Genomic DNA, 72,089 nt, shown 5'->3' on the forward strand with positions numbered 1-72,089 from the left:
CATCTCCATTTGATCTTTTTTGCTGTTTAGGAGAAACCATGAACATCATAGAGGATCCTTTTGAATTTTTCGTGTGGGATAGCCCCTAGGATTCTTGGTGTGGAAGTGCTTTTGGATAGGAAAATATTGTAAGTGATCAGACTTGTTTGAAACAGCAGATGATCTGAATCTATATTTAGGCAGTCCACAGCAAAGAGGTTGTCTTAGTCACAGTTTAGTCCGACTGAATCTGCTTTGCTAGGTGTAATTCTATTTGAATGTGAATAGGAGAATCTTAACATTCCAGCTGAGTGAGAAATTCTCCACCCAGAATGAGCACAGCCAAACCCATATGCACCAAAACACAAACATACCTGTAGACTAGCAACACCCAGGACAAACAAAAATCAATTTGCATTGAAATCCTCCAGCATGAACAAATTGCTGTTTTTAATGTTTTCATTAAATTCAATTTAAAATTAAAACCCTTTTTAAGTCTAATTGCCCTTGAGTGTCCTCGAGATTCTAATACAGGAATGTGTCATATTACCTGCTCACCTGGTCTCCCTCTGTCACACTAAAGCCTCCAATTACAATTAAACTTATTTAAAAATGAACTAATGTTAGCTAGCCAGTAAACTTGGCCACTGATTTCATTTGGCTCAATGTTAGCTAGCTTGTTGGTGGCCCTGGGAACTGGATTTAATGTTAGTCTGTTTGCTAATGAACTTGATTTTTACTGTAATGTAGTTTGCTAGTGCTAGTAAATCTGGCTAGCAGTTTTAATGTAAGATATTGTGCTAGTGCACTTTTCTAGTGTTATAGTAAGATACTTTGCTAGTGCTAGTTAACTGTGCTAGTTTTATTGTAAGATACTTTGCTAGTGCTAGTTAACTGTGCTAGTTTTATTGTAAGAGACTTTGCTAGTGCTAGTGAACTTGGCTAGTAGATTTAATGTAAGATAGTTTGCTAGTGAACTTTGCTAGTGTTATAGTAAGATATTATTTTTAAACTGTCAAAACATTAAATAATCGCCTCTCTAGCTGTGTCCTCCTTGTTTGATAGATCAGTTTACAGGTGTAAAGACTTTATGGGGTAAAAGAGTCTCACGGCAGTTCATGACAGTCACGAAATTTAATCTATTGATTTGTGTTCGTGGACACGAATTTGCTTTTTTTCTTTGTGTCACTTATCAAAACTTTCGATCTAATGTAATTCAATAGGAAGCATCTTTCGTGTCTTCACCATGTTTTTCTTTCTGCCACTCGGAAGCATCTCATTTGTTATTCATTTTTAAACTTTAAGCACTACATTACTCAACATTTATCCAGGAGATTTTATTCTTGTTTTTATTGCTTTATATTCTGTAGGGTACTAACCATTGTGCTATGGTTTATTTCCTGAGAAAAGCCGTTTTTCCATCTATTTGGTGTGTCAAATCGGACAGCAACTAAATACTACAGTACCCATGAGCCTTATCTACTTTTACTATGTTAAGGATGTCAGCCAAAATTACCTGATGACCCACTGCCGATTCTCTTTTAATGATATCCTCGTCTTTCTTTCAACACATAAACACGAAAGTGTGCTTGATAATTCAACAATCCGATGTTATGAAAATCCGTTTTATTTCATTCTCCTTCTATTGTGTGAACGTGGGATTAGATTAGATTATTAAATTAAAATAAAATATAAAAATAAATTAAATTAATTAGTGGACGCCCGCGTTACCCGTGAGCCTCAGCATCCGTTGCTATGGAGACGGAGCCAGCCCGCTTTGCGATTGGGTGATTTCTGCAGGCCGCGGATTCTCCTTCATTGCGCCCAAACCACTTCCCAGGTAAGCCACGAGACTTGAATGTAATGATCACATTTGTTTAAATGTCATAATTGATGCTTTTCTTTGCCATTAGACTCACATGGTCTACATGTTAGAGCAATGAATTTAAGATTCGACCAATGGTTTCCATATTAACAGTAAAAAAAATTTATTGATTTATTAAGTATTTTAAAGAAAATTGGTATCTCTCACTATCGGGGTACACATTTTAAACCTTTTTTTCAACATATCTGGCCTTCACTACATAATTAACATTTTCTGTTCTCCCTGCAGATCTTGTCAAACTTCACCTTCACCCTATAGATACACCTGATTTCCAAAAACCAAAGGCACTTTTAAGAGCCAACCTCTATCTATCTCTTCATGATTTTCTATCTCTATCACTCACAATCTCTCTGTCCATCTATAATTCTATCCATCTCTTCCATCTCTATCTGTTATCTATCTCAATTTCTCTATTTCTCAATCTTTCCTCTCTTTCTGTCTTTGTCTACTTGTCTGTCGTATCTGTCTCTGTCAGTCTGTCTGTCTGTTTTTCAATGGCCACCAGATAAATCCTTGACCCACAGAACCCCCATTACCAAGAGGGGAGACGCATGGCTCTTGAAATGAAACTTGACTACTTTATAGCTGAATCCAGGGTTAGAGTTTTTATATACCTCAATCATTTTATACTTGAACATACAGATGGGGGACAAATTGAAGTAAAAACATAATGAATGTGGAAGGATGAGTGTATTACATTTCAGACAGGTATATTGCATGATGCAGTTAAGCAATTAACATCCTATCATGCTCTCTGGCATATGTAAATGAGGGAATATATTTTGGAAGAATGGAGCTCCATCCCCTGAGTTAGAGACTTCTATGCCAAGGCTCATTCAAGCCGTTAACACCTTACTAACACACTATGTTGTGTTTTCTTTTCACTAGTTACATTTCTTTTGGTTCATCAGTCTTACAAGAAATATTCACTCCAACACACAGAGAGTAGCTTTGGAGAGGAAATGTGCAGGCTCTGGAGGAGACCCTCCACAGATCTCTAATGCCCCTTTTCCACCGAGGCAGTTCGAGTGCTGGTTCGGAGCCAGAGCCTAATTTAGAACCAGTTCTTTCTGTTTCGACCACCAAAGCACCGGCTCTGAACCCGGAAAAGTGGTTCTTAAGTAACACCAAAACGTTACTGGTCTAGACTTAACCGCTTGTGTCAGGGGCTGTGGGCGGGGCTACTGTTAGCGCATTTGATAATGTACCTTAAGTATACTAATGTTTAATACTTTTTTACTTTAAGCACACATGATAGTAAGTAGCTACATGCTAAGGCTAACTTTTTTCTGTGTTAATGAAAAATAACGTTATGTACTTTCTCGGTTACAACCTCCGTTTATACAGATTATATGGAGCTGCACGTACACATTGGATTCGCTCCGTTTGGGTGTTAATGTAGGTTCACAAAGCCATGAGCATTAACAGTAAAGCAACATCCGCCATTGTTGATGTGTTTGTGTTTGCCGCTGCTGCGTTAAAGTTGCTGCGACACGTGACATGTCGGCTCTGTGATGGCTCTTTAGCCAGTGGAAAGACAAAACCGGTTCTTAGAAGGTTTACCAGTGGAACCAACTTTGAACCAGCACCAGTGCTAGCTCTGAACCAGCACTCGGTTCTTTTTGGTGGAAAAGGGGCATAAAAGGGTCTTTGTAGGCCATGACAAGCTGAGAGGAAGGCGAGGAGTTCGATGCCAAGCCTCAGTTACAGGTTATATGTGAATTATTTGACGTTTGTTGGAATTTACTATGTAAATAGTGGACCAACTGAAATTAGAACACTGTGATTGATTGTTGAGAATGTAAAATACTCCAATATCCAAAAAGACATTAAAAAGTTCATAAACCTTTTTGTGGCTCTATTATAGAAGACATTACTAAGTACTTAACAGAAATATGTCTGAGTTCAAAAATTGTTCAGTATATACAGTACAGTAGGTTGAAAAAAAAGAAAGAACATAAATACAGTTATAGCCTAACCTGTTGTTATTCTTCTGTGTTTTACAGTCACATACCCTCCGGTTTAGTGTTCCCTGTCATCCAGTGTGGAGGTTCCCTCAGAAATACTATATCCTCAAGAGGAATTTGGTAAATAACAGTGATGAACTTAAGTTTACATCTAAAATTCATGTAAACGTAAAGTAATCAAAGACAAAACCCTTAGACAAAACTGTCAGTGCAAAGTCATGCTGAGTGACATGAAAAAAAAGGGAAATTCGTGTCCACGAACACGAATAACTAGATTCAATTTTGTGACTATGTTACAAACTGCCATGAGACTGGGTTGTATGGTAATACTGCTAGTGCTAGTGAACCTGGCTAGTAGTTTTAATGTAAGATAGTGTGCTAGTGAACTTTCCTAGTTTTGTAGTAAGATACTTTGCTAGTGCTAGTTAACTGTGCTAGTTTTATTGTAAGATAATTTGCTAGTGCTAGAGAACTTGGCTAGTAGATTTAATGTAAGATAGTTTGCTAGTGAACTTTGCTAGTGTTATAGTAAGATACTTTGCTAGTGCTAGTGAACTTTGCTAATGTGGTAAGATAATATTTTTAAACTGTTAAAACATTAAATAATCTCCTCTCTAGCTGTGTCCTCCTCGTTCAATAGATCAGTTTACAGGTGTAAAGACTTTATGGAGTAAAAGAAGTCCTCATGTCCACCAATGTTTTAGAAAGTTCAGAAGTGACCAATTTGTTTCACTCAAGTCTCCAATCTTGTGTTTAAACAAAGCATGTAAAATGTTTTGTGGGTGAGACAGCAGGAAACCAGTGAAACCAGTCCAGCCAGATCAGGTATTCCGTCCTGTTTCCATTCCACACTCAGCAAACCAGCCAATGGATTATCAGTTTCAGGGTGTAGAATGTAAAAGAATGTAAGCGCACCCCTTCATAAGCATCCACCTTCACATGATATCTCACACACACTGATACACACACTGGGAAACACAAGCATTCTGCTGTGAGGACTTCATTTCTTTTAACATGTCTCTAAATAGCTTTGTTGATGTTGCAGTTGATAAAGCAGGTGAGTGGATTTTTTAATACCGTCTCTTGTTGAAACCACGACCACATTTCTGTTCTTTTTCTAATTTCAGCCATATTGTTTTTGTAAAGCTGAGAAGCTTTAAAAGAAAAACTACTTTTCTACATAAAGCCATGAAAAGTAAATTACTGCTTGCAAGATTTTCTAAACCTTCATTAATGAAGCCAGTAAAAACTCATCAGATTCCACCCGACTTTCTTCTTCTTTCTGTTCAGTTTTATTACTCTGACTTGTAATTTAATAATCATGTGATTTGTATTCCCACCCCAGCGAAAGCTGCTAAAGTAAAGGTGAAGTCAATGCTGGGTGGAGGAGGAGCAAACAGCAACCAACCAAGCAAGTCAGGAGGCATGGGAGGCATAGGAGGCCTTTTTCCCTCGGCAGGAGCTTCAGGTAACGATGGCAAAGAGAAGAAAGGAGGGCTGTTTGGAGGCCTTCTCTCAGCACCACAGGGCGAGACAAACCCGGGAGCGGCAGGAGGTGTACCAGGAGGTGTACCAGGAGGTGTACCAGGAGGTGCACCAGGAGGTGTACCAGGAGGTGCAGAAAGTAAGCTATCTTGATTCCTTTCAATTAAAAATATATACATTATTTTGAATCAGCAGCACAGACCTCAGTCTAGACTATGCAAAGTTAAATATTTATGTGTTACATTTTAATATTTTTAATAATTAAAAACAAGGAAGGATCTTAATCAGAAAAGGAAGCAGTGTTTCTGTCCAGAGCCTCTGAGCTGTTTTCTAACCTGTCTTGGTAAAAGAAATACTTCACACTGTAAATATATATAAAGGGAGACAGTCTAGATAAGTGCTTATGATGAGCTACACAATAATAATATATTTATACATAATATTTTGCTTTCTAGCCCAAGATTTCAACTCAGCAGTGGATGAGCTTGCTGGTTTCTAAGATGAAGGTCTTCAGAGCTGCTGCAATTATTAAATATCTGCTTTTCTTCTGATCGGAGCTGGACAGAACAAACGCAATAGGAAATGCTTCTGTGTCTGTAAAGGCATGGCAAATAAAGGAGAATTCATCCTATTACTATTATTATATCTATTAACAACTGTACACTAGCTCTACATGTTCACGTGCGATTCAGTGTTTGGCAGAATTATATAAATAATGTGTTTTTATACATAATATTTTCCAAATTAAAATGGGCAAATATGTATGATTACAAAAATGTATAAGATGCACATTAGATACATGCTAAGCTTTGTTTGGTAAAATTGTAAATTTGTTGTATTTATATATTTTTGTTTTAAGTTTTAGCCTTCTGTTGCAAAGCCCCTCTCAGAGCAATTTTCATAAACCTACTTTTTCTGTTCGAATGTGTAAGTTCTACTTGTTGTACACTACGTTGTACTCATTTGAATAAAGAAAGCTGTTAATGGATGCGTGACAATTCAATGCTGTATGCAATTCAATTCATTTTTATTTGCATTGCGCTTTTAACAATGGACATTTTATGCAAAGCAGCTTTACAGGAATATAAAAATTCCGAAAATCTAAATCTATATTTTTCCTTAATGAGCAAGCCAGATGAAACTATGGTGAGGAGAAACTCCCTGAGATGAAACAAGGAAGAACCTTTGAGAGGAACTGGATTCAAAGGGAACACATCCTCATCTTTTGAGTCTATTATGAGAAACACTCTTGGTTCTAGATGATTAGCTTTTAATAATACAGTGTATTAAACATATTTAGGCTCAACATACTGCATATAAGTAACAAGATGAAGACTTTTCTGGCTATTCTGACCAAGACTGTAGAGTAGTGTGATTGTATAGTGAACATTGTGTAATGAAATGGCTGTGTTTCAGTCTTTTTACTCCAACAAAAGCTACTGGATTAAGTAGCTTTACTACACGTGTGAGTGAAAAAACAAAATAATCCAAAACTACGACACCACCGTCTATACATTTTATTATATTTTATCTAAACAAAGCTTTAAAAACTCTCCTCCCAAAAAGATCCAAAGTCACTTTGTATCATATTCAATGCTCATATTTTTAAGAAAATAAACCATTTGTTCCCAAACACAATCCCTTACCTTTATATATACTAGATGCATACATTCTGCATGTTTACCATTAAGACACGAATCATACCTTTCACCATGGAAGCATTTGGCGATAAAGTAACAGTTGAATATTAGGCAAAAAAAAGAGCACCATATATATATTTTTTAATAATAAAAGCCTAAACCAAGTGCAATAACAGATAAATACACATCTGTGCGGTTTGATAACATATAAAAGCCTGAGATAATTTTCCGTGCATTGCCTTCATTATTGACCTTTGCAAGCCATTGGTAGGTTTAAAGAGAAAATGTCCCTTAAAAAAATTGCTGTACAATGTGCAATATTAAGGCTGGACGGATTTTTGCATATGACTTGTTGAGCTGGACTTATAACTTCCCTGAAAAGAACACAGCAGGGATTAAGAGAAAATGTGCATTATACAGTATAAATAACATCCTCTTTGGCATTTTTCGGGCAAGATATTACTCTCAGAGTAGACAGACATGACTACAGTAGGTGTTGAAAGAATAACAGAGCTTTTGTGCTATGGAGTGAATAAAAGCTGTGAGGGAAGGAAACTTAAAGCCATAGGATACATATGGCATATTGATACAAACATTTTATATACGAATGTTAAATGTAAACTGAAAAATATTGGATGGGGAGGAGGCAGTGAAGATGCGGAGTGTCTGTAGAGATGGACAGACAGACATGCAGACAGATCCGTTTGGGTGTCTAAGTGAAAGTGAGGCCAGCCTCATGGTACACTTTAAAGACTTTCTCGATGGCGTTGACATAGGCCGCGGTCCGCAGGTCCAGCCCCAGGTTGTACTTGTTGGCTGTGCGCATAATTTGCTGAAAAGAAAGAACAACATATAATATTGCAGATTCATATTTTAAAAAAAGTGAAGGTTTTTTTTGTGTGTAGAATTTCTTCTACTGTTAAAAACATCTCAGGCTTTTACAGCAGGCCATGTGCCTGGTTAAGCACTCCAGATGAATTTACAAGCCTTAAATTGTTCTGCAAACTGTAACTGAATTGAATGCTTTGAAAAATATTAAGTCTGTTTTTCCACTGGAGGGCAAACTAAAGCTGTAAAGTCTGAAACATTCAGTTCAGTTCAGTTTTATTTGTATAACACTTTCAACAATGGTCACAAAATACAGGATGTTTCTTCACTGACAGAGAAAATTTTAAATGTATACCTAATGTGCAAGCCACAGGAGATGGTAAGAGAAAAACTCTAAAATATTTAAAACCTCAAATTTGAACTTTTATTCCTCACATATACAACCATATACAGTAGAGTACTGCATGCGGTGAAATGCCTTTTTTTTCCACGTCAAAAATAGAGTAAACACAAATAATAAGCCTATTGTACTGTGCATGATTGTGTATGTTATTGTCCTTCATCTGCTCCCTGTTCAGATTTCACCACAGCAGATCATTATTCTTATATTCATATTCATGTATTAATTATTCTTCCCTTCCTGACTCAACTTAGTTTACCCGGGCTTGGGCCTGCACTGAGAGATTATCCGCCAGCGGCTGGGTTGTGTTCAATTCAATTGATTTGTATAGCGCTTTTAACTATTCACGTTGTCTCAAAGCAACTTTACAGAAGTATAGAAACAGAAAAAAAATTTAAATAAATAAATACATTTAAAGTTTAAAAAGAAGTTACTATAAATCTGTAACATCTATCCCTAATGAGCAAGCCGGAGCTGATGGGGGCGAGGAAAAACTCCCCGAGATGATATGAGGAAGAAACCTTGAGAGGAACCAGACTCTGAAGAGAACCTCATCCACATTTGGGTGACATCGGACCGAAAATAATGTCAATGTAAATTTCTACAACAGTTTATAATAGTGCAAACAAGAGCTCCTGAGGAACTACTGGGTCAGCGCAAACTCTGAGTTCACCACAGACCCAACACTAATTCCAAAATCCCAAAAATTAATTTTAGGGTTTTATAGCAATGGGGATGGATACTTATGCAACCGATTTCCAAGAACTTACTGCATGTAAGGCATTGAGCCCATTTCAGCAGAACTTTTGATGTGTTATTGGTCTACTAAACAGATTCAGCATTCGTTTTACAATTGTTCTCATCAAAAACTGTGCTATTCCAAACATTTACTCCTCTTTCGTTTCAAACCGTTTCGTTCCAAACTGAATTTGGAATGGAATGAACATGTTTTAAAACCAGGTACACAGACAGGAGTGAATATCGTTCAAACGTCAAATGATAGCATGCAGAATTCTTAAATTAATAATGTCCTAACCCTGGCAGAGCGCTCCATGGTGTAGGCCAGTCCAGAGTGCACGATGTCCTTCTCAGACGCTCCCTGCAAACAGACAACAGTGATGGAAAAACCTTTAAAGCCTAAAAATCTGAATAATCAGGTTTGATTGAGAAGATCAGAGGCTTTTACTGTAGAATAATCCTCAATGTGGATGCAGGCTTATTCCTACAAATGCTTTTATGTCACTGGGTATTTAATATTCATATACATATAAACTATACATATAAACATTTTTTTCCTACTGAGTCGCAGGGAACCTGAAGCCTATCGCAGGAGACTGGAGGCACAAGGCAGGGGACACCCTGGAAAGGATTCCAGTCTATTACATGCTCACATTCACACACTAATACACAATCATGTTTTTGGACTGTGGGAGAAAAGTGGACACACACAGTGTAGAGGTGGGAAACAAATCCCCAACACTGGACGTGTGAGGCCAAGGTGCCCTACGTTTTTTTCTACATACCCAATTTCAAACTCAATTTCATACTCATACATATTTATTACATATTCATTAATTCAATTCAATTTTTTTTGTATTGCACTTTTAACAATGGACATTGTCATTACAGAACATAAGAAATATAATACAAAAATTCATTTTAGACATATTTAAATGTGTTTGTATTTACTGTATCCCCAATGACCAAGCCTGAGGTGACTAATGATGCTAATGATTAGCATTCAGTCACCTCAATCATTATTAATCATTCAAGCAATCTAATGGCATAATCTAAAGTCCCTGATGAGGAATAAATGTCCCTATACACAATAATAGCTGTGTTTAGTTTATATACACTGATAAACTCATAGATGTTTTTGTAGTGTTGAGTCCCTGTTGAAAAATGTCGGATTCAAAAATCAAATCAAAACAAATCAAACCCCAGGCAACATGGCAAGAAAATGTCATGCTTAAAAGATGCTCATTGGTCAGTGGAAAGTTTTTTGTTTTGTATTTGTTTTGAATTTAGTTCTGGTTCATTTTCCTTTGTGTAAAGTATTAGCATGTTCCTACCGAATAGTTTTACATTATTAGGTGTAATTCTTACTAATTTTGAAGACTCAATGATCTTGGCTCATGCTGTTTACTTCTGTATGCACTGCATAAGCAGACCACATGTAGGCTCAGTGAAGTCTTTGAAACCTTTTATTAAGGACAGTTTTTTTATTTAAATATACAGTAGGTCTCTTCCAGTACACTTCTAGGAAATGTAAAGTTTTTAAAAATGTAATCTTAAAAAAAAAAAATCATGACATCTGCATGTTTGATAGTGGAAATAATGACTTTGGTGACTTTAGCAGGATAAAATATCTTGAACATAGTGAAAATGATCTAGTATTTCCTATTAAAAGTAACTCAGAACCAAACCCGAGATCGTTTCCACCAATTTTTTAGACATATCTTACTATTTTTTAAGCTTTAAAATAAATAATTAAAACTATTTGCAGATTCCTAAATTTCCTAGAAAGAATCAAAATTGTCCATCGACACTTAAAAACAGTAAAATATGCCTAGAAATAGTCTTAATAATCTCAGATTTGGTTTACTGTAATCTTACAATAAAAAAACAATAGATATGTTTGACCTGATTCAGTGTATTATCACTTGGAAGGAGGTATTTTTTGCAGTAAACACCCAAAACAGTAAAACTCTCAATGTTGAGCTGGTTTGGATTCCAGCCTATAAAGTTGTTAAACTCTGCATGTTGGGTGTTAGAGCAGGTTAGAATTTTCCTGTATCAGATATTGACTGGATACTGAACACTTTAATGTGTATGTACTATGTGAATATTCACAGAAGAGAGTGTGTTTGTGTACTCACAGAAATCCTGGCCTGAAATTCAGAGGTTGGGACCACAGGGATTGCGCCACCATGCTTTCCAAACTTCCTCTCCAGACTCTCCTGCACAGACACTGCGGAAGAGGAACGTGTTCAAACATCACTGCGGTTCATTCGCCGACTCAAACCAGGAAACAAACATAAATAAACTATTAGTTTAATAAACCTTTCAATAGGACATTTTTAAGCTTAATTACAAATACAAATCAGGTTTATGTTACTGTCTTGATAAACTCAATGAGAAGAGAGTAAACAAATGTGTTTATAGCTTTCATAATGTGTTTATAATGTGTTTTCAGATGTGTTTATAGCTTTTCATAAAATTCCAGGAACCTGTTGGCAAATGTGTTGTAAGAGGAATAAAACCTTTAGATTTGTGCTGTTGTTAAAAAAATAATTCAACCTTACTAACATATTTACATCAGGCCACTTTTTCCCCTATCACATTGTTTATTATTATTTATCTATAGCAACATGACCAGATGTGTTTTATTCCTTACACAATATTCTAGTAACAATTACGCTAAGAATGAGATACAAAGAGGTTTTTTTCTACATATTAAGGAGAGTGGCTGAGTGATCAGCAACAGCTGAAGCAAAAATCTCCTCAGCTAAACCTGCTCAGAAACACTTAGCACTTTCCCAGAGCCTGATATTTGAAAGATAAAAAACAAAGACTGAGCTTTTAAAACTCCACAGCTTGCTCCCAGCACCATCAGTAAGAGCACTTCAGGCTGTCTGGAGCAGGTAAACGACTGTACTGGGAACAAACTGAGGAAACTTTCTATTTTATTGCAGCCCAGAAGTGAAGAAAGCTCCTATCCGTCTACTCTTCCTGGAAGAGCTCTGGCATTTGACCACTGCTAAATTGAAGGAAAGTCCGCCGGCTCATCTAAAAATTTAGGACAGAGCTTTAATGCAAGTGTATATTTCTTTGTAGGTAATGCACTGTGGGCTTGTGTGCACATCGTAGATTACAACAAATATTCATCCGTTTTCTGTACAGCTTATTCTACACTGGGAGCCTGGAGCTCATCTCTGGGTACTTGGGTGACAAGGCAGGTGACACCGTGGATGGGGAGCTAACCCATCACAGGGCGGGTGGGCCAGCACTCACTCATGCACGCTCTCACGCACGCACGCTCTCACTCACGCACGCACGCTCTCACTCACGCACGCACGCTCTCACTCACGCACGCACGCTCTCACTCACGCACGCTCTCACTCACGCTCTCACTCACGCACGCTCTCACTCACGCACGCACGCTCTCACTCACGCATGCACGCACGCTCTCACTCACGCATGCACGCACGCTCTCACTCACGCATGCACGCACGCTCTCACTCACGCATGCACGCACGCACGCTCTCACTCACGCATGCACGCACGCTCTCACTCACGCATGCACGCACGCTCTCACTCACGCACGCTCTCACTCACTCACGCACGCTCTCACTCACTCACGCACGCTCTCACTCACGCACGCACGCTCTCACTCACGCACGCACGCTCTCACTCACGCACGCACGCTCTCACTCACGTACGCTCTCACTCACGCACGCACGCTCTCACGCACGCACGCTCTCACGCACGCACGCTCTCACTCACGCATGCACGCTCTCACGCACGCACGCTCTCATGCACGCACGCTCTCACTCACGCACGCACGCTCTCACTCACGCACGCACGCTCTCACTCACGCACGCACGCTCTCACTCACGCACGCACGCTCTCACTCACGCACGCACGCTCTCACTCACGCACGCACGCTCTCACTCACGCACGCACGCTCTCACTCACGCACGCACGCTCTCACTCACGCACGCACGCTCTCACTCACGCACGCACGCTCTCACTCACGCACGCACGCTCTCACTCACGCACGCACGCTCTCACTCACGCACGCACGCACGCTCTCACTCACGCACGCACGCTCTCACTCACGCACGCACGCTCTCACTCACGCACGCACGCTCTCACTCACGCACGCACGCTCTCACTCACGCACGCACCCATTTAATCACTCACTCATGCACTCACGAACGCACGCCCTCACTCACGCACCCACTCAATCACTCACTCATGCACTCACGCACGCACGCCCTCACTCACGCACCCACTCAATCACTCACTCATGCACTCACGCACGCACGCCCTCACTCACGCACCCACTCAATCACTCACTCATGCACTCAGGCACGCATGCCCTCACTCACTCATGCACACCCTCACTCACACATGCATGCCCACACGCACTCATGCACACTCACGCACTCGCTCACGCTTGCACACACAAATGCACTTACAGGGCGGAGTCAGTAGTCAAACCTGCACTTTGAGGCACCTGTGCTAGCCACCAAGCCATCAGGCCCTCTAACAAATATTTCAGTGGTGTATTAGGATTAAGGATTAGGAATTATTCTTATTCCACAAGGAGTAACAAATATCAAACAGTGGTGCACTTACTGAGGAGATGGTAGTTGGAGTCTCGCTCATATTTGAAGGTCAGTCTGCCGTAGCTGACATGGTTCAGGTTCTTCAGCCACTCGAAGTAGGAAACAGTCACACCACCAGCGTTCAGGTACATGTCCTATTCAAAACAACGATAGCTGACCAGAACTGAACTGTACTGAACACACACGCACATCTGTGTGAACTGCACTGAACTGTACCTAACTCAAAAACACACTCAAACACTCATTCTATATACATCCATGTCTACAGCACCACCCATATTAAACTGTTTACATTCTGGTTTCGCACATTCTGTCTGGAACCCTTTTTGTTCAGAGTCCTTTATTTCTGAACATTGTACTGTATAATATACAATATGCACACTGGTCAGCGCTATTTTTGTGTATTTGTTCCTGTAGTGTTTATTATTGTCTGTTTGCACTGTCTTTTGTCTTGTACTTTTTGCACACGATACACTTTATGTGTCTAAGACAACTTACTTAAAGTCCTTAGCTCTGTGTTATTCTGTGTAGCACCAGGATCCTGGAGAAACGTTGTTTTATTTCACTATGTACTGCGTCAGCAAAAAAAAGCTTGACATTCCTGCTAACTGAGGTGAGCACAAACCTAATAGGTTTCTTTCACTCTCCTACAAATTTAGCTTGCTCACGTGCAAATCTGTTCTTCCTAAAATCCTAAAATTCATCCTGCTTATCATTAAACCTTCTCTCAGACGTTCCGTGAAAATAAAAAATACCCAAGTGTTTAACAGATGAAAATTCTGTAAATGGAATCGGAATCGTTTGTGCTGAATAAACTATGGTACTTTCAACCTGGCAGGAAATTAATAAAGTGACTGTAAACTAAATAATCACATAGATGGATGTCCAGCCCTGCTCCTGAGGTATTTGGGTATACAGTATGTACACACTATAAACACTCTATATATACACTCCTAAATACTTAATCCAGTAAATGTAGATGTAGCAGCAGATGCTCCAGGAGCAATGTTGGGCAGAATGCAATCAAAACTGAATGAATACATTTTACTTTCTTATAATATAAACACTGGTTATTAAATGAACAACTTACAGGAATCACCATAATATTCCTTTCAAGGAATATCTTATCGGCTTCAGGGGTGGTGGGGCCGTTGGCTCCCTCAGCAACGATCTAGAACAACGACGACAACGGCAGCCACTTTATTTTTCTACATTACACTATTCATACAGTTCAAAACACTGTCTTGAATTAATTGTAAGGCTACAAACACTTAAATACTGTCTACTGGTAAAAATGGGAATATAAATCTATCTATCCTGGCAAAAAAATAAATAATTATTAAACTGTTGCCATGTTTTACCAAACCATGCTGGCAATTTCGTAAATCCACTGTTGTTTTACTGTGCAGTGATAAGACATCTCTAGCCGCTGTTTTGGACAGAGACAACCGGCCTGGGTTTTATTTTGAGTTGGGAATGAGTTATACAGGTATATATTCTAAAAAGTCTTGCATTGTAGGTAATCTTTTGACGTGAGAGACATCTACAGCATGTAATGAGAGTCAGGGGACTTTACAGATGATGACATAATATGGACTTGTATAAGGGCTGACAGTGATTTCACTGATGATCATCTCATAAAAAAACTCAATCAAACTGACTCTGTCCATAAAAAATAAAAAAAAATAATAAATAAAAAAAAAAATCAACTATACATTACAGAGTAAAAGAATGATGGATTTATGAAATTGCAGGCATGATAAAAGTTGCCAAATTTTACCTAAAATGAGGGAATAAATTCGTAAAATGCGACCAAATATTAATAGGATGTGGGAATTAACTCTTAATCTGTAAAAATAATAATAATTATTATTATTTTTTTTATTTATTCATTCTTTTTTACATTTAAATCATTTGTTAGATGCTTTATATTCAATATAATGAAATAATAATATAATGGACAGATTTTATATTTATTTCATTTATAGAACTGAGCAGTTGAGAGTGTTGTCCTCTGACCTTAGCCTTGACCTTTCGGGCGTTCATCTTAGTAAGTTGCTTCTCACTAGCAGCAGGAATTAAAATGTCACATTCAGCCTCCAAGATGCTGCCTTCGTAGGGAGAAGCCTTAGGAAAGCCGACAATGGTACCGTTTGCCTGAAGACCGACAGGAAATATGTTCACATTAGAAAGAGTGTACAGTAACGCTCATACTGCTGAACTTATACAGGACATCTGTACAGTAGAGGACTGGGTGACATGCTATACCTTCTGTAGCTGTAGGAAGTAACAGCTTCTAGAATCACTCCATATTCATTATTTGTATTTCAATACAGAATACTGTAACTCCTCACTACACAAGTCCATGCCCTCAACAAATTGATGAAAATGATTCAGTTCAGACTCACCAGCTTGTAGTCTTCCAGCTCCTTGGGGTCGATGCCGTTAGGGTTCCAGATGTTTCCGTCCCACTCCCCTACTCCTACACACTTCGCCCCAAAGCGGTGCATGTAGCGCATGGAGTGCAGTCCCACATTACCAAAGCCCTAAAGCAGAAAGACAATCAATATGATCAAGACAGAGAGATGACTTTGACACCGAACAAGTCTGAATTTGAGTGTGTTTGTTCCTGGCAGTGTTCCGGTCCGGTTGCAGACTTAAGTCTAGTGAACCCCAGTTTATTTGTGTTCATCTGATGTTATCACAAAAAATATGGTGATTAATTTTGTTTCCTTCATGTGTGTTTGGTATTTATTTATTTATTATCTTGGTGCTATTATGTGCAATAAGGCACCTCAGCTCTTCCATGTTTCGCTGAGCCTCATGCTACACGTGTGTGGAGATAAAAATGTAAGTCGCTCTGGATAAGCGCATCTGCCAAGTGCTGTAAATGTAAACTAACGATGTCGTCAACAGCTACTTTACAACCTGAACGAGTGCAGACCAGGGTATGAGTTGTGTTCAAAATCTTGAGTACCACGATGCACTTCTAAGTCCATATGACAGCTTACACATTACCAATTTGTCATGCGAACTCTACTCTATTCTAAACTAAACTGCCAGTGTGAAATCCACCTTAACTAAATGGTTCTTTTGCATGCCATGCAGCCTCAAACCTGAATAACAAAGGTCTTGTCTCTAACGCCTGGAGTCAAACCAATCTGACTCATGAAGGCAGCTTCGTTGGCAAAGTTCTCGATGCCGTGGAAAACTCCTCGTCCGGTGGCTGAGATGCGCCCATGGATGCCGCCCTGGCTAATGGGCTTCCCTGTCACACATGCATGGGCGTTGATGTCCTGAATAATCAAAAAAAGATGAAAAGAACAGTAAGTGTGTGCGTAACAGAAAAGGCAGAATACAAAGCTTTGCTGTGATGGTAAGACATTTGCAAAACACATGGAACAGTAAATCAGATAAGAGTCCAAAGAGAGTCAGAGTCACATGAGAGTCACTCTCTCTCTCACTCATTTTCTACCGCTTATCCGAACTACCTCGGGTCACGGGGAGCCTGTGCCTATCTCAGGCGTCATCGGGCATCAAAGCAGGATACACCCTGGACGGAGTGCCAACCCATTGCACGGCACACACACACACACACTCTCATTCACTCATGCAATCACACACAACGGACAATTTTCCAGAGATTTTCCAACCTACCATGCATGTCTACCTCGGGACCAGGGGAGGAAACCGGAGTACCCGGAGGAAACCCCCGAGGCACGGGGCGAACATGCAAACTCCACACACACAAGGCGGAGGCGGGAATCGAACCCCCAACCCTGGGGGTGTGAGGCGAACGTATTTCTTTTAATTACTTTTTATGTAGTTTTGGGTTCATTCTTCCTGTTCAATGTGACATGGCCAACAGCAAATACAGACAGACTTAACCCCCAGAGATGAATTCTTTCATCTCCTCTCTCTCTCACTCTCTCTCTTATAAACCTGCCTGCTGAGTCTTCATTCCCTATCCATCCTTCAGGGTGTTAGACTGCATAAACAACCATTACAGATTCTCACTGCTGTCTCATAAAAAGAGCCCCTGGTGAACAAGGAGAGATTTCTCTTATGTCAGGAACACAGTATTGCTAAGCTGCTGAGCCATGATAAAGATGGTCCGATTTGACTTTGACATATTTACATGATGCTACAGTATGGTTTTCTTTTTGGGAATTGCTGCACTGTAGAAGTTAAAAAAATACATTTACATTTTTCAATACTTTAATAGTAGAGGTTAGAAAGTGGAATAAGTATATACAGAGTTTATCATAATCACCAGGTGCTTGTGAGGAAAAGAGCTAGACACTAGAACATTGGCATGCACATTCATTCATCTTCTACCGCTTATCCGAACTACCTCGGGTCACGGGGAGCCTGTGCCTATCTCAGGCGTCATTGGGCATTAAGGCAGGATACACCCTGGACGGAGTGCCAACCCATCGCAGGGCACACACACACACACTCTCATTCACTCACACAATCACGCACTACGGACAATTTTCCAGAGATGCCAATCAACCTACCATGCATGTCTTTGGACCGGGGGAGAAACCGGAGTACCCGGAGGAAACCCCCGAGGCACGGGGAGAACATGCAAACTCCACACACACAAGGCGGAGGCGGGAATCGAACCCCGACCCTGGAGGTGTGAGGCGAACGTGCTAACCACTAAGCCACCGTGCCCCCTTGGCATGCACATGTTCTTCCAATTCTAGACAAAAGATGATATTTATAGAACAGATAGAGAGGTAATAGCAAATGCATATGGTTGTAACTAGCGAATGCCGATGTGCATGTGAAGGGATGTGATAGGATAGTGGTTAAGATGTTGGACTATGACCGGAAGGTCGTGAGTTCAAATCCCAGGTCCACCAAGCTGCTGGGCCCCTGAACAAAGCCCTTAACCTTTAATTGCTCAGTTGTATAAAAAAAAAAAAAGGAATTGAAAAAAAAAAAAAGGTAAGTCGCTCTAGATAAGGGTGTCTTCCAAATGCACTAAAGTGCTTGGAGATTACAGTAAAACCCTGTATATTTTCCAATTCCTACCCTGACATACTGTACATGACTACAATGTTTTAAGGTGCCTTTCCTGACTGCTACAGGAAAGCAAGCTGTGTTTTAATCACTTTCTAATTACCAATAAAACTATAAATCTCCAGCCTTTTTATCTCCTTCACTCACAAAGGTGCTGTTTTAGCCATTCTTTGGTGACATCCCAAGTAAATATTGCAGCATATGGAAGTATAAAGTTATGTCATACTTACACTAGAGATTTTTATTTAATGCTAATGAAAATCAAAAGATTTGCCAAAAAGCAACGGAGCATCTTTCAAGTTAGAAAAGTGAGTCGAGAGGAGTATGTTTTGGAGGAGGTGGGTCAGATCATATCAGAGCATTATAACTGTCAATCATTCGAAATTCATACACTGATTGGCTCATCTGCCTTTTTATTAGGGGAAAAAGGACACTGCTCTTTTGGGGAACATGCTCCTTCATGCCTAAAGGAAACAACTAGCACATTTTTGTTCATCCACTTTCTACAGCAATCCTATTTCCAAAATACTCTCTAAAACCATCTCTAAAATTTAAAAACAGACATTTATGTTACACTGACGACACCTGGAATTCAAGGTTTCCACACAGTCTAGCCAAAAAGTGTGGGAGAAAAAGAAGTGTAGTTTTTACTGTACTTTTTCCACAACAATAGTACGAGAACATTTTTGTTTGGCTACTGATCAGAAGGTCATGAGTTCGAATCCCAGAGCCACCACGCTGCCACTGCAGTAGAAAAAGGTTCACATTGGACACGGTGGACAAAATAAATAAGTGTAAGTGAAGGAACATTTATCGTTTATATGCTCATGATAACCCATGACTCTTAGCGTATAGGCAGCTGATATGAGACGTGTTATCGGCAAACTGAACAGAATAAACCTCTTACCTTATCTTACAATTTATTTAGCAGGACTGTTTACTCACATGGTGACCCATGGTGTTGGCATACGTGTCAGCAATCCAAGACATTTCCCTCTCGCCGGTGCTCATGTCAGGAGCAGGAACATCAATACCTGGCCCTGAGACATAAACAGAACAGGTCCTATTCAAAACTGGCACCAAAGCTTGACATTTAAGCTGGTAATATACAAACTATGGGACAGGAATCAGAAAAACACCTGAAATGTCTGTGCTGCACACAGTCCACTCAAACAGCCCAAGACAAGAAGTGAGCCTAATGTACATGCTTATAAATAAAATAAAGCCCCATATACATTTATTTCCCTTTATACCCTACTGGCTATAAAGAGAAGAGCACGAGTACGGCAGGAGCTATTACTAGAAACCTGACATGGAAATATGTGTGGTCAAATAACTAGCCTAGAAGTCATGACTGATTTTATATGTATTTTCAGAGGGGGTTAGTAGAAAGTTTCGGCTTCTTCGACCTACAGAATGTGCTCATATAAAGGTTTCCATCTGCACCGTATGAATTTAACACTGCACTGCTGTTTCTGCTGTTGCCCTGGATGCACGCATGACACACACACTCTGCAACCCCTAATGTCCACTTCTGTCTAGGAATAAGGAAAGTTTGTTTATAGTTCAAACCTAATGAAGAGATTTGGACCTTAGAATCTTCTCTTTTTCACAAGCTGTTGCAGTTATGAAGCTAAAGTATGGAGTTATTTTAAGACCATCCTTCTGACTGTTGAGGTAATGGAGAAACAAATGAGACATGGCCATAGCCCAATGTGGGCGAGTCCAGAGGAAGAGAGCGAGAGAGATAGATAGATAGGGGGAGAGAGAGAGAGAGCAGGAGAGAGACTGAGAGGGAGGGAGAAAGAGAAACACAGAGCATCAGAGAGAGAGAAAAAGGGAAAGAATAACAGAGAGAAAAGTAGAGGAACCCATTAGAGGAGAAAGAGACAGACAGAGAGAGACAGAGACAGAGAGAGAGACACTCTCAACTCTCAAAGGAAGAATCCTCATGATCAAATCCTCACCAATAAATCCTTTCTTAGCCAGCTCAATGGTGAAACGTCTTGTAATTTTCTCCAGCTCATTGTCCTGTAAAGAAAAAAATGATGTGTGTTCATCAGTAAGTTAAAATAATTAAGTAATTTAAAGTAATTAAAAACAATACATCAAAAAAAACATAGCTTTGAAGTATTCAGGACAAAAGTGACACAGGGGTGTGTTAGGGTGTGAGCCTCAGTATTATTGCACAGCACTGAATCATTCTCGAGCTGATTGGGCTGAAGCTGCTGATTAATTTTCTATAACAGCAGATCTGAGAACAGTGCCAGGCACAAGACTAATCACAGGTCCATACAATATGGTCGCTTTAATACACCAATGTTTCTATAGTATAGATTATTTACATAGGGACCTGTACAGCAGATGATAATAAGCATAAGGATAAAATGTGTGCTGTTATCTAGGAAAAACTTGTAATCAACAATATGATGAAGATTTCTGCTGAGAGACGAATGGCTAAAGTCTCCAGTGTCAGCACTTTGTAACGGTCAGGTTCATTTCACCACTTGTGAGTCTTTAGAAGAGAAGAGTTTGGAATTCCTTGTTTCACTTTAAATGTCAACCCTGCATTTCTCTCTTAACCTGAAGAGAAGAAAAAAAGACTAAATATTTTACTTTGAACCATGTTTAATCAGTAAATCTGCTTATGTCATGTAATACCACCCGCATTTATTTCCTATAACAGCACAGCTCATTGTGTTTCAGCCATATCAGCAAAAACAAAGTTGAGCTTTGAGGAAATGAGCTTTGCTTTAAACAAGTAACAAGGAACAAAATCGAGGCCATAAAATATTTCAACACATTCCAAGCCAAGAATCTACATGCTGGTAAATAAACGCCAAACAAACTGACAAAAGACTTGAACTTGCACTATTTGTTGAATAGAACCTGCATACTAGATCATCATTAACCATCATTTTATGAGGACTTTTATATATTTCTCATATCAAGTCAAGTCAAGTCAAGAAGCTTTATAGTGAACATAGTGAAATGAGACAAGGTGTCACAGGTCCACGGCACTACATAAAACAAAGCTTCATAGAACAACACAGAGCTAAGGACTTAAAGTAATTTAGTCTTAGCCACATAAAGTGCATCTGTGCAACCTGGTATAAGACAGTGCGAGACAAAATACAGTGCAAACAGACGATACAAAACACTACAAGACAATAACACAAAGGACAATACACATAAGCAGCACCGACCAGAGTACATACTGTATATTCTACAGCACATGTGCAAAAATACCGGAACGAACAATTACTATAATAGCAACACTTAATGAGGTATTGTAACAAATTGTGCAAAACAACAATTGACTGAAATGCGCAAGACAGCATGTGCAAATCTTACCATATTATATCTTATCATATCATATCTAATGACAACTATTTTTAAAGACTTCGTAAAAATAATTGATTTAATAATATTTCATAAAATGTTTATTAATTTTTTCCCGACCCAGGAATGAACTCGTACTTGTACTCGAACTTGTATTTTTCACTTTGAGAAAAGAAAAAAGCTCCTAAAAAAGGCTCTGCAATTACAAACAGCTCCTTTAACAGTTTATGAATGAATTAGGATTATAACCACTCACGGAATAATTCTTGGGATTGATCTTCACCCCAGCTTTCGCTCCACCAAAAGGTACATCTGTGGACAGGATAGTTTATTAGAATTAGTTCTATTTTCTGAGGAGTTTTATACAGATATACAGAAAAAAAACGACGAACACTCACCGACGACGGCACATTTGTACGTCATCAACGAAGCTAAAGCTTTAACTTCATCGACGCACACATCTGTGCTGTAACGGATACCTGCGAGCAAATGCAAAATCAGATGGAAAAACTGTAAAAGTTGTTTGCACGTTACATATTTTTTCTCTACATCAAGCACTTAAAGGAGCAACGTGTATAAATATCCATTGACTGACAATACAGCAGCATACTTGCATTATGTACATATTTACATATCTTTCTACTGAGGTTTTAACTTCTTAAGACTTTGTATTAGTGTGAGAGGTTTTTGATGAAGAAGTTGCTCGGGTGCTCTGAATTGGAAAAGTACCAACAGACTCAAAAATACTTGCTTTATTTACCAGCAAGACATAAACCAGTGAGCTTGTTTTTAAACAAGCAAAAAAGAAACGTTCATCCTGGAAAGAAAGGGCGATGTCTTGTAATTCCAGTGCGATCCTTACACGTTACCCCTGTGGTTAGGTTATTAGTCATACAGAACAATGTATCTTTTCAACTAACTTCAAAACACAATTCTGCATCATATACAGATCTTTTTGGCATAAGCAGATAAGTAAAACAACAACAACAACAAAAAAACAAATGTTAAAAAGTATTTTAGGCATTTTGTTCTTAAAAAAGAAGAAGAAAAAGAAAAAAAACACGTTTTAAAAGGAACTACAGAGAATGTGGGACAATGTTTGGCAAGGCCGGCAGAGAACCAGTCGAGGTGATGACTCACTCTCTCCGGTCTTCAGAAAGAGAAAAATATCAGGGAAGGTCTGAACTTGGGTGTGGCTCAAAGAAAAATAAACTTCCCTTCAGCAAAAAATGTTGTTTTTTTTTTTTTTTACTGTTCTGAAATAAAGACTGTACAGTATGTTTATGTGCTTTCGTTTTATTTTTACAATCTTTGTTGCTAATTAATAAGTTAGAAAAACATGGAATTACATAATAGTGTGACTGACAATTAATTATTCATGCTCATCATTTCACAGCAGTAATAAAAGCCTGGCTGAAGTTAACTGGTGAGAAAAAAAAGACACCTTAAATTGAGATTATGTCACAACCAGACACAGTAGGCAAAGATACGAATGCCCATCAGCAACTAAACAGGAACTCATCGATACCATCAACACTGCTTTAATTACATGGCAGATGGTCAGCATTTTCTGTTCTCCTGCTTCTGCCCTGGCATTTTTGCTGAGTCTCTGCTTTATCTTTTGCTGTAAGAGCAGTCACTGGCATTAAGTACTGCATTATCAGGACAGTCAGTCGTCAAATCATCTGTATATATATTACACACACTACTGCTGCAATATATATTGTACAAAATGCATAATATTGCATAATATTGTTATTTGCACTCTCACACTTTATGTACATAACTGATCGTTCATATTCTATATTCATATTTAATGCTCATTCAGTCTATATTGTATCTCATTGTCTGCATTGTCTTGTATAGTTTGTATAGTACTATAGTCTTATGTCTGTACGTTTGAGAGTCACAAACAGCTGGAACCAAATTCCTTATGTGTGTCAACACACATGGCCAATAAACCTGATTCTGATTCTGATTGATATTAGAAACATCACCACTAAAAATGAGACATTTTTCCTCCTCATAATTCGGAAAGGCTAAAAAAAACAGTTAAAAAACCTATCAGACTTTGATGTTCTGCAAATCTGATGTGTTGTGCTGGTTCATGTGACCATTAATGCTAATGTTAAAATATATGTGACCAATAATGATAATGTGAGACTGAATGCCATTCTGAACACAGCCACATCTCCATTATTAAAAGGGTGTGCAAACATGTTTCCAATGTTTTTCACCTGATTTTTAAACATGGCAATTTCAAACTGAATAAGGAAAAGGTGTTTATGCAGGTATATATATATATATATATATATATATATATATATATATATATATATATATATATATATATATATATATATATATATATAGAGGCAGGAAGTATCATCTAGGCCTAGCCACTAAACAGATATATCACGTAGCAAATAAGCCAGAATTCCTGATGGACCAGTTTGCAACTTTGCACCTTTTTTGTGACACGATGTCGACGAGTTTTGACTACACGATGCTGCATATTAAAAAGTGAAGTCTCTGAGCAATCTGTTCTGAAGATGAGCGTAAAGAAATTCCAATTCCTCTGCCAAGACAGAGGACAAAGCCACAAGAACAATAATTATAAAGAATAATAAGCCTGCTGTGAAGTCTAAGGATGTCCTCAAACCTGTCCGCTGTCAAAGAGCGTCATCATTCTTTATTATGATTTATATGTTACAATCATAATCAACTCTGATCTTTTACTGATTCTGTGGTTCCTTTGTGCCTTATTATATATACACTTCTCCTGCTGTGATCACTGCATGAAATACATCACCCAGATGTCACATAGAGCTGAATTTGGTACGTGCCACCTTAACCTTATGTCATGTACAAATGTTCATAATGAAACTTTCTCTTATGGTGTTCTCACACCCAACATCCTGTTTTTCTGTATAAGCTTTGTACTAGGACCCTGTAATTTATGTTGAGATACTTATCAATATCTTATCAGAAAAAGACAGACTGATTTTTCTTATGGACGCAAACTCAGACGGACCAATGTAAAAATGTCTTGTGTTTTATATCAAATGAGACCTAATACTGTAGCAATCATTTAACATGGGATAGAGTTGTGTAAGCAATAAAGGAGGGCATCATTTGCTTCTTTGCAAATTAAGTTCTAAGCAAATCAGATAAATCTGCATGAATGGTGAGTATATGGAATATCCTTGCAAAAAAAAATTAATAATAATAAAGACTAATAATCATTTTTAAACATTAATGAATTGTCTAGGAGCACGGTGGCTTAGTGGTTAGCACGTTCGCCTCACACCTCCAGGGTTGGGGGTTCGATTCCCACCTCCGCCTTGTGTGTATGGAGTTTGCATGTTCTCCCCGTGCCTCGGGGGTTTCCTCCGGGTACTCCGGTTTCCTCCCCCGGTCCAAAGACATGCATGGTAGGTTGATTGGCATCTCTGGAAAAATTGTCCGTAGTGTGTGATTGCGTGAGTGAATGAGTGTGTGTGCCCTGCGATGGGTTGGCACTCCGTCCAGGGTGTATCCTGCCTTGATGCCCAATGGCGCCTGAGATAGGCACAGGCTCCCCGTGACCCGAGGTAGTTTGGATAAGCGGTAGAAAATGAATGAATGAATGAATTAATTAATTATCTAGCAAAATATTATATACATTACTATGTAATGTTAAACTGTGTAACGTTAAACTGTACACCAACTGTATAACATGAAACTGTATGACATTAAAACATTAAACTGTATAACATTCCTACACATTGTACATGTCTTATTGGTTAACTAAAATAAGCCTTGTTTATATTTTTAATACTTTTCTTTTTCACCCCATCCCTTTATCCCCTGCACTTATTTTGACATCTGTTCCATTTCCTAATGTGTTGCATTGTTGAAAAATAAATAAATAAATAAAAAACCCGTGAGACAGGAAGCGAGTAACTTTATATTCAGTTAGTTAATGTTTATATGCTCGTTGTACGACATTAGAAAGTCTCAGCGCATATAACACACCATTCAGATGCGTGACTTTTACTGGGACTCTCAGTCCAGAGCCTGAACATTAACGTTAGCTAACATGCTAATCCTGTTAGCCACCTAGCCAGCTAACTTCTCCGCCTTGCATTGTGTTAGTTAGTTAGTTAGTTAGTTAGCCGTCATGGAGCACTGATAGCCGGGTATTTACCTCCTTTACAGGGTGTCCTGTGCTGGCTATGCTGGGCTCGGTAGCCCTCGATCATCTCCCACTCGCCGTTGTCTCGCTTCAGAGGGAAATTCACGGCCAGGACGTGGTTACAAGGCTTTATGATCTTCAGGATCCCCCGGACTCGGTGCCTCTTCTGCTCGGGTGTCTCTCTGGTCTTCAGGTCTTCCACGAGTTTGTCCTCGACGATAGCAGCGCCGCGGTCGAAGAAACCCTCCACCATGCGGAAAAAGTTTGGGTCGTCTTCCTCTTTGCCCACGGCTTCGCTGTAGCGCCGCAGCCGCATGAGAGACGCCGAGGCCGGCAGAGAGGCATCGCCGAGTCCCGAGGCCAGAGCGCTGCCTCCAGTCCGGGTAAGGAGCTCTCCCAGGTACCGGTACATGATCACACTGGAACAGGGACGTTATTACGGTTAAAATGGACTAAGTTGAGTATCGGTGTGTTACAGAGCAGAGTGTTCAGTCCTGCTGCAGTCTCTGTGCTCAACACTGAACTGACAAACGTCTCGGTAATTTGGTTAAAAAGCAAAGCGAGCTGAATCTCCACCTCACACTGGGAGGTGCTGCCTAGGATTCCCTGTAAACATGTCGACAAATCTACTGAGCACAAAGTAAAGACATTATAGTCACATGAATCAGAAAGAATAAGAATTAAAAGAATCAGAATCAGAAAGAGCTTTATTGCCAGGTATGTTTTCACATACGAGGAATTTGTTTTAGTGACAGAATGACACAGTGTAACAGAATGACATACAGTATAGACAATTTTTATATGTACAAATGTACAAGTGTGAAATGTGCAATTGAAATATAAATAGTATGTGTTTTAAGTAAATACTGTGTAAGAATAGTGTTAGAATAGGGAAGAAACTGGTCCTATGTCTGGTCGTTCTGGTGCTCAGGGCTCTGTAGCATCGACCAGATGGCAACAGTTCAAAGAAGGAGTGTGCTGGATGTGAGGGGTCCAGAGTGATTGTCTTTGCCCTTTTTGCACACTCTGGAGAAGTGCAGATCTCACTCAAGTCTGAAATTGTGTGACTTTAAATAATATCAATATAAAATAATACAATTCTGATGAATCCTTTCGGCCCTCTAGAATACACCGGTTTAAGCTCAAAACAAGTCACTAGCACTAATTCACATAAAAAAGCTTAATAACGAAGAGATTAAATAATGTTCTGTTATTTAACAAGACAAAACAAACTGGTTGGTCTGATGACTATTCTGTGAGGAGACTCCTTATTTTGTTTTGGTGGGGGGGTATTTCGTCTTTAATAGAAAATACAGGAAAGACTGTTTACAGTTTCCTTAATATAACTAAGGTTTGGAATAGTTTTTACTCTTCACAATTTGTGTCCCGTATGCCCACAAGTCGTTCAGGCAGTGAATATCCAACACATCTCCAAGAGGCCAGAGATGGGTACATATCTTTTGTGAAGCTCATGTGTTGGAGTTGTGTGCTCTACATTAAAAATGCAACCACTGAAGTCAATTACATTCAGGTCAGTGTCCTTAATGTGTGCAAGAAACACATGGAGTGAGTCTCAACATCTCATTAGCATTCACAGCATTTATTAATCATTAAAAGCATAACCGCACACACAAAAGAAAGCCACACACCCAGGTTCCTGCTTAGAACATTTATATAGCTGTATGAGTGACATTATCTAAAATTAGTTATACTAAAAGACAAAAAAAAAAAAAAAAGGAAATGGAGGAAAGTTCTGGAAAGGGAAATATACAACTATAGAGCATTGTTCTGACGAGTATAGCAGGGTTTGTTAGTGCCAGATCTGAGAGCACCGTAAACAGTGTCCATTTCCAGGCCATCTGGACAGTTAATAACATCATACATTCTATTTGATGTGATTTTGAAGTGATCTTAATAATTGTCCAGTCTCTAATATGTAACTCTTTCATCCCTTTGTGGAAAAGGACTTATTTTTATTTATTTATCTTTTTTTTTTTTTTTTTTAATTTACATTTGTTTGTAAAGACATGTTTACTTAACAGTGATGAATGCTATGGTCTTCTGCAACTTCACTTCCTAAGATCTCACGTGAGAGCCTAAGAAACATGTGTTTATCTCCAAGGCTAACTGGGCCTGCATACACTTACTCCTCCCTCTTCAACCGTCAAGCAATAAATCGTACATGTGCTCAAAATAATGCCCTTCTGCTCTGTTATTGGCTCAAATGCAGCCAACACCTACTGCCTGATTGGTCACATTATGGGAAGTAACACATTAAATCACTTATCACTCAATGGAAACAACACATACAACAAATGTGTTTGGTAAAAGTTACCAGCTGTGGTGTTTTAGAATAGCTTTCTCAGATGGAAATGATTTGTTGTTCTAAAGCTATAGGCCAATTCCTCACTCCGTAGCCTGTTTTGAAAGCATGTGAAGATTAGAATAGATTAGATTCAACTTTATTGTCATTACACATGTACAAGTACAAGTACAAGGCAACGAAATGAAGTGAATGTATAACAATAGATTAAAAAGATCTTTTTGGGTTATTATAAACATCAAAAATTAACACAGGACCAACAATGCCAATTTCAGATTGGGTGGATAATACAACAAAAGTTTTTAACAGCATATGACCTTGGAAAAAGTCATCTTTTAAAGGGTTTTACTGACACTGTAGCAGATCATTGTAGATAATTAATCAACTAATTATTTACATCCCTTCCAAAATACAAATAACTCATTGCTACAACGACCAATTGTTACTGTGTATAATAGAATTCATCTTTACAGTCACCATTATATTTTTTTCTACACTTCTAAGCAGACATCTACACTTTTTTTTAATTTATATCCATAGTAGGTGTCTGAGAATAGATTTTAATTTTAGAAGCCCCAGAGGCAAAAAAAAACAAAACAGTTCATTAGGTTATTTTTCAGGAGCTTTTTAAAGATATGATTTTCTTCCACAATAGGACTATACTACTGATATTCTCAAGAGAAAGTTGAAGATGTCAAAGAAAACAAGTATGGCAGATAAACTAAAGGTTCATGTCTTTTTGGGAGCACCCAATCCCCAATCACTGTCTGAAAATGCCATGGATAAAAGTACTAATCAGTGGAGGACTTCAGAGTTTAGCTGGATTCAAGGAAAGCTAAGGCCCAGGAAGGATGTCACTGAGGGCCATATACATAGTCAAGTTGCTCTTGAGGCCATTAATAGCCCGAATCCAGTTACTGCTCAGGAGAAGCATAGCTTCACAGTTTCTCAAGAGGGAAATGGGACACTGTCTGAAGATGATATTACACCCTCGATTAGTCAGTCCTGTTTGGGTAAACATGCACCTGAAGAGGATGACATGAGCCCCAGACTGGTTACTGAATATCTAGACAGCTGCTTCCCCTCCCAACAAGCTGAACCAAGATTTGACTCTGAACCAAGTCCTGCCATATCTGCAAAGACAGAATATCTAACCACCTGGACCAAGACACAAGGGTTGCTCCTGAAACCTGGAGTGGTTAGGGAGCAGGGCTCTTGCTCATTCGGCACACTTGGATCTCCCCAAACACCACCAAAACACACTCCCTCAGTCTCCTTGGGCTCTCCAGAGCTCTACAGCCCAGAGGTCAGTCCAGGAGATAGAGGCTTTGGAGGAACCCTGCAAGGGTCAGCAGAGCTTTATGAGAGTCTGAGCCAAAGGCTGCAGGAAGGAGGTGTGATTTTGTTACGTACTCCTGAAGGTCTATTGTGCTCTCAGGCCAGTGCAGTGGAGCAAGAGGACAATGTATTCCAGTTTGGCTCTCTGAACAAATCTGTGGAAACCTCACCTACTCCCAGCACCTCAAAACGGCCTAAGCTCTCAACAGCTACAGCTTGGAGGCAGCAGAGAACTGGACAAGAAAACACCCTCCGACTTCATGGTCCAACCACACTGCTCTCAAGGTGCATCAGTCATGGAGCGAGTTACTCCATCTTGGTTGCTGTGGTGCACCCATGCCATGTGAAAGAGATCAGCGTGAAGTCTGGAGCATCAGCCGGATCCAGTGTTCCGCTGGCTACGTTGATTGTCACTGACCAGTCAGGAGTGGAGATGAAGGTGGTGCTGTGGAGGGCAGCAGCATTCTGGGCACTGACAGTCTATCCAGGAGACATATTGCTCGTCACAGGTGAGGTGTATCTAACAATTTAAGAAAAATATTTTCAGAGAAGAGCATAAGTCTGACATTTTATCACAATCACTATAAAATGCTAAGAGATGCTAAGAGATACATGCTGTAAAGAAAGGAAAACTTGAATTAATAAGACTATATGAATTTTCATATGCCTTTAAGTATTTAAATCTATTTTGTTGCACATTTTCCTTTAAACTCAACCCACAAAGCAATTAAACATAGTTTTGATCTTAGCGGTTGGAGTTGATTGGGTGGAAGTAGAAAGCCTTTTAGAGTCATTAGATGCAGTTGCAATGAGTTCTTTCACTTAATACATTAAACATTACATATAAGTTGCAAGCCAATTTAAAAAGTGTAAGATCTAGATTATAGTCCTCTCTCTCTCTCTCTCTCTCTCTCTCTCTCTCTCATTACAGTATGATAGTGTGGACATTCTTAGTGCAGCTTTAATGCCTTTAAAGCAGGAGGTGGTGCTATTACTGAATGTTAACTACACACATTTTAATTTTTTCATTGCAAGATTTCCATTTGGTTTGGAGAGGCTGAATAAGCTGTCATTATTATTGTTGTTGTTTTCCTTTCAGAGTCAAAGTTAATGTTGGCTAGGTTCTAAGTGAGTTTAAACGTTCATTATATGATGTGTTATGAAATAACCCCACTGTTTTCTCGTGTGATGTGGAAAGAGTTCAGGTTTGCTAAGTTTGCAGTCATGTAAAGCTGTGGTTTTCTCCACTCCCACTTAGCAGGGTGTATTTCATTGACAGGTGTGACAGTGCACGTGGATAAATGGCGAGGAGAAACTGTACTACAGTCATCCTATATGAGCCAACTACTGAACCTGGGCCAGATCACGCTAGGCCATAATCCAGAAGGTAGCAGTGTTTTTCTGAAAAACAAAAAAAATACATAAATAAATAAACAGTGCTCCACAATAATTTGGACTAGAACCTATCTCTCTCATCATCACCACTTTTCTCAATAAATTATATTAAATTGCTCCAAATTGATAAATTCTCATGTGCCTGTCCTATTTCTGAACACTTCAGCTCCACAAAATGTAAACATCCAGACTCTTAGAGCTCTGTGTACTCATCTCTATGAGAAGCGCCCTCTGCTGGTGTCTCTGCCTCCTCGCACCACGCCGAACCTGCAGTCGATCCCCTTCGTCCGCTTTGGGTCTCTGCGACCTGACACCCTCGTTCATGCGCTGTTAAGAGTCAAACACACCAGGATGATTTCAGGTAACTCCCTCACTTCACATGCACAGAAGTACAGGATTAATTATTAGACTAATTCTACTGTACTTTCCAGCTCTCCTAATTATGTTGATCTTGCAGTTTTCACTCTGAAAATGTACTTCTGGTTTGTAGGCTTTTTAGGTGCAAATACTGTCAACTGTCCAGTTAAAGACCAGGGGAAATTTTCTCTATTTTTCAACTATCCAGTTTCGACAAGACTGCCCATGAAAGCCTCAGGTTCTTGTTCTTGGCTGAAAGGAGTGCAGCCCAGTCTGGATTTCTGCTATTGTAGTTCATCATCTAAAAGTTTAATGTTTTGTGCATGCTGAGATGATTTTCTGCTCATCAGATCTGTAAAGAGTGATTATTTGAGTTACTATATCCTTCATAGGAGCTTGAAAGACCTGGCTATTTTCGTCTGACCTCTCTGTTCAACTAGATGTTTTCTCTCATTCAGAGTTCTTAGTGTTTTGCACTATTGTTTATGAACTAAACAATAAAATTTATTGTCTATAATCTATCACAGGGGACATGGTAGCTTAGTGATTAAGGTGCTGGACTACTGATCGGAAGTTTTTAAGTTCAAATCCCAGGTCCACTGAGCTGCCGCTGCTGGGCCCTTGATCAAGGCCCTTAACCCTCAATTGTTAGGAGAAGGGCGTCTGCCAAATGCCATAAATGTAGATGTTATCTGTACTGACTGTCTGTGAAAATCCCAGGAGATTCCCAACAGTTTCTGAAAAGCTTAAACCAGCCACTCTGATACTGAAGCTTTCCATCAGGTCTGGAGTCTATATTCTCTATGTTTATGTTGTATATGTTTGAAATGTTGATACAAAGATGCATTAAAAATTTTGTGCAGCTAATATTCTTTTACTTTAGGCTTTAATTTTATTCCAACTAACTCTATCCTCGCCATCCTCTTCTCTCTCACCAATTACCTCCATGTCCTCATTTAACAAATCCATATATCTCCTCTTTGGCCTTCCTCTTGACCTCTTACCTGGCAGCTCCATCTCCAACATCCTTCTACCAATATAAGCATCTATCTCCTCTCTACATGTCCAAACCATTTCAATATAGCCTCTCTGTCCTTGTCCCCAAAACAGCCAACCTGAGCTGTCCCTCCGATGTGCTCATTCCTAATCCTGTCCATCCTCGTCCCTCCTAAAGACTCCTAACCTCAACATCATCTCTGCTACCTCCATCTCTGCCTCATGACTTTTCCTCACTGCTACAGTCTCTAACCCATACAGCAGAGCTGCTCTCACTACTGTCTTGTACACCTTGCCTTGATTCTTGCTGACACTTTTCTCCACCCACTCCAACCCTCCTGCACTCACATTTTCAGCTTTACTTGTAATTAAATTTGTACTTGTAAGTTTTTTCAGAATTTCAATGCTCTTTCATCTCAATTTGAGTACTAATAGCTGGAATTTCAAAACATTAACATCAGTGATACATTGCTAATGTATAACTAAATACATTTTTTTTATTTTGTGTGTGTGTGTGTGTTTGCTGCTGTAGACTGGCGCAGTGAAGCCGAAGGCGTGTCCCGGAAAGGCAGCGTGCCCAAAGCTGTGCTAACAGTAGAACAGGGAGACGGCAGACAAGGAGCCGTTGTTTTATGGGGAACTGCTCTCACATGGCTACAGCACATACACACCAACAAGGGTAAAGCACGTGCTAAAGGAATTCTACTGAATTTTACTATAGGTACCAGGGTTGGGAATCTCCAGTGACATCATGATGTAGACATATTTACATCATTTTTACATGATATTTATGTTTACATCATAAATATTTAAATATTTACATATTTATTTATAAAGAGCCTTTAAGTGATTTTAAGTGATCTTTGCAGTAAGAATAGTTGACTTTTATCGCACTGTCTGGTTTTGAGCAGATTGACTAATTCATTTATTTATTATAAACATTCTTTATCATTCTATTAATCCACATTTTAATGAAGGTCTTTAAGCTGCCTGATTTAAAGCTATTGAAACATTTCTTAAATTTTTGACTCAATGTCACTTGATTTAGAAAAATCTAATTTTTAAATAAATGCCATGTAATTATTGCATAATTGTTTTTGTTGTCTTTGAGGGTTTTTTGTTGTTGTTTTTCATTTTTTTAATTTCATTGGTATATACCAGAGGCCTCTTCCCAGAAATGATATAACGTAAAAAAATGAATGTTTCAGCTACTTATTAGTCAGACTGTCACTAAATGTCAGATGTCTTGAAACTACATGACAGATTGATGTAGTAGTTAGTATTCAGTGACAGGAACATATCTAGTAATTTATAGGGATGTGGTCAACTGTGTGTATTTACTGTTGCTTGAAGGTGAGATGTATTTGCATATAGAGACAACTAATATCAGGAACAGAACTAGCACTGTTATTTACTGTGAGTTGTAAAATCTAAAAGTTACCAAACGAATCTAATATTGTCTTCTTAAGAAAAGTTCAAGTTTATGCAATTTAATTGTATAGTGTATAGTGATTTTGCTCAAAATTCATTTCAAGTAATCTGATCCAAATTTCTGATTTTCTCTCAAGAATAGTTGGTACTATTTGCTTAAAACTATTTGCCTAAGCTGTGATTATGATGTTATGTGCATCAGTGAGAAACCATAAACCATTCAAAAATAACAGTTTTTCCCCTAATTAATTTTTTCCAACATTGTATTATCACCTACTTTTTTCACCTCTAAATGTTCAGTATGCAGTGGATGGTTAACGCAATAAATATCATCCTCTTGTCTTTTTCATTTTTTCATTCCTCTTGCTGCTTTTGTTGCTTTTCCATAAACATTTACAAAATTCACACACTTACCTAAAATGTTTCATTGCTTTTTTTCAGATGCAGTTTGGGAATTGCGGTTGCTGTTGGTGAAACAGGATGTGTCTTCAGGCCTTCTAGAGCTTCACTCCACACCATGGAGCTCATTCCAAGCTCTGCTCCCAAGTAACCCACGATACAAAGAGTTCTGCAGCACAGTCACATCACACCGTGGCAACAGCACCAGCTTTGAGATTGACCTACCCACACTCCTGTCTCAGAAATACACAGGTGAAAGGTGTCTTCATAGAACAAATATCAAAAAAGCATTCTCGAATGATTACTGATCGCTTTGAGATCCTTATCCATTAGGTGACGTAGAGCTGAGAGTTCAAATCATAGTATTCCAGTTCCACAGCACTCCTTCCCAGGATGCAGTGCTGCTCATAGATGGAGAGACGCCTCTGGAAAGGATCCTGGACATTGTGTCTGGTGACATCACTTTCACTGGATGTGGCCTGTGCTGTGCTGAGTTAGACACAGACGAGAACGGCATCTACAGGCCGTGCTACCCGTGCCTGCCTCATACGGGAGTACGGCGTTACTACAGGTAACGATCTCAAACTCACTGGCAGCATTTAGCTCCTGTATGGTGCTGGGAGGATCACAACAATCTGATCCGGCATTTTAGACACAGAACCTATAGGTTTACATTCTCTGTATACCTCAGTATGTGTTTTTTTTCATATATTCCATTACTCAGCATGTTTACATTCTGTTGCACTTTATATCAATTCAGGTAAATCAGAGAGACGCATCACACTGATTTACAATTTAACCTTGTTAACTTAAGTACACAAAAAAGTTCACAAGATGGAAAATAACATTGTTTCATGGTATTTTTGTCAAAATAAATTATTTTAGTATGCCTTTTTAAACTACAGCAGCCATCTGAATAATTGGCAAACATTTAGGCTGCGTTCTAATGAGAATAATGACATTTTTTAGATTGTCGGGTGTGAAATCTGGTGTATGTGTTGTCAGCGCAATACGAATACAGCGGTGCAGGTGCTGGGCTGCGAGGGATGTGTGATTTACTAGTTTTAATGTTATTCATTTGTGAGAACGATTAACTTTCGTGCTGAATGGAACAGACGCTTGTCACTTGATAACCGTAGGGTCCGCTGTCCAACTGAACTAAATTTATTCTAGAGATGTCGGTTTCACACTAGACTACTTGAAGGGCCGGAACAAATTACCTTGGGAATAGCTCGGTTATACAAATTACCTAGTGAATAGCTCGGTTATATATTATTGCTGTTTATTATATACAAATACCCTCTCATTTTATACAAATCACTATGTACACATCATTTACAGTAACTGACTTATTTATTACTTTTTTTTTATATTTCAATTCTTAAAATTGAAGCTTACAGCAAATTATGTTTTTTTTAATACATTTTTAATAACTTGGTAATAATAGGGTAAAACAACGGTTAAATACTAAATACTAAAACCATATTGCTTTATATATATTTTTCCATCCTTACTAACCAATGCCGTCAGAGTTCAAATAAAAGCCACCTTGTGTTTCCAGGCCTGTAGTTCTGACTGTGAGAGAGGGACAGAGTCAGGTCTGTGTCCATGTTCCACCTACACTTGTGCAGAAGATCCTGCTTAACACTCCACCAGACAAGCTTAACAAGTCTGTAGGTGAGATCTGAAAAATCCACATTTTTGTTCCTCTTCATCGTCCTTCGACAGAATGTATTCCATATTCACACCAGTCATTGATTATTATAAGTGTTTCTCAATTCTCTTTTATCCCGAAGCTCCTGAGTCAGAGGAGAGATTTATTCAGGTTGTGGCTAAGAGGATCCACTCCATCCTGTCCACTCCAAGGTCCAGGTTTCATCTCACCATCCACAGTCATTTTGACTGTGATGAAAACAGCATTCCTATTATACAGAATTTCTTACTCTTAGATTTTATATCACATGAAGCTTGAAGCAATAAACAGTGCGCTGTTATACTTACTGATTTGCCTTATGTACAGTTCCTGTCAACTCAGACATGGAATAATTGTAATAAGTAAAGACAGTATGGATCTAAATTATTTTTTGTGTCTATGTAAGTATAAATTGTAAAAGCACCAATTAACATATTAATCTGTATATATTTTATACACTGTATAAATTATTGTAACCAATAAATTAGTTCTGCATTTGCAATGTTTGAAGAAATTCTTTAAGTCTCTCAAACACTCGAAACTCCAAATAGGAGTCCTACATTTCTGTAATATCTGGACTTTCATATTACTGTCTCAGAAAGGTGCGGTTTTTCATTGTTAGTACCATTTCAACACACAATGAAGCACTTAAACACTAGATTTGGACATTAGATCAGAATCTGCATTTAAAAAAAATCTACATTCTACATGTATGAAATATATAGTGTGTGTTAACCACATAGGATTTAATACCCTGGTTAAATTTCACATTAAAAAAAAATCATGTTAACCCACAGCACTGTTGTGTTCTCAAATCCGCTGGATTAGAAGAAGATTTCCTAAAACAGCAGGTCTGACAGTAGTGCTGGCTGAAATTCACAACACTGGTAAATATTATTGTGCTTATTGTAATACGTTACTGTTTCTATAGTAATAACCCACTCACATGGACTTGTGTGGTTAACATGCTGTATAACCAGGTAAAAAGCACATAATCATTGATAAAGTGGCCATTTTTTCTCTACTGAGACCTTTATTACAGTCATAGGTAAATAAATTCCTTTGATTTCCAGGAAATACACAAGAATGGCTTCAGAACAGATTTATTTGCATTTTCTCAGTAACCTGAGAAGAGAAATGACATTTTTTTGTCTTGCTAACTTAAAGAGAGAATCAGTTTATAGCTGCTATAATGTAAGTGGCTTAGTGGTTAGCACGTTCGCCTCACACCTCCAGGGTCGGGGTTCGATTCCCGCCTCCGCCTTGTGTGTGTGGAGTTTGCATGTTCTCCCCGTGCCTCGGGGGTTTCCTCCGGGTACTCCGGTTTCCTCCCCCGGTCCAAAGACATGCATGGTAGGTTGATTGGTATCTCTGGAAAAATTGTCCGTAGTGTGTGATTGCGTGAGTGAATGAGAGTGTGTGTGCCCTGTGATGGGTTGGCACTCCGTCCAGGGTGTATCCTGCCTTGATGCCCAATGACGCCTGAGATAGGCACAGGCTCCCCGTGACCCAAGGTAGTTCGGATAAGCGGTAGAAAATGAATGAATGAATGAATGGATACAATGTAAAATCAGTTGAGCTCCTCCCTTCTGGCAGGCGCTACAGAACATTGTTTACCAAAACTGCCAGACACAACAACAATTTTTTTCATCAGGAAATCACCCTGATTAAGAACTCACAATAATTATATTCCCTGCTTCATATCTATAAGTACTGCATTATCAGAAATGTCAGTCATCACATCATCCGTATACGTTACACACTACTGCTGCTGCATATTGTACAAAAAACATAATATTGCACAATACGGTTATTTGCACTACCATGCACTCTCACACTTTATGTACATAACTGATCAGTCATATATTCTGTATAGATATATATATTACTTGTACTGTCTATATTGTATATTTTTTCTTGTCTTGTATAGTTAGTTATGTCTGTACTTTTGAGAGTCACAAACAGCTGGAACCAAATTCCTTGTGTGCGCCAACACACTTGGCCAATAAACCTGATTCTGATTTCCTTTTTTTGAATTTCTGGTTTAGGTAAAGATGTCTATAAAAACTAAGTATAACAAAGGATTGAGGCCCTTCCTCTCTGAAATATCTTGAAGACAGCAGTACAATAAATTGCAAACTCTTTACTCTTGTCTGTGCCTACCAGTATGGTATTTTCTCAAAGCCCCCACTACATATGGTAAAGGCATCACACCTATTGTTGTGTTTTATTCCCTATTTTATGCTAGAGCAACACAGACATGGATTCACTCACTCACTCATCTCACTCACTCATCTTCTACCACTTATCCGAACTACCTCGGGTCACGGGGAGCCTGTGCCTATCTCAGGCGTCATCGGGCATCAAGGCAGGATACACCCTGGACGGAGTGCCAACCCATCGCAGGGCACACACACACTCATTCACTCACGCAATCACACACTACGGACAATTTTCCAGAGATGCCAATCAACCTACCATGCATGTCTTTGGACTGGGGGAGGAAACCGGAGTACCCGGAGGAAACCCCCGAGGCACGGGGAGAACATGCAAACTCCACACACACAAGGCGGAGGCGGGAATCGAACCCCCAACCCTGGAGGTGTGAGGCGAACGTGCTAACCACTAAGCCACCGTGCCTGACATGGATTCAAACCTTGATTTTTATTTTTTCATCTTAAAATATTAGTCATCTGTCTATTTTGTAGAATAATTAATGTCCCTGCTTTTAACGTTTAGTTGTATGGTTGGTGGTCTGTATTGAGTTCTTGATATTAAAATGAATATAGTGGACAATTGGGTAGAAAGTTGTCCAAAATCTTTTTGGACACTCAGTAAAAAGTCTGAATATGTGTTAATCTGGCAGTATGGACATGGGGCCTAAATCAACATTTATAAATGTTGCCTCTAGTAATTATGACCTTGCTGAGCAAATTCATTTCCCCCCAACACTGTATACAGAAAATAAGAAGTCTTGCTCAAATTGCACTAGAATTTCCATTATACACACAAAAAATTATAAATGAAAATATTATTGCTGGTCAATAATAGAGTCAAGATACTTTGAACATTACCAGAGAGGTGCCATTAATAATGTGTCATTAACACATGTGGTACTGTAGGTATCTTCCTTTAATCTAAGATAATTTCCTTAGATTTGCTTCTATATATTATGTGTTTGTCATCAACTATAAAAAGAAACAATTTCCTCTTTGTATACAAGACCTTTAGCACACAATTTTGAGAAACTCTAATCTTTCAGATAAATGTAAAACATTAACACATCAATAAAACATTATGCTATTCAAGTCTGAAATATGATCATTAAAATATGTAAAAAAAATTCTCTTTGTGTTCATTTTGTGAATCCATTAAACATCTAATGATTTTTCACAAGTCATCCATTGTCCATCATAGGTTATGAAAAATGTAGATCTTACTGTCCTATGACATTTACACCAGCCTGTTAATTAAACATTTTGTCCCCTATAAAATATTTGGAAGAATCCTCATGTCACAATTTCAACAGGATGTTGCGTCACCTGACTTCTCTTGAGGTCATATAAAAGAAGAACATTCATTTCTTTCATTTTTCAAACTAATCCCAAAGTATATGATTAACTAAAAAAAATAATAATTTAAAGTAAATCATCAGAATGTCCTAAATGTCTTTATATAAACAGAAAACATGCAGTCCTGCATACTAAAAATGTATATACTATATAACCCAAACTCTGTCTCACATATACTGTATAACCCAAACTCTGTCTCACATATACTATATAACCCAAACTCTGTCTCACATATACTATATAACCCAAACTCTGACTCACATATACTATATAACCCAAACTCTGTCTCACATATACTATATAACCCAAACTCTGTCTCACATATACTATATAACCCAAACTCTGTCTCACATATACTATATAACCCAAACTCTGTCTCACATATACTATATAACCCAAACTCTGTCTCACATATACTATATAACCCAAACTCTGTCTCACATATACTATATAACCCAAACTCTGGATCACAGATACTATATAACCCAAACTCTGACTCACATATACTATATAACCCAAACTCTGACTCACATATACTATATAACCCAAACTCTGACTCACATATACTATATAACCCAAACTCTGACTCACATATACTATATAACCCAAACTCTGACTCACATATACTATATAACCCAAACTCTGACTCACATATACTATATAACCCAAACTCTGTCTCACATATACTATATAACCCAAACTCTGTCTCACATATACTATATAACCCAAACTCTGACTCACATATACTATATAACCCAAACTCTGTCTCACATATACTATATAACCCAAACTCTGACTCACATATACTATATAACCCAAACTCTGACTCACATATACTATATAACCCAAACTCTGTCTCACATATACTATATAACCCAAACTCTGTCTCACATATACTATATAACCCAAACTCTGTCTCACATATACTATATAACCCAAACTCTGTCTCACATATACTATATAACCCAAACTCTGACTCACATATACTATATAACCCAAACTCTGTCTCACATATACTATATAACCCAAACTCTGTCTCACATATACTATATAACCCAAACTCTGTCTCACATATACTATATAACCCAAACTCTGACTCACATATACTATATAACCCAAACTCTGTCTCACATATACTATATAACCCAAACTCTGTCTCACATATACTATATAACCCAAACTCTGTCTCACATATACTATATAACCCAAACTCTGTCTCACATATACTATATAACCCAAACTCTGACTCACATATACTATATAACCCAAACTCTGACTCACATATACTATATAACCCAAACTCTGACTCACATATACTATATAACCCAAACTCTGTCTCACATATACTATATAACCCAAACTCTGTCTCACATATACTATATAACCCAAACTCTGACTCACATATACTATATAACCCAAACTCTGACTCACATATACTATATAACCCAAACTCTGACTCACATATACTATATAACCCAAACTCTGACTCACATATACTATATAACCCAAACTCTGTCTCACATATACTATATAACCCAAACTCTGACTCACATATACTATATAACCCAAACTCTGACTCACATATACTATATAACCCAAACTCTGGCTCACATATACTATATAACCCAAACTCTGACTCACATATACTATATAACCCAAACTCTGTCTCACATATACTATATAACCCAAACTCTGTCTCACATATACTATATAACCCAAACTCTGTCTCACATATACTATATAACCCAAACTCTGTCTCACATATACTATATAACCCAAACTCTGACTCACATATACTATATAACCCAAACTCTGACTCACATATACTATATAACCCAAACTCTGTCTCACATATACTATATAACCCAAACTCTGACTCACATATACTATATAACCCAAACTCTGACTCACATATACTATATAACCCAAACTCTGGCTCACATATACTATATAACCCAAACTCTGACTCACATATACTATATAACCCAAACTCTGTCTCACATATACTATATAACCCAAACTCTGACTCACATATACTATATAACCCAAACTCTGTCTCACATATACTATATAACCCAAACTCTGACTCACATATACTATATAACCCAAACTCTGACTCACATATACTATATAACCCAAACTCTGTCTCACATATACTATATAACCCAAACTCTGACTCACATATACTATATAACCCAAACTCTGACTCACATATACTATATAACCCAAACTCTGGCTCACATATACTATATAACCCAAACTCTGTCTCACATATACAATATAACCCAAACTCTGTCTCACATATACAATATAACCCAAACTCTGACTCACATATACTATATAACCCAAACTCTGACTCACATATACTATATAACCCAAACTCTGACTCACATATACTATATAACCCAAACTCTGACTCACATATACTATATAACCCAAACGCTGGCTCACATATACTATATAACCCAAACTCTGACTCACATATACTATATAACCCTAACTCTGACTCACATATACTATATAACCCAAACTCTGACTCACATATACTATATAACCCAAACTCTGTCTCACATATACTATATAACCCAAACTCTGTCTCACATATACTATATAACCCAAACTCTGACTCACATATACTATATAACCCAAACTCTGGCTCACATATACTATATAACCCAAACTCTGGCTCACATATACTATATAACCCAAACTCTGTCTCACATATACTATATAACCCAAACTCTGTCTCACATATGGGGGGCACGGTGGCTTAGTGGTTAGCACGTTCGCCTCACACCTCCAGGGTTCGATTCCCGCCTCCACCTTGTGTGTGTGGAGTTTGCATGTTCTCCCCGTGCCTCGGGGGTTTCCTCCGGGTACTCCGGTTTCCTCCCCCGGTCCAAAGACATGCATGGTAGGTTGATTGGCATCTCTGGAAAATTGTCCCTAGTGTGTGATTGCGTGAGTGAATGAGTGTGTGTGTGTGCCCTGCGATGGGTTGGCACTCCGTCCAGGGTGTATCCTGCCTTGATGCCCGATGACGCCTGAGATAGGCACAGGCTCCCCGTGACCCGAGGTAGTTCGGATAAGCGGTAGAAGATGAATGAATGAATGAATGAATGTCTCACATATACTATATAACCCAAACTCTGTCTCACATATACTATATAACCCAAACTCTGACTCACATATACTATATAACCCAAACTCTGTCTCACATATACTATATAACCCAAACTCTGTCTCACATATACTATATAACCCAAACTCTGACTCACATATACTATATAACCCAAACTCTGTCTCACATATACTATATAACCCAAACTCTGTCTCACATATACTATATAACCCAAACTCTGACTCACATATACTATATAACCCAAACTCTGACTCACATATACTATATAACCCAAACTCTGACTCACATATACTATATAACCCAAACTCTGTCTCACATATACTATATAACCCAAACTCTGTCTCACATATACTATATAACCCAAACTCTGACTCACATATACTATATAACCCAAACTCTGTCTCACATATACTATATAACCCAAACTCTGTCTCACATATACTATATAACCCAAACTCTGTCTCACATATACTATATACTGTAACCCAAACTCTGTCTCACATATACTATATAACCCAAACTCTGACTCACATATACTATATAACCCAAACTCTGTCTCACATATACTATATAACCCAAACTCTGTCTCACATATACTATATAACCCAAACTCTGACTCACATATACTATATAACCCAAACTCTGACTCACATATACTATATAACCCAAACTCTGACTCACATATACTATATAACCCAAACTCTGTCTCACATATACTATATAACCCAAACTCTGTCTCACATATACTATATAACCCAAACTCTGACTCACATATACTATATAACCCAAACTCTGTCTCACATATACTATATAACCCAAACTCTGTCTCACATATACTATATAACCCAAACTCTGTCTCACATATACTATATACTGTAACCCAAACTCTGTCTCACATATACTATATAACCCAAACTCTGACTCACATATACTATATAACCCAAACTCTGTCTCACATATACTATATAACCCAAACTCTGTCTCACATATACTATATAACCCAAACTCTGTCTCACATATACTATATAACCCAAACTCTGACTCACATATACTATATAACCCAAACTCTGTCTCACATATACTATATAACCCAAACTCTGACTCACATATACTATATAACCCAAACTCTGACTCACATATACTATATAACCCAAACTCTGTCTCACATATACTATATAACCCAAACTCTGTCTCACATATACTATATAACCCAAACTCTGTCTCACATATACTATATAACCCAAACTCTGTCTCACATATACTATATAACCCAAACTCTGTCTCACATATACTATATAACCCAAACTCTGACTCACATATACACATGTACATTTTTTCCCCAAAAAAACCAAACAAACAAAAAAAAACACTTTTTCCATCAATGCAAATTGAAAAGTATTTATAACTTCCTGTATACGTTATTATAAATACTTTTATAGTTGTTGTTGATTTACAGTTACTGACTCTTTCGACACTCTTAACGCTCTTGACACAAGAGCGGAAGTTTGGGAACATATGCAAATAAGGCTGTATGTAAGCGCCAATCGTATAGTTGCTGGGACGTCACGTGGTTTAGGAATTCCCCCTTATCAGAGTCCGGGGCTTTCCAGCTTCGATGGCTGCTACGAGCTACAGAGTTCATTCACATTAAGACTGAGTCCATAACCAGCTCAGACTGTAAGGATGACAGAATGATCCCTTCTTCAGCATAACAGAGATTTCTAACTTTATTTGTTTTATTTTTTTCCCTTGAAAAGTAAAGACAGCAGCTACTAATCTGTGATCTGATACAGGTGAGTGTCCTTGTGCCTATAATAAACTATTGTTTTGGTTTATATATGAACTCTTATTAAGTGCAATACTTATTGTGTAGAGAAAACTGCACTGATACCTGGACTCATGGTGCCATTTGAAATAGTCTTGTGTAAAATTGGCACAGTGATGCATAATAACATGCTTTTATAATTCAATTAGCATTAATAATTAATTAATGAACTGGTTAACAATTATTCATTGTTTTTATTAATTGATTAATTAGTTACCTAATTGATGATGCATGGATTATTAATTAATGCTAAGTAATACTCAGTAATTCCTACTGCTTGCATTGTATACTGCCATACATAGAAAACACTGTGTCTGAACATGTCCACTTATTCTTCGTACCCTAGTAGATAGGATTTGTGACCAGCCAACTGTATGCAGACCTATATATTTACCTGATGCTGCTTCTGTGGAAAATAGTGTCTGTCAGTGAACAGACACGTCATTTAATGTGCATTTTAAACCTTTGAGTCTATTCGTTTTGTACATAAAAAGGAGAGCATAATGTTATTAAACAGTTCAAGTCAAGCTGCACTGGTAGGTGTGGGGCAGCTGGAAATTCCCTGACAATGTCTGTGAACTTCTTGGACTTAACCACCAGGTCCTTTTTGACTTATTTGTGGGGAAGAGGGGGAATAACATCCACAGGAAACAATAAGTGTGTAAAACATTTTTGTGTGAATTTCCCTCAGCTCATTTGTGGATTTGCACGGCGGTTCTCAGCATGGCCGGAGCTCTGAGGTACAGACCATGTTTAATGACTTTAATCAGATTTACACTTTTATACTTTTACACATCATTTGAATAGACGGGTACCAAACATCTGAGAGCACTAGTAAAAAGTGTTTATTATGCATTCTTTTCTACCTTCATGCATTATTCATTACAAATGATACAATCAGCAACAACTAGAGGAAAAAGTATAGTCTCAGATCGATTGGTGTGAATTTTAGGCTTCTGTAGTTTTTCACTATGTTTTCCTTTTACTTTAATGCCACTGTGCCTTTTGACGTGGCATAAACTTGTGTAGTACAATCTGATGATCCATGTTAGGTCAAGTCCATTGAAGTGTTGTCTAAAAAAATGTTCACACTTAAATGGAAGGGAAACTCTAGTCTAGTTAATATGGTCAATATCACAGATTTGCATACCTTTTAAGTAGTGCGATTCTCGCTCTAATATGATAATAATTTGATGGACAAAAATATTCTAAGGTCAAAGATATTTCAATTGTAGTCTCAGACCTTTCGACACCACTAGAAACAGCAAATGGCGTCAGTTAGAAATTCGGTGTCAGTTTGGTCATTTCGACTAACATGCATATTGCAACAATCTGGCAGGAGTCCTACAAACAGTGACCAGCGATTGTGTAGATTGTTCTAGAAATCTTATCTCCTTCATAACTAAAGTGTATATTATCGACAGAAAGAATTTAGCAGTTGCATAAACAAGCATATGTGTGTACATTGTGTATTTATGTGTTTAATAAATTATATTATAGAGGTAGTGCAACAGTGTTGTATGCAGATGTTTTGCATGTTAAACTAAACTGGTTGCTTTGGATTTATACATAACCAAGGAGTAAATAACTAAGATACATGGCTTGAAGTGTGTACAAATATACCTAGTATTTTCATCAAAATGCTAGTCTGTAAGCATCTTCCCATCATAACCATTATACCCATTATCCCTGGGTATAAGTAGATTTTTGCACCATCATAACTGCACATGATTAATTCAGTGATTAGAAACTTCTGGTCTTCCGGCTCACCTGTTTTCTGTGCAAATGGGTCATACTGATACTTAATTCCCAGAATCCTCTCTGTTGTGGTTATTGATATCGGAAGGTGCAGCTTGCATAAGTCCAACTTCCTGTGGCAAAAAAAAAACTAGAAAATGACATATTTGTACTTGTAAGATAGATGTCCATCTAAAGGGTTACTTTTGAATGGTTGTTAACATACAGTAATGTTTTTTTTTTTAGTTTTTTTGCACACAGACAATCGTCTTATAGAACTAGAACCTCGAACTAGAACCTCCTCAGTTTTAGTTTTTAAAAGTGTATCTAATCCTTTATTTAAGGTGCAGTTTAAACATAGCTTCTTTGTAAATATATGACATGAAATCTTATGTTACAAGACACCATTCCGTTATGAAGTATGTTAAAAACAATACGCAGTTTGGGGATTTGGGACTGCACACAACTGAAGAGAAAAGAATTGGGGGCAATTCCCTTGTCAAGACTAGAGAGTCTGTACTCAAATAATATGAATTGGAAGTTGACTAATTCTGCAACACTAATTCTTTGAATGAGAGATGTTAATTTTAATAAGTACCACCTCACTGGATTTTTTTTCTCTTCCTGTTAAAAGAGTCATCATCACCATGTTTTGCTTCAGCACTTTAGATCAAACCAAAAGCCCCAATAGGGAAATTTAGGGAAATAAAGTTTAGTGATTTTTGGGAATGTAAAAGTCACTGGTGTATATAAAGTAATTCTAGATTAGTGTGATAATTTTTACACAAACAAATGCCCCAAAACCACCCAAATGTCCAAAAATGTTAAACCATAAAACACTGTAGAGATTTATACTCCATCCTCAATGTACACTGTATGTGAATTTTGATTATTCATCAGGTTTGGACAAAAACAACCCTTATGTTCTGTAGGCATCTTCTAATCTGGATTTATTTCTGGCAGGTAAACACTCAGTTGTAGGGTTTAACATTTAACAACCAAGGACAGGACCCCAGACACATATCTATAATCTTTTTTCTGATTGTTTTTTCTCTATTTGAAACTCCCTCCACTCATTTTCACTTTTTTCATTAAACCTGGCAAAATTAACTGCGTTTGATCTCATTTCCCATACAGATTCATAGTGTGTAAGAAAAATCCTTTTGTAGTCATGTAGTCATCTAACACTTCACTGCTTTTAATAAGGGTTTATTTTTACCCGAGCAGAACAGAACAGAAATTTCAAGCAATGACGTTTATAATTATTACAACAACTAATATACAACATAACATTATAACAAGCACACTGGCAAATCAGCCTAGATTTTGTAAAATGTTCACTGTATTAGTCACACAAAAGCAGGCCAGTTTTACAAAAACCTTCTCGATCTGGAAACACCAAGCTGACCAAGCTGTGCTTCAGCCGTGTGTAAATGAGTCTCAGCTTCTGACATCAGAGGCAGCACTGAGCTGGTATTCTCGGGGCTTTCCTCTATGTTTATTCACTGCCATACTTCCTGGAAGTAACGCATGCACACAAGGGTGGGAGGGTGAAGAGAGAGAGAGAGAGAGAGAGAGAGAGCAAGAGAGAGAGAAAGCTGAGAGACTCAGGGAGAAAAACACAACTGCATACGCATTTCTGCCTTTTAGAAAGTGAAACCAACCTCATCCTAGGCCTTGCTAAACTAGACGACCTTTCTCCATTTTGTTCATCTGCTACATTAAATGGGGAAGGCCTTAATCTCAGTTTTTGTTAGATAAATTGGGTTAGTCAGATGGGGAAACGCAGGAGGGAATTTAGAGGAACAGTCAGAGCAGTGTGTAAAAGACTCGAGCAGTATTCTCTGAATCACAGGCATGACTGATCAAGGTTCTTTCTGAGCTCTAGGGAGATTTTGTGCTCTAAATCTATTGTCTGGTTAACACACGACTCTGCTTCTCTTACATTACAGCATGGACGAAAGTCAGTACAACATGAAAATGTTTGACAGCAACGAGGTAAGGCTTTTTATTTTGTCACTCACTTTTACTGTGCTTGCTTGTACTGTTTTACCAAAGGCTAGTGTTACTCTGAATATGGCTGGCTCGACGTAGCATGACTGACTGGATTTCAGATCTAAACTGTCTGAGCCAATTTCTTACTTTAAAATGTCCAGATAAGCAACTAAACGGACAGAATGGTGATTAAAAGATGCCTTTTAATGCTTAAATACTAGTGATTCAATCATGGCTATAAAAAAGACAGATGAATAATTGATCAGTTCATTTATTGAATAAATACTGATGTTGAACTTAAGCATAAAAATTACAGTTCTCTGTCCAGCTGTCTTTAAATGCTTTGTTTTTTATTGTCGACTCTTCAGCTTTTTTTTTATTGTTGACTCTTTGGCTAAATCACTTACACAAACGCAAATAGTCTGCTGCAACACAAGATCAGCTCCAGAAGCCGTGCTTTTTCATATGAGAAAACTAGCATCGCTGAACTACAACAACTTATTTTTCCAACACGTTTATCATCTTTGCTGCTGTATTTTACTTGATTTGATCCACTGAAATGACAACTACAAACCTAAACAAATCCCCACCTTCTATTGCTTACTGTATATGAGACAAAGCAACTGAACCGCAAATCATCACAACATCCCACACCAGCTAAGAGACGTTTGTGATTGTCTGAGCTGGTGGCTTCCAACATTATCAAGCACTGAACACGCTTTAGCCACAGTAACACTGGCCTATGGTTCGCTTTATATTTCTATTAAAAAACACTTCATGTTTTTAAAACCAAGCCTGTAATTTTCACAGTTTGTGATGGACGTCTCCTATCACCAGTTAATGCCCACGTTTGAGATAAAAAATGAACCCTTTATTCCAGAAACAGGTGAGTAATCCGACACAGAACATTTTGAGGCACATGTTGTATGTACGTGTATTTGGAGATTCTGTAAATGACCAGAAATGATCACTCAGTGGTGATGACACAGTCGTTCTTTGTTTCAGCTCATGGACCTTACTTGCAGATAATTGAGGAGCCTAAACAAGTAAGCAGACATTCCTTAAAATGAGTAAAGAGCTTTAGCTGTGTAATGAAGTTATTATTGCAGAAGGATAATGTGATTGTAGGCAACATGGCTCAAGACATTTATATGTATATATGGATAGATAGATATACTGTACACACACATACACACATACACACACATACATACACGCATACATACACACATGCATACATACACACACACACACACACATACATACATACATACATACATACACATACATACAGTACATACATACACACACGTACATACATACATACACATACATACATACATACATACATACACACACACATACATACATACACATATATTAAATAATTTCAAATATAATAATAAAAGAAGAAATATATTAATTATATATTAAATTTTATATATATATATATATATATATATATATATATATATAATCTTTTTTATATTTTTTTTATTAATCAATCAATATATTCAATATTTACTGTACAAACATTTAAATAATAGTGCTTATATTATCACAGAATTTTTTTTTCATAATAAATGTATTAATATGTTCATTTATTTCTAGAAAATGAATTGTAAGACAGTAAACCACGTGGCATAATGTGTCTTACATTATGTGTCTTGTGATTGTATGGCAATGTTCAAGGGAAATTCCCATGATTTCTTATTTTGACTCCTGAGGATCATCTTTAATCATAATGTGCAGCTTGACTCTTGTAACTTGTAACACTGTGTGTGTGCTTGTGTGTGCTTGTGTGTGCTTGTGTGTGCGTGCGTGCATGTGTGTGCGTGTCTGTGCGTGCGTGCGTGCGTGTGCGTGTGTGTGCGTGTGTGTGCGTGTGTGTACGTGTGCAGAGAGGCTTCCGGTTTCGTTACGAGTGTGAGGGTCCATCTCATGGGGGTTTACCAGGTGCTTCCAGTGAGAGGAACAGGAGGACGTATCCCACTGTTAAGGTGACAAACTCTACACAAACACACACGTATGAGACGTTTCGTTAATATCCTGTTATTTCAGTAGAATAAAATTATATTAAAATAATTGACTAACAACAATAATACTGGTAATACTAATAATAATCGGTGCATTGTATTGTTTAATCAGTTGTGTAACTACGTGGGTGTTGCGCGCGTCGAGGTGCAGCTCGTCACACACACCGATCCCCCTCGTGTCCACGCACACAGCCTCGTTGGAAAGCAGTGTAATGATAACGGAACCTGCAGCATAGATGTGGGTCCCAGCGACCTCACAGCACAGTAAGTGTGCACTTAGGAAGAAAACTCTTTTGATGTCCAGATTCATTGTTTAAATCAGAATAAAATGTCCATTTAATCAAAATGTTTTGATTAGATATTGGTGTATCCTTATTTTCAGGTTCAGCAATTTGGGTATACTTCATGTCACTAAAAGAGGAGTGGTGGAAGTTCTGACAAAGAGACTAAAGAAAGAGAAAAAGAGAGCGAAGCAACCTGGATACCATTTTAGCGGTGAGATACGGCTCTTTTGTGTGTACGAGCAGGGCGAGATCACACAGATGTGGACTTGACTCATATTCTTCCTCTTTGCTCTGTCTTACTCTGTCACTCTCTTAAATAGCATAGCAAAAATCTAGTAGTATTTCTGTGTCATTTATTTGTACTGCAAAATATCAGTTGCAAAATGTGAGGAATCCTTATTGAGTGATTATTTCTAATGCTAACAAACAGTAAGCAAGTCATCATTAACAAAGCCAAGTCAGGATGGTCAGGAAAACAAGGTTCATAACAATAAATAGATATTTTTCCCTTCAGATGTGCATTTATGAGAACGTAGCACATTAGCATGAATCTATGTATGAAAGACCCCAAGGAGTAAATTTATAGACCTCCTGGTTTTTATAATTAAAGCCAGGCTCACACTGAGAGATTTTAGTCATCCAAAGATTGGATTCTAAAAGTTTTAGATTCTAGGATTTTCAAAATTTGTCTCAGATGACCAAATCATGGCCAAAATCGCACAGTGTGAGCCAAGCTTAAGTCAAATGTAGTTTTCATGACGTTTATCGACTTTCACGTCTTTACATATTAAAATCATGAAGAACTTGAAGGGTTTGTGTTGTTATTTAATGTATCTGAACCTCCCTGATTCATAGCAAGATTTTTGAGATTAGAAATCAAAGTGAAATCTCTTTATTTTGAATGGCACAGAGACAGAAGAGCAGGCTATTGTCCGAGAAGCCAAAGAGCTGGGCAAGAACATGGACCTAAACATAGTGAGGTTAAAGTTCACCGCTTACCTTAAGGACAGCAACGGAGGATTCACCAGAGCGTTGAAACCGGTCGTCTCCAACCCCATCTACGACAGCAGTAGGTTTTTGTCTTTTCAACATACTCTTAGTTGTTGTCAGATGGTGTCGGTGTTTAAAGACTCAACTTCTTTCCAGAATCTCCCAACGCATCCAATCTCAAGATCTCACGCATGGATAAGACTTGTGGCTCGGTGATTGGAGGGGATGAGATCTTCCTGCTGTGCGACAAAGTTCAAAAAGGTACAAGCACTTTTTCTCTAGACTGGTGCATAATGACATCATTTCTGTAAAAGGCTGATTGTGACAGATGTGTTCCTGCTTCTAGATGATATTGAGATTCGTTTCTACGAGGAGGAGGATGAGGGGGGCTGGGAAGCGTACGGAGATTTCTCTCCAACTGATGTACACAAACAGGTGCGTTAATGAAAGGATTATTTTTTTATTTTGTAGTTCGGAAATCATCTTGATTGCACATAGACTTCACATACTCATCAATTAGCCGTGTTTTTTTGTGATTAAGATGGATTTTAGGTGTTTTTTTTTAAACATCCTGGTGGAAAGTACAGTGTTATTTATCTAGTGGCTGAACGTTATCACTTATACGGTGCGGCTCCGCCCTCTTCCAGTATGCCATAGTCTTTAGGACGCCACCCTATCACAAAGAGATCTCACGACCCGTCACTGTCTTTCTTCAACTCAAGAGAAAGAAGGGTGGAGACTGCAGCGAGCCCAAACAGTTTACTTACTTCCCACAATATCAAGGTCAGTCTAAAAATCTGCTAAACCCATCTATTTTATACACCCTGCCTCACGCAGACTGTTTGTTTTATATTAAGAATATTCACGTGTGATATTTTGTCCTCAGATAAAGAGGAGGTTATGCGGAAAAAGATGAAGAATCTTCCTCAGCAGTATGACAACTGGCGGGGGCCGCACGGTGGAGCAGGAGGTCTGGGCAGAGGAGCTGGGGGCTTCGGCGGTCCTGGAGGCGGTGGTGGAGGAGGAGGAGGAATATACGGAGGTATGATCTCATTATATTATGATATCAACTTAAAAAAAATTGTAACATTGAACAAAAGGACATTGAAAAAAAGAAAAATCTCATTTACAAACACAGAATAATTACAGTTCTCGATCATCACATAATCACCAGGTGACTTTTTAGCTTTCGACATAACAGACTTAAAGAAACTGATATAAATTCCTTAGCTAATCTTTTCCTATGTTACTCAGTAAAAGAGGCACTAAATTTTCTGTCAGTAACTAAAGCGAGAGTGTGTAGACAAAAGCAGACATCTTTTCCTTCTCCCTTTCTGGTAAATGTAAGAGTTTTTATTTTAATTGAGGATATGTATTTTTAACAGCTCATGATGCAAAAAAGAGTGACAGAAACAGATTATTTGTGTAAATGAGGATGTAGCGAATGTTTCATCCGCTCAAAATATGACAAGACAAGCCGTACTGTAACGGCTTAGATGACTGAACCGCACCGCGATTGCTTTTTGGAAATTTGAAAACAAATCCATTTACCAAGAGTTCACAATGAAACATACCTATTTCATTTCAGCAGGATTTTCGTTTAGTCCTTTGGATACGATCACCCACTACGGTGGCAGCTGTAGTGGATTTGCAGGAGGCACACTAATGACAGAATCTGCTCTACAGCCAGAAAAGGCCCAGGAACGCCAACAGCAACAACAACAGCATGAGACGCCCACCAGCTTAACAGCAAAGCAGCAGCTCTTTCAGATCGGTGAGCATCGGATCAGTAGCTCTAATCTTTGTTACCTAGTGAAAAATTCCCTCCTGTGAACAAAGTTTTAAAGCTTTAAGGCTGCGTTTGCTCTAACCGGCATCACTTCACGCTGTTTTCAGCCTCGGCTCTACAGAAGCAGTCCACCGCAGCAGCCACGCACAGTGCTAAGGCTCTGCTGAACTACTGCTGCACAGGGGATGTACGCTACCTCTTGGCCATGCAGAGACAACTCTGTGGAGTGCAGGACGAGAACGGAGACACGTGAGTCTATTTAGTCTTTTTTTTTGTACACACTGGTGGTTCCCTGAAAAACCTTTGAATCATTTAGTCATTAAAAAGCGTTTTTTTTAGCTCATAATATTTTAATCTTCTGTATGCGTATGTTTTTTTTTTTCTTCTTTTTTTTTAATGTAATGCGCACATGATTATCAGATAAACCCTGACCAGTTTCTAATGTTTCCATGTTGTGGTGTTTTCCAGGCCCTTACATTTGGCCATTATCCACCAGCAGCCCGCAGTGGCCAACAAGCTTATTCAGACCGTCATAAACACTCCACAATTCAAATTCATCAACAAGTTCAACCACCTCAGCCAGGTAATTACCAATTACTCTTAGCTTCTCAGTTCACTTTTCTGCCAACAAGCTTCAGAATGATGAAGAGGACAATCCGATTGTTTCTCCGTATTTCTTTGTACTGTGTATGTGACCTTTAAACGACCTTGAATGAAAGTTCACAGAGATAATATAGCAACGTATTTGTCGACGGTCTACATGCTAAATATGGTTCGGTTGCTGGTTGGTCATTTAAATAGCCTCTGTCTGTGAAAGTAGAGGGAGGAAGTGTTTTATATCATTAGACAGCATAAAGAGGAATTCGGGGGGGGGAATGAGACTAAAATTTGTCACAAGAGACAAAAACTATTTAATCCTAAAATTTTATTAAAGTTTAGAGGGACTTTATAGCATATTGAATTCATACCTCATTGTGACTTCCTCCCATCCAGACCCCCCTGCATTTGGCTGTGATCACCCAGCAGCCCAAGTTGGTGGAGATCTTGTTAAAAGTAGGTGCCGACCCTGCCTTACTGGACAGGGACGGACGGACGGCGGTGCATCTGGCCGCTCATTCCGGAGACGAAGTCATCCTCAGAGTGCTGATTAACATGCTAGGAGAGCGCCATTCTCACCTGCTGAACACTGCTGACTTCTCGGGTAAGGATCCAGCATTTCATTTAGGATTATTCCAACATGAGGTCCATGGCTTCATCCATTGGGAATAACTAAAGAGGCCATTTTTATAAAGGTGCAAAACAAAGCCTGAGGAGAAACTGAGTTATCATGGTTTTCTTATGAAGTCATGTGCCACAGGCTTACGTTCCTCTTTGTAAACCTAAATGTTAATAGTTTACAAATATTACATATTTTTGGAGCTTCAGATGCGCTCCATTGCCTAGAGGTGATAACTTAGGATAGTAGATGTACCATTATATTTCACATTATAGATCTATGTGATATTGATTTTCTTATCATTAGCATCTCATGTAGCTACACTTGGCGTTCTAATACTCCACAATGCTCTGTTATCTCTTGGCTGAATTTCTGGCCTTTTTCTTTTACACTCAGGTTTATACCCACTGCATCTGGCTGTGAGAAAAGGAGGCGAACGTTGTCTGCGTGTGCTGGTGGAGGCTGGTGCCAAGATCAACATGCCTGAACAGAAGAGCGGTTGCACAGCACTACACCTGGCTGTTAAGGAGAATCTTTTCAAAGTGACCTGCATTCTCATCACTGAGGTATTTGTGAAATTAGAACCTTGTAACCAGGGGCATTTCTAGGATTTCATCTTTAGGGGCTTTAGCCCTAAGTGAGAATTTAAAACAAGAAGAGTTTTATATTATATATTATATGACTACATAGTAAGCCAAAAGTTATGGTATTACTTAAAATGGCAAAAGTGGACACCAAAATTTTATGCATGATGTAATGATGACAGTCTTGAATCAAATCAGTTCATGTATGTGTGCATTCTCTACAAACAGTGTGTCCAATGAATGCAGTCATTAATAAAAAATATGTACAAGACAAAGTAAAAACATTATAACCGTCTTTGCCGCTTTCCGCCGATTAACGTTATAAATAAATGCCTCCAGCTCTGACTGACGTGCACGCTGCGCATGCCTGTGCTTCTCCATTCAAATAAAGCAGACAGCTGATGACGCACTTTTGAAAGCGTAAAAGCAAAGTAAAAAAATTCGCTCTTGGATCAAACTGATAAATAATTTTCTTTCCCATCGACGACATGTCCTGCATTTTAACGTAATTTTTATTTTTTTATTTTTGAAAGTAAAAATTATACTTATAGTTTTAGGGTGGCTGAGATCACAGACAGGGGATCTGGAGCCACCCTAAAAAAGGTCTAGAACCGCCCCTGATTGTAACGATGAAGAATCATAAGTGGTGCTAAAGTCATAAGTAGACAAAACTATTCAACAGAAGTGGTGCAATAGTCTAACAGACTAAACATAACAGTCTGATGTCACCTTATTGTCTGGACACTGCGAGTTCAAACCTGGGTGATATCAGTGTGAAATTAGCTTGGAGTATAGCTTAACTTTCTGATATTACATGAACAGCAGTGTTGTGGAAGCACATGTTATAGACCTCACACTTCCAGATGAGGTCTAGCTGTGAGCTAGCTTTGCTAGCTGTGAAAAAAAAAAAAAAAACCTAGTACTGTAGCAACAATCAACAAAGCTCTTGGTAGTTATTGTATGATAGGAGAAAATTAGCTAGCAGTTGGAATTGGCCAATGGAAAACTTAAATATCCCAGAATATATACTGCAAGTTATATCATGAGCATAGATCAAGTTTATCATGAAGTGATTTGTCAGGATTCATGGCTCTCTGAATTTCTTGCAGCTGAAGGCTGACATTAACGCATGTACCTTTGGAGGAAACACTCCACTGCACTTGGCTGCCAGTCTTGGCTCTCCACCCCTCTGCTCCATGCTCGTAGCAGCAGGTAAACTAAAACATATTCATCCCAGACTTTGCTCACTGGTGAATCAAAGAGAGGTTAGTTTGCCTAGGTTGTCTATAATGAACTCTTCTCTCTTCAGGCGCAGATAAACAACTGGAGAATGACGAGCCACTCTTCTGTAGCTCCTCGTCTTCTGATGAGGAAGACCAGGATGTGAGGAGAGACAGCGTAGAAGGACTAGACGAACAGGTCTTAGAAATGCACATACAAGATATGTCGATATCATCAGAGAGAAGGCGAATCAACCCACGCAAGAGACCAGCAGTTGGACATACTCCTTTTGACCTGGCTAACTGTCAGAAGGTGAGATATGCAGAGTGCAGAGTTACTGTGACTGTGTAATCCAGTGTTGTCAAATACTCACACACCGCTCTCTTATACAGGTTAGAGATCTGTTGGATAGTCCAAAGCCGAGTCACATTTTACCCAAAAAGACAAAAAAGAGCACTGAAGATGGTAAGCGATGTTCCACCTTTCTGTATTAAAGGTCTGGTGCACGATGTTTGAAAGCCAATGTTGACATTTGAAATCACCAAAACAAACACGCCTCTAACCCAAATGGGTATCATCCCTGTTTTGATAGCTCCGCCCACACATACATACGTAACCCAGGCAACTATTATGGCAGAACCTGTTGGGGCAGCTGGCAGAGGGGATATTTTTATCAACAATCAACTCAATGAGTAATACTATGGTAATACAAATGTGTTTTTATAGTACTGTGTGTTGTACCGCGAAAGTTTTAGCTCCGTCAATGTTTCAATCGCTTTCTGAAAATGTTACACATGCGCACTAAACACTCTCTCATATTGACAAGACACGCCACTTTCTGCTCATTAGCTACACGTTTGTTTTGTTTGTCAGCCCGACTCAGTTTTCTGAAGCATTTCTCAAACAACTTGCACCCGACCTGTAAAACCTTTTTAATAGCAGGCATTCTAAAATATCAAACTATATTAACTGAACCGTTGTGCAGTGAACCAACCTCTGGACACCGAAACAGTCAGTAAGCTGTGTGGAATCCTCAACAAATGCGAAGTGTCATGGAAAGAGCTGGCAGAGAAGCTAGGAATGCTTACCCTGGCAAAACTGTTCCAAGACAGCCCGTCACCTTGCCAGACGCTTCTAGAAAACTACCAGGTGAGACACAGTTTGTAACACGTCAGACAAGAGGTGACCTTTCAGAGAGGAAAAGAATTCCTACTTTTTTCTACAGTTTATCACTTAACACTATTAGATGATATTAGATTGTGTGTGTATATGTTGCTTACTATCCCCCATGTGTGTATGTGACTACAGTTAAGCGGTGGTCCGTTAGAGGGGCTGGTGGATGCACTGCAGAGTCTCGGGCTGACGGACGGGGCCCAATTTCTGAGAAACAGGCAGCCCAGTGAGGACAAGCAAAGCACAGGTATGACACTTTCTTACCATCAACAATCAGACTAGGATATTAGATCATGTTCCACAACCAAAGCAGACATTTCTTCTTACTTCTGTATGATAATTTATAGCTGCTGCAGGACTTACACTGCATGTTCCCTCTTCTCCTAGACACAAAGGTGGACAGTGGCTTTGTCAGTCAGGAGGTGGACACTCCAGTTGTGGCAAATGACTGAGCAGCGCAGTTCCATGAAACAAACTGATTTTGTTTGATGCTTTATCATCAACCTGTTGGAAACTTGTCCTCAGCTTGTCACGGTGAGAAACTGACAACCTGGATTTACACACAGATCTCTTAGTATTGAGAGAGACTCAGAAGAGGAATGACTGGTGCTCAACTCGCCGTCTGTAACATATTCGCAGTTTGTGGAAGTTATAAAAATGAAGATACTTAGATATTACCCATCTTCAGTATCACGGATGTAATTTTGCAGTTACCCTGGTATCCTAGATTGCAATTACGATCTTCTTTCTATATTCTAATGTGTATGTCTATATGTGTGTCAGATTCACAAGCATTTTTCTCTTTGCCGAAGCTTTGATTTTAGTTCATTACTAATACTGTGTATTTATGAGGTATGTTTTTCAGCTTTATACCTGTGCAATAGAGCTATGCTTGATTGTGTTTTTGACACATGGCACATCTAAGTGTTTGCTTTCATGTCATCATTGAAATAAATATATTTAAAAAATCTTTACCTGTAGTCTGTTGTTCCTGTTGTCAATGATTTCCTCCGACTGTTGAAAAACATACAGGTTGCCAGATTGGCTATGCTAAATGAGGTGGACTGGCATCCCATCTGGGCATAATTCTCTCTCCTATTGCCCCTGGAAAGGCTCTTTATCCTCAACAACCCTGAGCTACTGAAGGCAAATAAATGTTTACTGTTATTTGGGATGTCAGTCTTTAAATCATTACCCTTTTTACCAGTTAGGGGGACGTGGTAGCTTAGTGGTTGAGGCGTTAGACTACAGGTCGGAAGGTCGTGAGTTTTAATCCCAGGTCCACCATGCTGCCACTGTTGGGTCCCTGAGCAAGGCCCTTAAATCTCTATTTTATAAAACGGGATAAGAAATGTAAGTTGCTCTGTATAAGGGCATCTAGCAAATGCAGTATAAACAAATACATTTCTTTATTGCCATGGGTTTAATTTAAAATGAGTCAGTACACTAATCGCTTTCAGATGTTTTCCCTCAAAGCAGGTGCAAATTCCATTTTTTGGTCTCTAACCCTAACTCGAAGTTCATTCATTCATTCATTCATCTTCTACCGCTTATCCAAACTACCTCGGGTCACGGGGAGCCTGTGCCTATCTCAGGCGTCATTGGGCATCAAGGCAGGATACACTCTGGATGGAGTGCCAACCCATCGCAGGGCACACACACACATACACACACACTCTCATTCACACACTACGGACAATTTTCCAGAGATGCCAATCAACCTACCATGCATGTCTTTGGACCGGGGAAGGAAACCGGAGTACCCGGAGGAAACCCCCGAGGCACGGGGAGAACATGCAAACTCCACACACACAAGGCGGAGTCGGGAATCGAACCCCCAACCCTGGAGGTGTGAGGCGAACGTGCTAACCACTAAGCCACCGTGCTTCCCTTGACTTAAATCTTAAATATATTTTTTACAGTAACTGATAGAGAAATTAGGATGTTACCAGCAATTGAGCCATCAGTGTCCAAATATTTGTAGAGCCAGGATTCTGGAGGTGTGAGGCGAATGTGCTAACCACTAAGCCACCGTGCCCCCCAACTTAAAACTTAATATTTGGAAATTTCAAATATAATACTATGGGTGTATTTTATATATATATGCCTCAAAAACATCCAAACAATAGAGCATAACGGTTTTATTATTGAGCATCTGAAACATAATACAGTGTGTAAAATTACAAGCAAACACTGAACTAACATAAAAAGTTACAGTATTAAAACATACAGTAGACCACTGTGGTGCCACTGAACTGCTCAGTGCTCACTGTAAAAACACTGGAAAACTTGTCAAAGTCAAAACATTTGATCTTAAACACATACTCAGCAAGACATGAATTAGAAATCTCCACAGTATATAAATAGATCTCATGTCATTCATTAAAGCCTGAACAAACATTACCCAAAGTGCATTGGGGCATCATGAATTAAGTGCTATAGATTGTGATTTAGGTCTTAAGTCAGCCTTAATACAGACTGGTGACAAATGAAAGGAAAGATTTTGGTGTGTTGGGCCACAATGACCTGCCAAAACAGCTTCAGTGTAACCTGGGACACGTTCTGTGTACTGGAGAGATCATTATGTTTCTAAACGATATTACAGATGTGTAACACGTCGCTCTGGATTATTACTGCACATAGGAGTTCATCTGGGTTAAGATCTGGTAAGCATGAAGGTCATAGTAAACAATTTACAACCTTTTCATCCTCAACATAGCATTCAGTGTGCTCCTGTGCCCTGCGGATAGGGGCGGTGTCAAGACCACTCCATAAGGATAGATAGGAATGATTCATCAGAGAATAAAAGTAAAATATAGAATGATTTGAACTCACTTTTTTGCCTGCAGCCTATAGGTGTAAACAAACCTTGCATGCAAAATGCCTAGAGCCTTAGAAAGTTAACATTTTGGACTAACGATTGGAAGGTTGGGAGTTTAATTCGCAGGACCTTCAAGTTACCACTGAATTGATCCAGATTCACTGTTATTTTCCTTTAATTTGTCAGCAGTCTGTATGCTTGTTTTCATATTGTACAGTAGCTCTAACAGTCATTATAGCTCTTTGTGACCTACCTGGTAACATTTTTGTTTTGTTTTGTTTTGTTTTACAATATATCGGATTCTTTAGTTCCTGCTATGAAGAAAATACATGATTAAGAAACACTTCACAGACATTCATTCACATTAGTGTCTGCCTCAATACGTGTGCTATTATTCCTTTAAACTCGACATAAATAATTGTTTTCCAATACAGCTGAGGTAATACAGGTTATCTGTCCTCCACTGCCCCCTTGTTGCAGCAAAAAAGTGGCATCACTGCGGTATTTGAAAACAGGAGCCTGAGAAAAAAACGTCTTTGCCACACAATAAGGTCATCAGTAGAAACATGTTCTTTTTTTTTTTTTTGTCTAATCTGTGTTTATCAGACATCCACATTCACAGTCAGTATACACAATACATACACAATCCTCACAAACACTAATTGCTGGTGTTACCTGTATGTCTACACAACACTCCTACCTCAAATCCTGGGGTTCTCAAACATTTCTTTAACTGTCAATAAAATATGTGAAGTCTCTCAGGACAGATTTATTTTACAAACATAATCCAGCATAATATATGTGGGATATTTATTTATGGTGACTACTTTTTAATTTCTGTCGACAGCAGAGGATTTATTACATTTCAATTTTTATTTTTATTTATTTATTTATTTGTTTTAAATAATGGTGACCTGTTTGTTTTTAAGTTTATGTGGTTCCACAAAACAAAACAAAACAAAACAAAACAAAACAAAACAAAACAAAACAAAACAAAACAAAACAAAACAAAACAAAAAACAAAACAAAACAAAACAAAACAAAACAAAACAAAACAAAACAAAACAAAACAAAAGACAATTTACAAACCCCCATGCTATACCTTACGGACACCTGGGATTCCCAGACCCCATTTTGAGAATGGCTCAAAATGATTAATTTTTGCTGTAGTGTGCTTCCAGGTAAAAAAAAAAACACACACACACACACACACACACAAACAAAAAACATACAATACATACACTGGGAATGCAAAGAAAGAACTGATCATCTTTACATCACAAGCATGCTCAAAAGATGATTTCCAAAAATCTATACACGTACATTATCCTACGTAAAAATATGTTCAAGCAAGAAAAACAAACTTCTAGTAATAAAAAAAAAGTAAATTAGCTCTGTGATAATGCATGTGCTCCCATATAAGGTAGTGAAGATACTCTGCTTTTCGTCTCCAAAAAACGGGTTAGAAAAAGAATCTCCTTTGTGGTGGACACTCTTGTATGTTGTCTGAGCAAAAAAAATAATAAAAATCAAACAAAAGGATGCACAAAATAGCTTTAAGTAGTCTATGACCTCTATACACCATACAGGTTAAGCTAAGAGAAGTATAAAGCCAGGCTATAATGGTAATAAAGATAAAGGGAGGATGGCTATAGTCACACTCCTCTGCCTTCTGTAGGCCTGTTTTGCATTCACTGGCCACAACAACATGCTTTCATGAGGAAGTGAGGCCACTACTCATCCCCAGCTTTAAGCTTCACCTTTGATCACATCCTCCAGCACTGCTCGAGCCGAGTGCACGCCGTGTGCGGCCACTGCAGTGTAGTGAACAAACTGCCATTATTTTTCCTCATATCGATGCTCTATACTCAGGCCTTCAGTCTGGATCAGGAGCACCATAAAGCAGCTATCAAGTGCCCTGGATAGTGGACTCACTGTTTCACGGCTGGCTTGTGTCTCTGGCCCTCACTTTGACTGCTCTTCTTACTTCTGGAGCTGCAGCTGCTGGCACTGGCGTGGCTGGTGTCGTGTGCCAGCGTAGGGCTGGAGCTGGTGCGCTGCAGTGTGCCATCGGTAAACAAACGAGCCTCGAACGCTGTCAGATCCGACTCACCCATGCGAATCTTTGCTCTGAGTAGCATGGCGTACGTCCCATAGCGAGTTTTCTAAAAGACGAACAGACAGCTGTGATGAGAATTTAAACAATTTGAGATCTTCGTCATGAACTTAAACAACTAAAACTCACATAAGGCTTAAAGAATCAGACAAACATGACACGTGTGTCAAATGTAGATCATCTCACCAGCATACTTTAAGCTGCAGAACTGCTGCTCTAGTTCTATAAAGACTCATCCCAGGACTACCTGTACTGTATACTGTAATGATTTAGAATCCCACTGTTTGGCATCACCCAGAAGCAGAAGATGATGAGTTAAAGGAAAATGAAATCGCCTTCAGCAGGAAGCCTCACCTCAAACTCCAGGTACTCCTCCCTCTGCTTGGCCTCTTCTTGCTCCTTCCCTTTGGGCTTCCTCTCCTGTGGAAACGTGCGCAGCTCCAGCAGCTCAGTGGACACGAATCTGAAGCGCATTTCATGAGATTTTGCCTGCTCCTCCTAAACAGAGAGTTATCAGAGAATAAGGGAAAAATAACAGGTACACTTGCACACCCTAAAATTTCAATTTTCAAGAGCAACGACTAATATTAGCTCAATCAGCCTAAATACTCACCTATACACTGAAATCAGTGTAAAACAGACAGATTGATGATAATGTGTTTAATAAACTGTTTTATAATCTGATCAGTGGGTGATGATTTATTTTCTTTTCACAGCAGCTTTAACAAAGGTGCCGGCTGCCAGACACAGATTTTGATTAATGCCTTGTTTTTTGTTTCTATAGTCAAAAATTGCCAATAAAACAACTTAACTAGTAACTAGTAAATGTACTAACAATGTAATTACAAGCAAGTGGTCAATGTGCTGGATATATATACCAAAATCTGTGTCTGGCAGCCGGCACGTTTGTTAAAGCTGCTGTGAAAAGAAAAAAAAAAAAAAAAATATATATATATATATATATATATATATATATATATATATATATATATATATTATATATATATATTATGTAAATAAAAAAATTTAATTGTTGTAATGGTTATGTTTTTTGTGAGTAGGGATTTATTTAGCATTTTTGGAAGTCTCCAGTGTCTGTGCTCTAGTCATGAGTAAAACAGAAACGTCTTCAGGACACAAGACTTTGCAATAAACCTGGTAAAATTATTAGCTGCAACAAAAGAAAACAAAACGAATGCTGGTGAGGGAATGACTCTTTTTAGCTTCTATTAAATACGTGAGATCAAGAATTAGCTACAAGAGAATAAAATGTCCGGGGAGTCAATGCTAGATCAAATATTACTAGTGTTAATTAACTAATTCATTAACTAGTATTACTAGAGTGCTAACGTTAACTCTGTTTTATTATTCTCCTATAAAAGGATGCCACAGCTTTTTTATTCATTACTTACAAAATCTACTACTGTGAAATATTTGTGTATATTCTATAAAAAGGCAATTATAATCTTAATGTACATATATTTAGGAAGTAATTAAAAAATAGTATCAAGGTATCCAGCTGATCATTTGAAGCAGAATCATTTGCGGTGGAAATTCTTCTTAGTATTGATATATTGCTGAGAATGGTAACATTTGATAAAAAACACCAGGAAGGCTGAATAAAACATTAAAAGACGTTAACAGATTTGGGGAAACGATATACAATATACCTGGGACAGTTTGGTGGTGGAGCCTGGTAGAAGAGGACGGCTAAACTTCTTCTGTGAGCCGATGGCGGCTGGAAAGGGAGGGGCGGAGAACATGGCAGCTACCGTGTTGATGCGCGTGATCCAGGACTGCATCTGCTCCGCATTGCTGAGAGAGAAAAGAGAGCAGCTCACAAGGAATGAAGAAAAGATAAGGACTACATTGACTCCAGGGAGTGATGATAGATAGGTTTAGTTGTATTGTACTGCTTTATTTTAAGCGTTATAATAAATATGAACTGACATGAATGTAGCACAGCAGAATTCAAGTGTAAACGTGGTAAAGCACTTAACATGTTCGATTCGAGATCGATTTATTTGTACACGCTGCCCTTGGACCAGGCTGGATTTACTGAGAGCTGGACATGTTTTAATCAGTGATTTTTGGAGATGTGAGGTGTGATCCAGCATATTAAGAATAGCTATTGTTTCTCAGGGTCATTTGCACATGAAATGCATAACACACAGAAATAATAAGTGTTAATTACAGTGTGAAGGCTGGTAATGAGACCAAACATATATGATTTGACCAAGCAGGAATGATTTAGACCTACTGTACCGGTGCTAATTTTGCAAATGTGCATGACTTTTTGTTTGATGAAGTGCAATTATGTATCTAGAAAAGTTCAGAGGAACTTGTTCTGTATAAATCACACCATCACTGACACCCTTTCCATTAATGGACCCAGAGTAATGGTGTGAATCAGGGCGTGAGCTGGGGCAGACCTATAAATATGGACATTTCCTAATGCTGCACTACAAAGAGGTACGGAGGATTAAACACCAAAAATGAAGCAATTCTGTTAGCCAGGAACCTGAAACTATACAAGTGTATATTTCTGAGTGTGCATGACTACGTTTCAGTAGATTTATCTAGGCCAGACTCTCAGGCTGGAGAGAATCCGTTCCCTTGAGAGCCACATGACAGAACATCCATCTGGGTGGAGCTCTGTGACAAGGCAACTATGAGCTCTGCATTTAATCAACACCTAGAAGTCAGGGCACTGAGTGTGTACATATCTGTGTGTGTGTGTATGTCACTTGGGATGCCAGCAATAAGCTAACAATGTCTTTCCCAAAAACAGGAATACTCTTTATTTTCACAGTTCGCCATGTTACAGAGAAGCTGCAAAGCCCTCGATCTTGAAGACTCTTCTGTGTCAGTAATGCTATGTCCAAAGCACTGACACTGCAGGCTTCCATAAACGCTTACAGAATCTTTCACTATCAATAATTATACACAGTTTTTCCTGATTTATTTACATGGATATGATCGATCGCATAGTCAAACGTTAATATAAACCTGTGATTTGCCTCGAGGCTGCCATTATTGTCAGAGCTGCTGTTATAGAAAATGAATCAATACTTTCTGGCCGACTTGAATTAAGAATTCAACTGCTCTGCGGTAGAAATAACTTCAATATGCGCCATGGTTTCGATACCACCGATCTAAAGGAGAAATCGATCAGCATTTTACCTTCAGGATATTTTACAGTATATGTTCTGAAGCAATACGGGTTTCATCATGTTGGCACTCATATTAGTGTTTAAGAGAATAACTACACAGTAGACTGCTTAATAAACAAACAAACAAACAAACAAACAAATAACTAAATAAAAAAACTAATAAATAAATAAATAAATAAATAAATAAATAAATAAATAAATAAATAAATAAATAAATAAATAAAATAAAATCAAATAAAATAAAATAATGTCATTAAATTAAATAATAATAACATTAATTTCTGCACATATGGTGGAAGACTTACGGGGCCTGGAAGAGGAAGACCCTCCAGTCAGCAGTGCGCAGGTAAAACACGTTGGGTCTCTTGCTGTAGTCTGCTGCCTTCATCGCTAGAGAGTGGTGGATGGACACAGCGTTCTTCAGGTCCTCATCACACAGTTGCTTAGGAGTGCCATAGTCACTCTGAAAACCAATCAGAGAAAAGGGATGTGAACATTAGAACATTAACAACAGCAGAATACATTTCTGTATGGTTTCAGTGTCGATGCTTGGATATAAAAATACATAAACCTTGGCATGGCATTCTATTACTACTATTTAATCCCATTAAACAAATACCTTTTGCAAATAAAGGACCAGTCCTTTCAGGATGGCATAAAATGTCTTCCATCCTCTCTTACCTCGAGGCGCTGTGAAAATAAATTGGTATAGTTAAAAGAGAAAATGCATAAAATGATATTAATATATAACCACCTGCATTAATAAATAATCATGTGGTAACTAGGGTGAGGTAATTATATTACTTCATACAAGGAAAAAAAACATTCATTTTCCACAATATTAATAGGTCAGTGGTGCATGCATAGGAGGGAAGCCAGAGGAGGGAAACATACTCCTCTTGCCATCGGGGTCGGCGTGAACCTTGCGAACGAGGAAGCCTTTCTTGTAGACCTGAGCGTTGGACTGCTGAGCCAGAGACACTAGAGGTGTCCCAACACTAGTAATCCTCTTCAGAGTGTGGGACGCAGAGTCTGTCCTGCTGTCGGCCAACTCCGAAACAGACTTACGCACTTCCTCTTCATCACTATGTATAAACAAACAAACACACACACAAACACAGAAGGAATGTGATGAGGCTTTTCTTACTCTGAGTTTTAGAAAAATTAATCATCCAGCAAATTTCAATGATCAAATGCATGTGAATATTGGAGCTTATAAGACTCAGGGTGAAATAAAAGTACATAAATTGTGGGGTAATTCCTTTAAGACACTGCATAATCAAATGACCCTCAGATGGCAACATCTTTATTTATTGAGAATCAAAGTCTGCTGAATTGTTTGTCTGTTCAGAGACATAATTCATTTCAGTTCTCACATCTAAAATCAGATTGAAAACAAAATCTGCGCAACACAATTACTACACCAGCAATAATCTGCTTTCATTCAGGTGGAGCTGTGGGCCGACGATTTAACACAGCAATTAAAAAACGATTTTTTTTAAGAGCACACTCAGCATGTGGGCAGTGCAGTAGTGCAGTGTCGCGTCTCTCAAGCTCAAGTCTGCTCAAATCTCTCAGAGCCACACAGGCACACAGCATACAAAAACATGGCATAAATCTGTACATCGTTGTCTTTACATGCATGCCATTCAGACATGAATTAGAAATACAGAATCAAAATATGAATGCGGAGTTTGCATGTTCTCCCCGTGTCTCTGGGGTTTCCTCCGGGTACTCCGGTTTCCTCCCCCGGTCCAAAGACATGCATGGTAGGTTGATTGGCATCTCTGGAAAATTGTCCGTAGTGTGTGATTGCGTGAGTGACTGAGTGTGTGTGCCCTGCGATGGGTTGGCACTCCGTCCAGGGTGTATCCTGCCTTGATGCCCGATGACGCCTGAGATAGGCACAGGCTCCCGGTAACCCGAGGTAGTTCGGATAAGCGGTAGAAGATGAATGAATGAATGAATGAATGAATGAATGAATATGAATGCTAACACAAGTTCTCTGAAAACTAAAAGACTCAGTCACAGCGTCACACAGAGCCATAAATGTCATTCTGACCAACCAGATAACAACAGGTCCTAATCAAATGCTCTTAATTCATTATGTACCATGTTGCACAATTGTGTACCATTTAGTACCATGAAGAACGAAGAGATAGATAGATAGATAGATAGATAGATAGATAGATAGATAGATAGATAGATAGATAGATAGATAGATAGATAGATAGATAGATAGATAGATAGATAGATAGATAGACTGTGACAGTGGCACAAGCCACACAAAATCACTTCTCGCCCCAGAAAGCGCTGATCCAGCACCAAGGCAGCAGAGAGTGCCTACAAAATGCACCAAAAACTGATGGACCACTCAGGATCCCTCCCCAAATCTTTACTCTCCAGGAGAAGGTTTCTTCAGCAATAGGGAAGGTAACAGGGGGGCTAAATATTTAAAATATATCAACAAATATTAATACGTTTTAAATCTGTCAGGTTGCAGATGCCTCTGCGGGAACAAAAATCCAGACCCAAATGCAGGGATGGAAGACAAACCGGGGTTTTATTAAAAATATAACAAATCCAACCGATACAGGAAAACACTAGGGGAAAAATAAAGCAACTAATAAACACATCAAGATAAACAAACAAACAAACAACAAAAAAAAACGGAGAACACCAGGTTAAAAGACGAGGCCTCAACCATTAACACACACGAGATGACAGGTATAAATAGAGGAGGTAATCAATAATAAGGACATGTGTGCAGATGGGAAAACGGGATACGGTTCTGGCGAGGCAAATACATGTGAGGACACAAAACAAACAAAAGCACATGGCACAAGACAAAAGCAAACCCTGCCAGAACAGATCCTGCCCAAGCCATAATGACGGGATCTGTTTATGCAGAGTGACCGCCACACACTCCCCTGTGTATGTCGTTAATATAAAATGATACTGAGTAAATCATTATAAACCCTGCAGTCAGATCTACTTTAAGACTTGTGCTGTTATAGAAAATTCATCAACTTCTGAGCATTTGTTATTGTCTTTTTACTGTGGAAAAAGTGCATTTCTCCTACAGTATGCACACTAAACAGCAGCATACCATTCCTGGTTTTGTTAAATGAATAAAACATCCATGTTGGTGGTCAAGTCCAATGTCATTTGCTTCCACCCCGTCAGCTCAACAGCCTAAAGGATGCCTGAGGTCTGTACCTTTAAATATCCCTCCCTCCCTCTTTGCCTCCTAAATGGTAATGCTCTCATCTGTTGCTTAGTAACCGCTAGACTCCCTGCCAGGATCTGAGAGAGCGAGTACAAGAGAAGCAGAGTTAGAGAGAGAGAGAGGGATGAAAGGAGTGCAGCTGAATGAAAGAGAATAGAAGAAGAGGCGCAGCCAACTCACTCCTTCCTCGTTCACAACACACTAACAACAGCGCTAAAGCCCTCGAGGAGTCAAACGGCCCAGCATGCTTGCCCTCTTGCTCTGCGTGAGTGTGTAGCGGTGCAGTTACAAATGTACATTAGGCAGAGAGAGATTTCAACCTGTAATTACATGGAGGCAGCTAGGGAGCTGTAGCCATGGCAACAGAGTTCAGAAAGCCAAAGTCTAAATCAGGGGCCATTGTATCACGTGGCTTTGCCCAGGTTAGAAACACATCAGCTCACCGCAGCATGCACACCTCGACCTGGAGGAGCAACGCCTCACCACCTTCAACACAGCCTTTCATGGTTTAATCAGTGTGAGAGCTTCACTACTGCACCTCACTGAGCATGAATATTTAGGACAGGGTCTAGAGAAGCATGTGCTTATGTATGCTTATGATCTTATGTATGCCTGAGAAGAAAGAGCGAACAGAAATTGCCTCTGGAGAATAAAATGAATGAAATAGGAACATAAAGAACTTACATTGTCCACTGCAGCCTCTCATTCTTGATGGAATTATAGAGTGCCTGCGAAGGACAGAAAAAGAAACTTTCCAAAAAAATGCTTAACAGGTCAACACAAAGAGAAATGGTCATATGTAAGATGGGCAATGTTGCTGAGAAGTAATAAGAATAGCAGACAATACTGAAATATTGTATAACCAGAAATTTAAAAATATACAAACTGAAAAATATTAAAAAGTCATTTTAAGGGAAGCATGGAGTCTCATCAGGAAGCACTGCCACCTTACGGCTTCAACCACAGATCGATCCTGAACATCTGTGATATGTGTAAAGTTTGAAATTTTCTACCTGTGAATTTCCTCTGGCTTGATTGGTTTTCCTCTCACCTCCCAAACCATGGAAGTCTGCAGGACTGCCAAATCTAACTAACCTCTAAGTGTGAATGTGTGTGAATGTGTGTATGAACGTGTGTGCACGGTGCCCTGCAATATACTATTGTAGTATATTACTATATGCAATTACATTCAAGGTGCTTTCCCACATCAGTGTTGCTGGAGTTAATACCACCCAGAAGAGGCAATTTTTTTTAAGTGGCACTAAGAACATAGTGTAGTATTATTCACACATCTATTAGGCCTGAGTAATTAGTTCTTAGCATGCAGACATACCTTCTCCTTCTTCTTTCGTGTTTGTGGGTGGTTTTGTCCATCCTGCACTTTGCCCAGCAAATCAGGAAAGGCTAGGGGTCTAAGAGAGCGTGATCGTGGTGCTTTGGTGTAACGTAACGGCTCCATGACGCTAAAGTCCCGGCCACACCGCACTGAGCACAGAGAGCGCGAGCGCAGCCGGCCGGCTGAGTGAATACTGTTCACACCAATCATTCTGAAACCTGAACCTGAGATTCTTGACCGTCCGTTAGAGCTCACAGATCTTCTAATCACTAAAGTCAAGAAACAGCTTTTGCAAGTGAAACTACAGAATGGGAAATTCCTTTTTCAGCTTGGCTCGCTTAGAAATCTGACCTGAGAAGGTCCCAGATCCTCCCAGGATTCTCCGGCTTTTCGATTAGGAATTCAGTTTTATTGATTATACTGTACATAAACTGAACCATGAGACCAAACCTGAGAGTTCCATCCCAAGCCAAACTTTTTTCTTTTCTGAACAAAAGCAGCAAAAAATTGAGCACAAAGAAAGGAGTGGTGGAGCCAAGATTCTTGTGAGTTTTTTGTTTTTTTTTACTCATTTGAATTGTCATAGTGATGCCATGTACATGCACGGCTGACAACGCACAAAGCTACCATACTTGCAGCTTTGATACAACGTAAGCAGACAGAGAACTGCCATGGCACAACAAACGAGAAAAGCAAGCACATCTCCAAGTTAAAAAAAAACAACAACAAATAAGTAAGACTTTAACTCCTTCCTCTACTCACAGCGGCATCCCAGAACTCGCTGTGACGTCACAGTCACTCTCCCAATGGGACAGGGAAAGAGACATCAAAAGAGAGATGGCAAGGCATAGAAAGAGGACAGGCACTGCGGGAAATAATGTAGGCACAAAGCAATGATTTGGTTGCTTTATAGTGGCATCGCATGTTCCTTTATATCACAATCTTTCTGCCTTTTCCCCATAGTGCTCCTGAAGTCTGCAGTTGTATCCTTCTGTACGCACCATATTTCCTTCCTTTATCCAAGTTCTCTCAGCTTTTCTTGCAATCTCTTTATCACCTCTTCTCTCATGAACACTGGAGCTTGATGCTGTGTGCATAGAAAGAACCAGAACACGCTTCACATTCCAGTCTTTTTTCTTCTTGTATCCTCTGCTTTCCTCTCCTTCCAGCCTCTTACCTCTTCTGTGCTGCAGATACAAAGCGAACTGAACTGCACTGAGAAAGAGATCTGATGTGGGAGGAGTGCTCACCCTCCCTCTCCCATTCTCTCTCTCTCCCAGCATCTTCTTCTCTCTGCCTGCACAACGAATCACAAGTCTAAGATCTGCTCTGCTCCCGCCTTCTAGCGAATGTCAATCAGACCCCGAGTCGTGGCTTTCACAAAAGGATGCATCATACAACAGCAGCACCACAACTTACCTGTTGCTTTTCCCCATGCATAAAATTACTTTGCATCAAATTTAATTGAATGAATCTAACATTCACAGCAGGTTGAAAGAAGCTGCTCCTGTGCTGTGTGCATGTTCAATGATACAACACAGGAGCAGGTTCATGATGTAATTAGGACAGTGGGTCCACAGCACTGACATAAATAGAAATACTAGCGTAAATGTGGATGCATATATTTCCTTCACTCTGCTAATCAACCTCGCACTTGTCTGGTCAATCTCTCTTCGTCTCCCCACTTTTTTCTTTTCTCTCTCTGATAGCTCAGGGACATAGTGCAGGCTCTATGAATCGTGCCTTAGACAACTGTGACCTGTTTTCTGTGTTCCTTATAACCCAGCTGGCAGACGGCATGTTGCCCTCCTCACCACCACATGAGCACCA

General features: G+C 38.8%; 5 protein-coding genes across 8 annotated transcripts in view; 3 read left to right on the forward strand and 2 right to left on the reverse strand.

Moving 5' to 3' along the window:
* Window positions 1-4,728: 4,728 nt before the first annotated feature.
* zgc:193505 (uncharacterized protein LOC559113 homolog) lies at window positions 4,729-6,319 on the forward strand. The gene is made up of 3 exons (XM_060872858.1): window positions 4,729-4,888; window positions 5,177-5,455; window positions 5,772-6,319. Exons 1-3 carry the CDS (start codon window positions 4,846-4,848, stop codon window positions 5,813-5,815), a joined length of 366 nt encoding a protein of 121 aa, XP_060728841.1. The 5' UTR covers window positions 4,729-4,845; the 3' UTR covers window positions 5,816-6,319.
* Window positions 6,320-6,818: 499 nt separating this feature from the next.
* Window positions 6,819-26,668, reverse strand: glud1a (glutamate dehydrogenase 1a). Its single transcript, XM_060872857.1, has 13 exons — window positions 26,101-26,668; window positions 22,310-22,390; window positions 22,168-22,223; window positions 20,537-20,600; window positions 19,515-19,609; window positions 16,655-16,834; window positions 15,947-16,084; window positions 15,558-15,695; window positions 14,629-14,709; window positions 13,549-13,672; window positions 11,064-11,155; window positions 9,221-9,283; window positions 6,819-7,788 (listed from the first exon to the last, which is right to left on the reverse strand). Exons 1-13 carry the CDS (start codon window positions 26,498-26,500, stop codon window positions 7,669-7,671), a joined length of 1,632 nt encoding a protein of 543 aa, XP_060728840.1. The 5' UTR covers window positions 26,501-26,668; the 3' UTR covers window positions 6,819-7,668.
* Window positions 26,669-29,056: 2,388 nt separating this feature from the next.
* On the forward strand, window positions 29,057-36,522 carry shld2 (shieldin complex subunit 2). 2 transcript variants are annotated; one of them, XM_060872862.1, is made up of 8 exons: window positions 29,057-30,258; window positions 31,029-31,136; window positions 31,311-31,505; window positions 33,030-33,176; window positions 34,370-34,579; window positions 34,661-34,898; window positions 35,889-36,000; window positions 36,124-36,522. In XM_060872862.1, exons 1-8 carry the CDS (start codon window positions 29,103-29,105, stop codon window positions 36,274-36,276), a joined length of 2,319 nt encoding a protein of 772 aa, XP_060728845.1. In that variant the 5' UTR covers window positions 29,057-29,102; the 3' UTR covers window positions 36,277-36,522. The 2 variants fall into 2 exon arrangements, with proteins under 2 accessions (XP_060728845.1, XP_060728844.1); XM_060872861.1 differs by having other exon boundaries at window positions 29,058-30,258; window positions 35,889-36,004.
* Window positions 36,523-44,366: 7,844 nt separating this feature from the next.
* Window positions 44,367-58,564, forward strand: nfkb2 (nuclear factor of kappa light polypeptide gene enhancer in B-cells 2 (p49/p100)). 2 transcript variants are annotated; one of them, XM_060872859.1, is made up of 24 exons: window positions 44,367-44,527; window positions 45,251-45,299; window positions 48,249-48,294; window positions 49,102-49,177; window positions 49,297-49,337; window positions 50,193-50,291; window positions 50,440-50,591; window positions 50,710-50,822; window positions 51,522-51,680; window positions 51,758-51,862; window positions 51,948-52,036; window positions 52,249-52,384; window positions 52,488-52,643; window positions 53,190-53,375; window positions 53,498-53,639; window positions 53,859-53,973; window positions 54,384-54,591; window positions 55,003-55,172; window positions 56,300-56,402; window positions 56,500-56,723; window positions 56,804-56,876; window positions 57,397-57,560; window positions 57,720-57,831; window positions 57,972-58,564. In XM_060872859.1, exons 2-24 carry the CDS (start codon window positions 45,283-45,285, stop codon window positions 58,034-58,036), a joined length of 2,751 nt encoding a protein of 916 aa, XP_060728842.1. In that variant the 5' UTR covers window positions 44,367-44,527; window positions 45,251-45,282; the 3' UTR covers window positions 58,037-58,564. The 2 variants fall into 2 exon arrangements, with proteins under 2 accessions (XP_060728842.1, XP_060728843.1); XM_060872860.1 differs by having other exon boundaries at window positions 53,193-53,375.
* A 1,146-nt stretch (window positions 58,565-59,710) lies between these two features.
* psda (pleckstrin and Sec7 domain containing a) overlaps window positions 59,711-72,089 on the reverse strand; it is a 28,021-nt gene continuing 15,642 nt past the window's right edge. For both annotated transcript variants that reach the window (XM_060872863.1, XM_060872865.1), the window contains exons 7-13: window positions 69,608-69,651; window positions 66,589-66,779; window positions 66,314-66,384; window positions 66,000-66,157; window positions 64,192-64,336; window positions 62,876-63,019; window positions 59,711-62,570 (exon numbers count right to left, since the gene is read on the reverse strand). In XM_060872863.1, coding sequence (XP_060728846.1) covers window positions 62,337-62,570; window positions 62,876-63,019; window positions 64,192-64,336; window positions 66,000-66,157; window positions 66,314-66,384; window positions 66,589-66,779; window positions 69,608-69,651 — 987 coding nt within the window. In that variant the 3' untranslated portion in view covers window positions 59,711-62,336. The remainder of the gene's footprint in view (window positions 62,571-62,875; window positions 63,020-64,191; window positions 64,337-65,999; window positions 66,158-66,313; window positions 66,385-66,588; window positions 66,780-69,607; window positions 69,652-72,089) is intronic.

The sequence above is a fragment of the Tachysurus vachellii genome, chromosome 6 (genome assembly GCF_030014155.1).
Source record: "Tachysurus vachellii isolate PV-2020 chromosome 6, HZAU_Pvac_v1, whole genome shotgun sequence".
NCBI lineage: Eukaryota > Metazoa > Chordata > Actinopteri > Siluriformes > Bagridae > Tachysurus > Tachysurus vachellii.

Excerpts from the sequence above, each read along its gene's own strand:
- zgc:193505 (XM_060872858.1), top strand. The coding sequence starts at position 4,846 with ATGTCTCTAAATAGCTTTGTTGATGTTGCAGTTGATAAAGCAG. Across the intron at positions 4,889-5,176 it reads TGTTGCAGTTGATAAAGCAG|CGAAAGCTGCTAAAGTAAAG; the intron begins GTGAGTGGATTT and ends TTCCCACCCCAG. Across the intron at positions 5,456-5,771 it reads TGTACCAGGAGGTGCAGAAA|CCCAAGATTTCAACTCAGCA; the intron begins GTAAGCTATCTT and ends TTTGCTTTCTAG.
- glud1a (XM_060872857.1), bottom strand. The coding sequence starts at position 26,500 with ATGTACCGGTACCTGGGAGAGCTCCTTACCCGGACTGGAGGCAGCGCT. Across the intron at positions 15,696-15,946 it reads AGCTGGAAGACTACAAGCTG|GCAAACGGTACCATTGTCGG; the intron begins GTGAGTCTGAAC and ends GTCGGTCTTCAG. Across the intron at positions 11,156-13,548 it reads CTCCAACTACCATCTCCTCA|TGTCTGTGCAGGAGAGTCTG; the intron begins GTAAGTGCACCA and ends CCTCTTCCGCAG.
- shld2 (XM_060872861.1), top strand. The coding sequence starts at position 29,103 with ATGTCAAAGAAAACAAGTATGGCAGATAAACTAAAGGTTCATGTCTTT. Across the intron at positions 33,177-34,369 it reads GCACATACACACCAACAAGG|ATGCAGTTTGGGAATTGCGG; the intron begins GTAAAGCACGTG and ends GCTTTTTTTCAG. Across the intron at positions 36,005-36,123 it reads CAAGCTTAACAAGTCTGTAG|CTCCTGAGTCAGAGGAGAGA; the intron begins GTGAGATCTGAA and ends TTTATCCCGAAG.
- nfkb2 (XM_060872859.1), top strand. Across the intron at positions 56,403-56,499 it reads CTCCATGCTCGTAGCAGCAG|GCGCAGATAAACAACTGGAG; the intron begins GTAAACTAAAAC and ends TTCTCTCTTCAG. Across the intron at positions 56,877-57,396 it reads AAAAAAGAGCACTGAAGATG|TGAACCAACCTCTGGACACC; the intron begins GTAAGCGATGTT and ends ACCGTTGTGCAG.